Below are 68170 nucleotides of genomic sequence, written 5' to 3'. Positions count from 1 at the left end.
TGTCAAACTTCGGTGTTTTAAACCCCTGAGGTAAGTGAACACTCGGGAACATACACAAATCACTGTATGAAACGCTTTTATAGCTTTCTGATCCCTGCAAGTTCTTCATAGCTTGTTCTAGACTTTTCATCTTCCTAACCATTTCATCATGCTCTACATTCTTAGTAGCAACTCCATACTCAGCGCCAAGATGCGTAACCGCATTCTTAGCAGGACCTCCATATTCATGGCCAAGATGCGTAACCGCATTCTTAGCAGGTCCTTCAGAATCAATTAGAGGACTAAAACGTAGAGTTTGATGATAAGGATCAGGAGCCCCAAATGCAAAATCGGGTGCAAAATGCTGCTCTTGAGGGATGTCAGATGGTGGCACAAGGTTTGACCTTTGCATAACCGCAGGTGGCGATATTGTGTAAACGGGTCTTACATTTGCAACATGATTGGGGTTAGACAGTGGGTATGTGTAGGCAGGCCCAGTGGTTGCAATCCCGAAATGATCGGTCCTGATTGGTACCCTTGGAGGACGACCTACAGAAGTTTTCGCCGTATTGGGCAAATTGGTGTAATGACCGAACCCAGGTGGGTATACCGGGTCTTCCGCAGTAGATAACGGTGCTTGTGAGCATGCCTGTGCGGCAGAAGTGATGTCGGGGAACCCAGGGATTGACTGAGGAGGTCGCTGACCATTCGACCACCCTTGCAACATCTCAATCATTTGTTGCCTGAGAATTCTATTCTCCTCGGCGATGGCAGATTCTTGTTGAGCCACCCATTCTGTTTCATCCCCCATGTTGATCATCGGTAGCGAAGTCCCTTCCGTCATTCCGATACTACCCTTTGACCTTGTGAAATAATGATGTGTTGCCAGTATGGCCACAAACCAACCACTTTTACCTTAACTCTTCTCTGTAAAACAGCCAATGTTAGGGTTAAGCAATTCATAATCACTCATTCATATGCATGTATCAATTCTACTATGGCAGGCCCTATGTCTCATCCCGGCTTATCTAGGTGCAACCTCGCTTTTTTTTTTCATCGCTCATTTCTCTTTTCTTCTTCTCCCTTTCTTTCTTTCAACCTCTCCTTTCTCTCTCTTGTTTTTTTTTTTTTGCAGGTTTTAGAAGCTTCGATCGAACCCGTTGGGGGTTGCCTACGTATCATGTTGAAAACATGAATCAGATCGTTACGTAGTTCGTACAAATAGCTGGGTTATTTTAAAAACAAAATCTTTTCCATTTATTTTCAACTTTCATTCCATCATTTTTACAAAGACTCAAAGAAAGGATGAAAAAATGAACTAAAATCGACTCCACTAGTACTAAAGACAACGTAACGCTGACTCAAAAGAAAAATGAAAGAGCAAAAGGTAAAAGACGAACACGTTGACTGCATCGACACTTCTATTCCTTGTCCCCTTCATGATGACTCTGATTCACCTGGCCACCCATATCCTTATATAAACCTTGCAGTGTACGGGTGAGATGATCGACAAAGGTAGGTATTTGCGAATGAAACTGCTCGTAGCCCAATCTTTCATATTCCAAACCTGCTTGTGAAGAGCGAATGGCCATACCTCGGACCCTACCTCGAACCGTCTCACATTTGTACTCTAATTATTTTATCCTTAACTCACGGGCAGCGGCCTCTTCTCTCGCCTTTTTCTCACGCACGGTCACTGACTCTAATTTCTCCTGTAACATCTCCCTTTCCTGAATTAACTGGGACATATCAGAGCCTACATTTTGGCGAGCCAAGTTCCTTTTTGCTTCCTCCAATTCTTCGTGAAGTTTATCTTGGGAGCGTAACCACTCAGCCTTCTCTTTTTTGAACTGTTCTTCTTTTCGTTCAAACTCATTCTGCTGCTGGTGCATATCCTCTTCAAGGATGCCCAATCTCTCTTGCAAACCTTGTCTAACAATTTTAGCACGTTTCGCTATCTGTGACCCCCTAATCGTGGCCAGTTGAAGCTTTCCCTGTAGTGCGGTTGTTTTGGCCCTTTCCTCGGCAATTTCTGCATCTCGCTGCTGAATTATATCCTTAGCGTGCTCCAGGTCTGTGTTTATAGTTTGTAGTGTGGATTGATAATCTGCTCCTACTTCTGAACGGGCTTGTCTGATATTTTCCTCATACTCCATTTGTTGTTGGGCCAAGCTTGCTCTAGCACGCTCTAAATCTGCTTGTAAGAGTAGATTGGCGGCATGGTGCTCCTTCATCGCCATCGCGATTTTTATGTCCATTTCGGCTTCATAATCTACTGGCCCTTTTGCGGATCTCTTGGGTTGAACTTTCACAACTGGTTGGTTCTCGAGCCATATAGGGTATCCCGGATGCACTTCCCCCGAATGACGCTCGGTAACCATTGTATCGAATGTCATTACCCGACAGCCATTCCAAATCTCCACAACCAATCCTTCAGGCAAGGGGATTTCTGGTCTTACCTCAAATACAAAACTCGTCATGTCTTCTACTACAAGTATTATCTGGCGCCGACCCAATTGTCGTAAAACTCGTAATGGTACGTACGGTTGAACACCCCTTATACCCATCAATAAGAGAGATGGGCGATGTGTAGATGTGTATATGACTTCTCTCCAAGGGAACCAAGGGAAGTTCCAAGTGATCTTATCTGACGTTAATGAACGAAATTCTCCAATCCATGCCTCCACACCGTCCGGTTGCTTATAATCCTTTACCCTAGTTTCATAGCTTGAAATGTAATCACTCCGATCATGAACAAATCTTGCCACGTGAGGGGGTCGGAAGATATGCTCCACTATCCACATTTGCAATAATATGTTACACCCTTCAAAGTAACCCTTTCCCTTTTGGCATACCGTCAAGGCCCGATAAATATCTACTAAGATCATTGGCACAATGGTATGATCCTTCTTTGTGGTCAAGACGTCTACTATCCCAGCTAAACGGATGTTGATTTTCTGCCCCCGTCTTGGGAAGACCATTATTCCTAAAAATGCCACCATGAAGGCAAAACGACTGTGGTCTTTCCAAATTTCAAAATTTCCTTTATTACTGAGCCTCTTTCCAAACCTCTCAAACCCGTCTCTTCTCCCGTACCTCTCATACAAGAATTCTAAAGAAACCCATCCTTTGTCCAGGGATTCCCAACCCTCATCCAGAAATTCTTCCTTGCCCTTTTTCTTCTCATCCTCTTTGCGCTTAGCGATGTTCATTTTTGTGAGGAAACTGTTCACAGAAATAAGTCTTGGGGCTACAAGCTTTTGGCGGTGTAGGTTCTCACCAAGTCCGGTATAGCCAGCAATTTCCTCTAAGGTAGGGGTCAGCTCGAAGTCTGAAAATCGGAACACATTCTTTGTAGGGTCCCAAAAGGATAGCAAAGCATCAATCACGTCCCTCCTAGGGTCGATTTTCATAATGTTGGTCAAGAACCCCATATGCTTAAAGATCTTTGTGTGTTCTAGCACATCCATTTCATTCCACCATGTCCAAAGTTTCCAAGGGACCTCATGAACAACCTGAAGTGGTATACTCGCATCTCGCTTCCTCTTTTGACACTTCCCACGGCCCGGATAAAACATGTTGTACCTATGGATGTAAATACATGGTTAAGACTCATATAGACCTGTTGGATATGAAAGTAATGACCTTTTTAGACTTGGACTCATGAATGCACGTGGACGACAAATAAACTTATAGAAAAATATGTGGTTTTAAAAGCTAAGGCAAGAAAAATCACAATCAATCTCCGTATGTTTTTTTTTTTTTTTTGACAGCAGTCTACCGTGACCCAGATAGCAAAACTCAACAAAGTTGCCCAACATTGGACTTGAAAACAAAACCTAGAGTGACTTGTCTAAATACCCTGTCACCGATTCGTGGGTACGTTTAATTTTATGACAAGGACTCTGCAAAGTGACTTAGTATCTTTATTGTTTTGACAAACTAACCTGACACAAATGGACAAAAGGACTACACAAATGACACAAATGAACCTCTCAAACCTGAGAAGGTGGGGCCGAACTCGAAAAGAGTTGCCTACGTATCTCACAGACGGTGAGAATCAGGCTCGCGTAGTTCGTATAAACTCAAAAACAAAAAAATGGGGATGATATTTGACCTCCTCTCTTTTCTTTTCTCTTTTTTTTTTTTTTTTTTTTTTTTTTAAAAAAAAATGACCCAAAAGTCAGTGATATTTATCTCTCTCAAATCCCCTTGGTTATCCTAAAGCCGGTCAACAATCAGGCACCTTCCAAGTATATTACAATTATCACATTGGATGCACATGTTGGTCTGATAAAAAGGTCACCTGTCCAAGTCAGACCCGGCCCCTGTGCCGAGTCCCGCTAAGTCAAATGCACGTGATGCAGATAAGCGTAGCCTACTAGGGATATCAGTTCTGCGTTTTCAGTTTTGCTAGGTTTAAGACCTAATGGCAAAGGTGTCTAGACTGGGTCACCCGAGCGGACAACTCGAGCCTGGGAGGGGCAATACTGTCGGTAGCAGTGCTATTCCGACTTCATTGCTTATCCTGTCCCGCCTAACATGTGTGACTAAAATCCTCCACCGGGCGCCAAGACGCTCCGGCTTTATCTTGACAGAAAGTTAGGATGCATAACTGCATTCCTGTGCCCGTGTGTGAAGTGTTTCAGAGACTCAGAAAGGTGTGCGAGAGAAGGCATTTTATAATACAGTTCAACAATATCAAAGCGGTAATTGAGCGGCAATTAGCACATTAGGCCAAAAACATAATAAATCCAAATAATAATAATAATAATAATAATAATAATAATAATAAAAGCCAAATATAAGGCAATATCACAAAGCTCGAATTCTGGTTACACTCCCCAGCAGAGTCGCCAGAGATGTCACACCCCTTTTTTGCGCTCCCGCGCTATAACCGCGCAAGTTTTTATTATTAAAGGGTTTTTCCATTTGAAGTGACGGTTTTGAAAAGGGAATATTTTATTTACAGAGTCGCCACTTGGAATTGAGTTTTGCTGTTCCAAGCCACCTTATGAATCCCTAATCAAAAGGAAGTGACTCTTTTATTATGGTCCGCGAAAATAGAAGACCGGGTAAGGAATTCTGTTGACCGGGGAGAAGGTGTTAGGCATTCCCCGAGTCCCGTGGTTCTAGCACGGTCGCTTTATCGACTTATACTTAGCTTAAATTAATTTTTGGATATATTACGTATCTGAGCCTTGATCTGCTCGTACCTTTTATTGTTGAACTTTTTATTGGTTTTAACTCGGATGCGTAACCGCATTCCGGATCTTTTAAGCGTCTCAAAATAAGATGCATAACTGCATTCTTACTCGAAACAAGATTAATTATTAAAACGAATTTAGCCAAGGTGTGTCACCGCATCCTTGAGTTATTAAAAAAATGTCTCGAAATAAGATGCGTAACCGCATTCTTAATCGAAACAAACGTCTTAAAACGTGCCTAAAGCTCGTCTAGCGTTAAAGGCAATTATTTGTCTCTAAAATCTGAGACTTAAAATTATTTGGTTAAAATTAATTATTATTATCTATTTATTTATTTATTTCATTCTTTTGACAATGAATTTTGAAACGTGTTCGCAATCCATCTCGCTCCCTCACAATTGGTTTTATCACTCTTTTCTTTTATACTTGACAACGAAGTTTGAAATAATTCGCACCCCATCTCGGTTATCTCACAGTTAAACTCATTAATCCGTGCTTTGAAATGATAAGCCAAAAATAAATATGAACCAGTGACCCATTCAAATAAACGCACAAATGAAATTAATACTAATGACTAAAATTCAAAATAGGTTTACCACCGTGACCCACCTATCTATTATTTTTTAAAGAAAAATCCATACCCCTCTGAATATTACTGCTATAAACTTGTTTCCAGATCAATTCATACATACACATCAAATCTAGAAGAAAGAGTCTCATACGTTCAATTGAATATGATAAAATACTAACGAAAATGAGCCACCGTTAAACAAAATCTGCTTATGGAAACATACATTACATTCGCATCTTGCTAATTATGTGATTGATATGATATAATGAGAATACCAAAACGGACCCAATAGTTACTAACACCTTTAATTACTCCTACCAAATAATAAAATTAATTTTAAAAGATTACTAAACAACCAGCTATCTAATTTTCCATTAAGCCGAGAGGTGCAACTTATTTTAGGATAGAAATGGTCAATCACGATAGTACCAGCAAACAAAAAAATTCATACAAAAAATAATTCAAACATCAACGGAAAATAGCAAGAATTAATAGCACTCTAAACGCATATAACTAAATAGGAAGACCAAAGAGCGTGGAAATAAAGAATTGGACCTTCAATAGAGGTAACAAACAAACACTGTTACAAAATTCCAAAATATTGAAGGCAATAAACTGAGATTGAAATGGACCATTCAGTGTGGGAAATAACACTTTCCTTTGAATGAGATAGCCAAACGGAGCTTTGAACCGGAAAACCCCGACCAAAACAGCGTCGAATATTTTTTAGATCTAAACCCGAAATCTCAACTCAACTCTGTCAATGAAATTTTGGTTAAAAGAAAATGGATATTTTAGATTTAAGTGGTCTAACGATGGTGTGGTTTTTGAGGTGGTTGTTGTTTAAGGTGAAAAAAAAATTGAAAGAAGATGATGATAATATATATATATATATATATTTTTTTTTTTCGTTGAATTTTCCGGTGATTTTTCCGGCGAGGGGGAGGAGTTGTTCACGGTGGTTTGTGGAAAATTTGAAGATGATGGATGATTTTTTTTTTTTTGGAGTTAAAAGGGTGAGCTGCTTATATCGTCTTTTGGTGTATTGAGTTTTCTTAGTTTTATATCATTCTTGGGTACACGTTTTAGCTACTAAAAAGGAAAAAAGAAAGATCTCAAGCGGCCCCTCCTTTTTTCTTTTTGTTATGGTGGCTGTAGGTTCCTATATTCTAGGTTTTTTTTTCATTTGTTTTTGCGGCTCAATCCCCTGATTCCCTCATATGCCTCTCCTTTTTGTATCATTATCTGTATTGCCCTATATAAAAGTAATGAATCCCCTTTTGTCACGTGCTCTCTCCCTCTTTCTTTCATTTTTCTTTTTGTGTGGGCCCCACCTGCAACAATAATTTATTCCCTATCACGTGAACCCCTCCCCTTTGTGATAAGGTTTGTTACCAAACTTTGTCATTTTGTGGTGAGTGATACAATTCTATTTGCTCATTTTTTATTTTTTTTTAAATGTAAACAAAAATAAATAAATAAATAAAAAAAATAAAAACAAATATATATATATATATATATATATATATATATATATATATATATATTTAATAACTATTTCTAGATAACTGAAAAGAAAGAAAAAAAAATCTTAAAATAAATAATTGTCTAAGTAAAATTAAAACCTACAAAGCATATTTTTGTAATTTTCTTTCTTTAAAATACAAAACTTATACTCTAAAAATAGCAAATATTTTGTTCTTTTTTTGATTTTCGCAAATAAGCCTACTAAATAAAAATAGAATAAAATCGACACGTCAAGAATTAAAATTAAAAGAAATATTTAAACACTATAAGGTGAAACACACGGAGAGGGTCAAAAATCACGTGTCTACAAATGCAGCACATGCGAGCAGCACTTGCTGCAGCATGTTGTGCCTGCGAGTGGCACTTGCTGCAGCATGTGCTGCACGCAGGGCATTTTTGTCCACAATTTGTTCCCGTTTTGGAATGTTACAAATACTCTTTTAGGGTTTGTAAAACTCATCTTTGGCCATTTCATACAAGTTTTGGAGACTGGGTTCCTACACCATACTTTGGGGTTGATGATTTGAAGATTTGGTTGAGCATTTCTTAAACCTCTACTTCATTTCTTCAATTCCTTGCTTTGTATTGTATATCTAAGTGTGTAGTATTTATTTTCTTCACTTGAATCTTGTTTATGGAAATATTCTATGATTAAAGTATTGGATGAAACTCTTGTTTTGCTTATGTATTGAATGATTTTTATTGCTATTGAAGTGGGTCTTTGTTGATTTAATTAATCTTGTTCTTTAATGTTTCTTAAGGGATTAGCTAACCCTAAGACTCGCCCATTTACTCTGATTGAGCTCGGAAGAGGAAATCTAGGTTGGGAAAGATTAATTAACAAGAATTTGGGTCATTAAACTCATCTAATAACTTGAGCTAGGAATAGGAAAGTTACTTGAGATTCAATTGGTTGTGCTTGATATCACACTCTAAGGCTTGGAAAAGCTTAGAGTGAAATTCATTGATTTGGTTGGAAGACTTTCAATGAAATTTTAGAAACCATTATCTATTAACATAAACCCGCTCTTAGTTGTAAAATCATAAGGATCATTACTTGAGAGTTCCTTGTATCCAAGCTTGTGGCCATTGATCATTTTATTTGCTTTCTAGGTTAGTTTTATCATTGGTAGTTTCAAAATCAAAAACCAAAAATCTTATCAAGTGTTTGGCTTAGCGTAGAAAGTGAAAATTCCTTACTTGCTTGACCGCCTAGTATATTGCTCCCTGTGGGATCGACCCCGACTCATAGTTGGGTAAATTATATTGCATACGACTGTGTACACTCTCTTTGAGGGGTGGATTTGGACGTTATCAACTTCCTTTTTTTTATGATAAAAGAATGCAATTGGAAATTTTTCTGTGAACTTCCTTAGTGAGATAAAAAAACACATTGAGCCAAGAATGCGAACATGACTTCTCTTTGAATCAGATGATCCTCCTTCCACCATGCCAATAGGTCCACCAGTTGATGTACAGATTAGCACCGTCTCTCGGATGGAATAGTGTGTAGCTTGAAAGGGATCACAATGTTCAAATATACTTGGAATCAAGCTAAAATCACCACTTCCAACAATACTTGTAATTGGATGAATATGTTCCTGTGGGCTGTGACGGATGACAATTGCAAATTTATTTGTCTCCTCTATGCTTCTGAATTCTCTGATTTCATTGTTATTTAAAATGATCTTTTGAGCAGAACGAAGTGATGGATCCAAAGAAGAACATTGATTCTTTCACTATCAAGGGCACTGGCGAAGTCACCAGAGGTAGTATTTTTGTAAAGCACCTTCCTAACTCCATTCAACTGGTTCATATATTCTAGCTTGAAATAGAAAACTATTTTCTTACACAGTAAACTATTTTCTTACACAGTGTGTCAAATGTATTTTTCCAATGTGTCTGCGAAGTTACTAGTTAGCATATGTGTCCTACTTATCTTCTTTAGTTTACTGCTGGAAATGACAGCTTCTTTCACTATTTTATCTGATATCTCAGGTTAATTCAGAAGTTTTAAGGTGACTTTATCGACCTTTATCTTTTTTTTTACCTTACAGAAATAGAATAAATTCTATCTTTAATAAAAAAAAATATATTAGTCAAAATTAAGGGTATATACTGTAGTGCAAGTTTTGGTCATGGATCAATAGGTAATTTTTTTTGTACATTTATTTATTTATTTATTGCTTTTTTTTTCTTTTCTGACCCACCCTGTGTCCTAAAAGTGTGAACACCCTTGACGAAAATCCTGGTTCTGCCACTGCTAGGATTACGTTTCATTCTTTTTCATTTCAAATGCTACTTGTAGGAGAGGTGAATTTTCATTAAATATTGGAACCCCAAAATTAGAAGTTGGTTTACTTAAATATCCTTCTCATAGGTCTCTGATAAAGAAGAAGACTCAATAAATGAGATTCTCAAAGTTGCTGAACTCAGCGTGACTATGTGTCAAATCAAAGAGCAGGTAGAGAATCTTTTCAGGGGCTTGTATTCTAGAATGGGCAACGTTGAATAGTTCATAAACCCTACTAAGACTGAGATAGTTCGAACCAAAGAAGGCTCAGTAAATTGTCATGCTTACAATGTGAGTGGATTCCATGAGACCTGATCGTTGAAAGTCCTAATAGGCAATTCACTGCGTAATTTCATTGATGAATCCAAAGCGGTTAGCCTTGGCCGCATCAAAACTGAAATCACACTTCATGTCAAACTTTACAAGCCTGATGGGAATGTTATTGCCGTCTAACAAGTAGTCCAAATCTTCCAATTCTGTTTGGATGGCGCACTATTTACTACTGATCTGCTTGTGGTGCCATTAAAAAAGGGTCACATTGTGCTGGGAGAACCATTTATACGCACTATTGAGGGGTTTTACTTTAACTTTATGCATGGTGAGGTGAGGTCCAGATATCAAGGAAAGGGTTTTTCTTTGAAGGCAAAAGAAGAGAAAGTATCATTTGTCGTGAGCGAGATTTTGGGCTAAATGTATCCGACCATAATTAGTTTGTTTTTGATTATGTACTTCCTTCTTGTTGAGTTGGTAGTTTTTCATTATGTATTGTTCTTTTTACTGCGGATGATTTATGTTTTCATGTTTAGTCCCAAAAAAATTCTTCTTATCAACCTAAATAAATACCCTAATTAAATAAAAGAAAAAAACTGACGCTACATCTATGGCACTTTCTTAGGGTATAATTGTAAAGAAAAACTTTTCTTAGGAATTATACAATGCATAATAAATTTTAATAGAACAATAATGAAGGATCAAACTGCTAATAAAAAACTAATGGGTACTTAACTTAAAAAGAAACATCGCATCCTAAACTAGTCCATTTCTTCTTTGGCTTCACATTTAGTGAATCATCAAGTAGTGGTTTAAATTAGGGTTTGTTGTTTTCTGTGTTCAAAATTGACCAAGTTCGTTATTTTCTAATTTATGTTCTGAAGCATGAAACTTTCGAATTTTTCAAATTTTATTGTTTTGATGCTTTGAGTTAACATTTTGCTTCAGGTTTACCCTTATTTGCTTTTCATCCTATTGTCCATTTTTCCTTGCTTGACTTTGTTAATTTCACTTTCCCTTTCATTTTAATAAAAAAAAATATATCTTTTTCTACGTTGCAGAAAGATATACTAGTATTCTCGCAATCTTCCATCTCGCAAAGGTTATCACATATAGTCTTCTAGGGTATTAGCAAAGTATCCACTAATTTTCTTGGTTATTTTTTATATGTTTAGATTTTGTCTCTTCCCCGTACCATTCTGCAATTAACACTAGTTATGGTAGTTTGAGTCTTGTGGGTATTTGAAAAAAATATGATTTAAAAATCACTTGTTAATTTTCTCGTTTATTCTTTAATTTTGGTCACGTAGGCAAACATTGTTCAGTACCTAAGGTGTAGTGCAACGCTCATAGCGCTCCAGCTGTAGTGAATTTAGCTCCTGCAACACTAGCGAGACCAACTAGTATATATAGAGAGAGATGAGATTGAGGACTTGAAGTGTCCAACAGTTGAAGCACTCATACTTAAGGGTATTTCTCTCTGTATTTAATCCTTGCCCAAATCAACTGTTGATGGATGATGTAAACCAAGAACCTTCGGACCCCTCATCTTCTCTTTCAGATTTTTATGGGATTCTTTTTATAGGAGAGTTGAGCTGCTTGAGGCTGCCTTTACTACAAGGCGGCGTCATCAGAATACTACTTTTGATACTGGAAATGTATCTGCGGTCAATGAGGATAGTGAGATACAAAGTTAGAACACGGAGATGAAAAAAAGGCGGTGTTAGGCTCATAATACTACTTTTGATACTGGAAATGTATCTGCGGTCAATGAGGATAGTGAGATACAAGGTCAGAACATGGAGAAGAAAAGTGACGGTGGTGGTTTTCTGAATGCAACATATCCTTGGATGTGGCTAGAAAATCTATCTTGACTTGTTGCGGGCACCTATATTGTTAGCCATGCTTTTATCAGCTACCTTTCGTTGTTTCAAATACATGGAAATGTCCTATCTGCAGGGTACCGTTGCAAATACAAATGTAACTCCCATTTATGGTTATGTAGGCAAAGACAGTGAAACCATCACACAGCTGGAGTTTGGCTTGATAATACCACCGCGACCAAAAGCACGTCGAGTAGAGCTTACTATTTCTGTTTGTTTTTTTTTATTATTTTTTATTTCGTCTCTACACCCTCTTGTAATGGGTTCAAATAATTTTGATGGTGATATTTCTTTATTTGTGGTATTTCTATCCATTTTGTTTGTAGTTCCTCAAGTTCACAACATGTGAACTTAGGGTGTTTTGCCCTTGTCTCAGTCTATGACTCTATCCCTTGTCTCAGTCTATGACTCTATGGTTATTAAGGCAAAGTTGGTGTCAAAAAATGCTGAGAAGAAAATTCATATAGATGAACCAAACTAATTTGAGATTGCGGCATGCTTGATTAATTGTAGTGGAAAAGAATGTTAAGGTAATGTCTGAAAGCTTATATGGTAGAGAAAATGACATGTTAAATGTAATAATTACATTATTTGAATTGTGAAAGTTATATATGATAGCAGTACTTATCAACATAAATAGAAATAGATGATTTGATGAAAATTATTGCTACCAACTGCAAAATAGAGAACTATACACTGCCGCTCACCCATACTTCATTCGCATCACCGGACATCAATCGAAAGACCATGGCCAAGAGTAACAAGGGAAGGGTATAAAACTATTTCTGATTTTGGTGCTTTTTCTTTGTGAATTTATTTTGATTCCATTATTTTTGTGAATTTATTTGATTAATTTGCTTTTGTGTATGCTATCCATTTTTTGAGGTTTTATATTCTCTTTTCTTATTGTCTCTTTCATTCAATCTTTGCCCTTTAATATTTTTATCACTTGATATAGCCATATAATACTCCCAAATGTATGCTCTAATTTTAAAACCTTAGTCTACCAGCTCCAAATTGGTTATTAACTAATTATGCTTCTCTCTCCTTCTTGCATAATGCTGTGAATTTTGCTACAGATAAAACTTGGAAACTTGCAAATTGGGTTCTTTATCGGAGAGTTAAGGAGCGTGTTTCTTCTAGCTGTCTTTATAGGTTCTCATCTATTATACCAAAGATTAGGAGTGATAAGGGTCTTTGAGACTAGTGTTTTCTAAATATGAGAAGAAGAAGGAAACCTTTGTAATAAACGACAAAGAAATAAATATAGGATTAGATGATATCTACTTTCTAACAGGACTACCTATTAAGGGTGAACTAGTAGACTAGAGGTATGCTATGCACTTTTTGAGGTTTTATATTCCCCTTTTTCTTCTTTTTCCTTTTTTGTTGTTGTTTCTTTCATTCAATATTTGCCATTTAATTTTTTGATCACTTGAAAAAAAATATAATAGTCCAAAACGAATGCTCTAACTTTAAAACCTATCTAGTCTACCAGCTCCAAATTGGTTATGAACTAACTATTCTTCTCTCTTACTCTGCAAAATGCGGTGAATTCAGCTACAAATAAAACTTGAAAACTTGCAAATTGAGTTCTTGATCGGAGAGTTAAGGAAACGTGTTTCTTCTATCTGCTTTTATAGGTTCTCATCTATTGTACCAATGATTAGGAGTGATGAGGGTCTTGAGAGACTAATGTTTCCTAACTATGAGAAAAAGAAACAAGCTTTTGTAATAAATGATAAAGAAATAAATATAGGTTTAGATGATATTTATTTTCTAACAAGATTACCTATAAGGGTGAACTAGTAGTCGACAGAATCGTCCAAGTTGCTTACATATGTGAGAAGTTGTTACACCGAGTTCCTCCATAAGTAGATAATAACAGTGTTTTTTAAGTTTAGCATGGTTGTATAAAAATTTCTGCAATTTCTCCTTGGATGTTGTTGTAAAAACTTTATTTAATAATATAAAGATCTGAGTAGTTTAGTTCAAAGTTTTAAAGTATTTCTCTAAAAAATAGTTCCTTCACATAGTAACATTTATATTTATGATAGTGAGAATTAATTCAAGTTAATAAGATGTTAGTCATGTGTTTTAAATATATTATCTTAGATGTTGTTGTAAAAACTTTATTTAATAATATAAATATTTGAGTAGTTTAGTTCAAAGTTTTAAAGTATTTCTCTTAAAAAGTAAACGGTCTTTTTTGTTACAATGTTCAATACTGTCTAAGAGAAAATAAAATATTTTCTTCTTTCTTTTATGTTTTCAATTACCCAAATTAAAAATATATATCTTTCATTCTCTTGTATATTTTCAGTCATCCAAATTGCTAAGGTATGTATAAAGGATGTTTTTGCATGTATATAATTCATATTTAATTATATAATTTTTTTATGTATGTGCTCTATGTGTTTTCCTTTGATTTTTTTTATAACTCTATATAATTCGTGTGTAAATGTTGCAGGTGTATATTAAGCCGAAGTTGCACATTCATTATTCATTTATCATTGAATAATTAATGTATGATCGTGTTCAAATATTTTATATTTAGAATTATTATTTTTCTTTGCGGTCTAATTTGTGTTTCAAGGTGTAGATTTTGTGTATAAATGATGGGAGACTTATTATTAATTTGGGTGACTGCAAACATAAGATAGAAAATTAAAAGAGGTCTTTACAATTTTGATAACTGAGATAAAAACCCTTAAATTCTAACTCAATTCATATAAGTGAATGGCCACAGTTTGCTAAAGTTAACAGCTAAAAAAAGAGTAAAATAAGTATAATTAATGTTTAAAACGAGTTTTAACTTATTGAGGCATGCGCTCGACTGCTAAGCTATTTCTATTCAAAATTCCTCACCTAATTAGGCGTGACAAAATATGGCATCTATAATATATATCCTTGCGAGTCAAATAATTAATGTTAATCATTGCAGCTATTCTCTTAAGCCCGAAATTAGTTAAGATATTCCACAATTTTTGCTCTCTAAGTTTGAAGCCATTTTGTATTACCCTTTTTTGGAGACCAAAATAGAGGCGGGTTTCCCTTCATTTTATGTGGAATAATTTTATGAATAGGGACATTTTGACGGAGGAATAGCAATGTATGATGGCTGGTGGCAGTTGAAAAAGAAAGGGAAAGGGTTTAAGTTGGAGAAGGAGAGGAGCGGGGGTCGGTGCTGTTGGGGAGCCATTGACAGGAGTTGGAGGATGAAAAGAAATAAGGGAGGGATCCGGGTTAGTTATTGGAATATTAACAAACACTACTATAATTCAAAACAAACAGTAATAAGAGAACGCTAGGACAATTTAAAACCTAATGAAGCGAACCACACCTCCTATTACATGAATAACCATACAACAATTGAAAAAAGAAAAAAAAAAAGGGGGGGGGGGGGGGTCAAAATAGGAAACTAAAACCTCCTACTGCCTATCCTCATTCAATAATTTTTTCAGATCTTGATTTTCCTCTCGCTTCTCAACTCATCTTGCATGAGCCGCATGAGCTCCTTAATCTGAGCATGGGGATGGAGAATGTGCTTTGTCTACCAAATATAAATGCAAATTAATTAGTCAAAAAACCAGAAAAAAAAAGAGAAATAAAAACAATTGTGGCAAAGGTTAACGATTACCTAAACCGCATTAAGCCCATCACAGAAAGAATTATCATTAGGCCAATGATCCACGGGTATTTAATAACTTTTTGGATACACGCCAAAACGAGAATAAGTACTCATTTGTTCTTATTAAGATTAAGACGTCTAAATTTGAATATACTGCTGAATATTAAGATGCGCATTAAAATCTAGATGTGTGAATATAAATACGTACATTTGAATATTAAGTAGGTGTTTGGACATGCGGTTTGAAACCATGAGATGAAACCAGCGTTTAGAAATGCATTTCATCTCATGGTTTCAAAAAATTTAAATATAAAACTTGACCCATAAGTTTATATTTTATAAAAAAAGACCCATAAGTTGGTAAATATTTTTAACAATTACTCTCACCAACCATTTACCAGCTCATTAACTTCCACTAACCTTTATTTATGTCGACCATGTGGGAGGATTATAGTAAAGAGTAGTTACATTACTATTCATGTTAAATTTTCGTTTTTATTGAACTAAAGTTTGATCAATTGATGTTGCATTTTTTAGAAAGACCTTCTAGTAGCGTATTAATTTTGTTATGAACTATGACTTGTTCATTTGGTAAGATTGTATAAGAATTGGTAATGTTTTGATAGTTTTCACAACTTGTGGGGTTTTTATGTCTATACGAGAAAATACAACTTAAGATATCCAAATTACATGTCCAAACATGATTTTAAATCATGGTTTCAAACCATCTCCAAACGGCTCCTAAGATCTACATACTAAATAATTAAGACCTTTTATTTTTCTACATTTGAATGTATAAATTTTATTTAAAAATTAATAATTTAAAATTCAATAAGATATTAAATTAATTTAATACTATATCATAAAAAATAAAAAAAAATATTATGGTGGTGGTTTGTGGTTGTGGTTGTGGGTGTCAATTGGGGATGATGTTGGCTAATGGTGGTGTTGTGGGTAGTACCTAGTAGTTGATGGTAATTGTTGGTGGCGGCTACTGATAGTTTTGCGGATGACAGACAGTGATAGCTAATGGTGGTGGTGAATGATGACAACGGTTTACGATATATAGTGGTGGCTGATGGTGGTGATTGTCGATAGTAATTGATGGTTGGTAATGATGATTGTATATGATGGTTTTGAATTTCTGATGGTTGATTGTAATGATTGACAATGTTGGTGGTTGTAGCCGAGGATGGTAATTGTGAGTGGTGGTAGTTGATAATGGTGATCGGCGAAGACTGTATTTGGTAATGGTGGGCGATGACGGTAATATTGAATTGATGGAATTAGTAAACTCTTATTTATAAGAATCCTTGAATAGACATCTTAATGATATGAAAACTTCGTTACATAAGATTAAAACCTTCATTAAGTGTAAAAGATAAGACTTATACAGTGATAGTGTAGAAAATATTTACAAAATCAAATCAGTTATTAAGTAATTACAAGTAAATCTCTTGATAAGTATTAATTTGAAAAAAAATGCTCTAAGATGTCAAAATTTATTGTATAATAAAATAATATTTATATTATCAATATACATAGCTTAAATTAGATAAAAAGTGGACCTCAAATAGTTTGTTTTCCTAAGTTTGGCCGTTGCTATTTTTACCTAAAATTAAATTTAGAGTGGATCAATAACAGTTTGCAAGTTGCAACTGACCTCTTTAATTAATTAAACCGAGTACTAAATTTGCTGAAAACAAAATTAAGGGGAGCCAGGTGAAACTTCTCAAAAATTGGCGGGTTAATATAAACATATAAAATTGTATAAATAAATGTCATCCCAATGTCGAAGGGAAAAGGTTAAGTGAAAAGAAAAAAAAAAAGGGTTTAATGGTTTTCTTCTGTAATTCGGACATCTCATTTATGTTTTAGGGTCCTTAAAAACCTTAAAATTTTCAAATATTTTCATCTATTTGAAAATAAAGCGAGGGAAAGGCAAAGAAAGAGTAAGCTTTCCTAACTGAAGGCTTAACTACAGAGAAAATACACAAAGTCTTTGGTTCTTGAAGTGATTTGGTGTATGTTTATTGTGGGTTTTTATCTTTGTTCTCATTTGTTGTCTTGTTTTCTATAATGGGGTTTGTTGGTTTATCCAAGATTGTGTCTTTCAAGTTCTTGATATGCTAATTTGCATTTTTAATTCTTCGGTTATGCTGGTCTATCACTATCAATGTAGTTCTTTTCTTGCTAATCAGTTCAGGCTTTGATTTAGATTGGTTTGTTTCTTTTGTTTTCTCTTATATCTTGGTTTTGAGTGGATTCTAGGGTTTGGTTTTGTTTTGCTTGCATTGTTGGTAATTTTAAGGTTTTAGACTTTTTTTTTTTTTTTGTTCTGAGAAGAGATTTAACAATTAGGTGATTTATTATAGCAGGGTGTTTTTGAAGGTTACATCATACGTGTATCTTTAATTAGCTTCTTTTAATGTAGGACTAGCACAAAAGAATTCTTGATAAACGGGAATTTTATTGTAAGTTCTTTAAAGCAATTTTCTTGTTTTGAGATCCATGTCAGGTATTACATATTAAGAAAATTGGTGCTTTTTGCCCAAGTTAGGGCTCTTAAATTTGTGTTGTAATGGATCTCGTATGTGGCTGGTTGCTATTATTTGTTACATGACTACTTATTTTTGTAAAGTTTGCCGCTGAAGTGGATAACATTCTTTAACTTTTACTAACTAGACCCTGCTTATCCTGGTTTTTGTAGGTTTACTAGTCTTTCCCTGCTTGTAGCAGCCTAGTGCCAAATATACAAGGTAGCCGAAGAGTTTCAAGTTTTCAACTGACGAAAGACTGTGCTCACCTGAATCAGTTTTTAAGGAAAGATGAAGCGCCATCGTGGAAGCAAAAAAGGTAGTAAAGCAAAGAAGCCTCGGATAACAGGTACAAGCGAGGGAGGATCTAATAATGGTAGCATGAATACAGAAACTAGTTCTGGTACGGAAGATATTGACAATGATGGAGTTAACTCCGGCGTTGAGGCTGAGACACCTTCTTCTACCGGAACTGATCAACCGGAAAAACCTGTGATCACTAGTTCCAGTGTGCCAAGGGATAAACCTGTAGCAGTTTATGGGCGTATGAAAGTAAAGATCAAAACTTCAAAAACATTAGACCCCCAGCTTACTTCTTCAGAAGTAGGTACTCATAATAGTGATACTGATAAAAGTAGCCAGCAAGCTGGTCCAGAAAAACAGGTTGTTTCTAATGAGAAAATGGAAGACAGTGCAAATTCATTGCCTGAGGCTAATGTGACTACCCCCGGGAATGTGCTAAAAAAATCTGGAGGCATAAAGATTAAGTCTTCAAAAGGCTTTTCTTCAAGCATGAGCCCTTGTAGTAATGCTGAAATGGTGAAGGAAGAGAGGATAAAAAAACAAGAGCCTGAATTACTTCGCCGTGATTTGAGGTTAAACAAGCAGGAATTAGACACTGCTTTGGAGGTAAGCAGGGCAAAGAACCTATTTGTCCTGGCATGTTCACAAGATGCACATTTTTTAACATATTCCATATGGCTGTTAGTTGGTAAGGAAGTAAAAAGCTGAGTGCAAATAGAATTGGAGGTTACCCCTCCATACTAACATTTTTAGCCCCTTCAAGATTTGACGAATATGAGGAATTATATACCTTTTACTTCCTTTTCACCCTTACGTCCACTTAGGGTAACATAGTGTTAACCATGGATTACCATGCTAAGGAGAATCTAAGTCTTAAAGGATATCTTAAGATCATCACTTTTATAATAATTTATTTTTATTTCCTGTTTACTTAGGTTATAAGAAAAATCATGAAAATGGATGCTGCAGAGCCCTTCAATACTCCAGTTGATCCTATTTCTCTTGGAATTCCTGTAAGTACAAAATTTATTTTCTTAAATTTCTTTTATTTCACAGTATGGTTTTCTTAAATTTCTTTTATTTCACAGTATGGGTAGTGTTATCTAGAGTTGGTTTTGGAGGTTCAATTCAATAACCAAAAATCCCATGTCCATGTGAGGGTTTTTGACAAGTAATACAGGATCTTAGAAAATCTGTTTGATTGAATAAAGCTATTGTAAATGGTTCTCGTGTTGGCTGGAAAAAGTCATCTGTCTATTTTGGGGTCAGCATCACTCCGACTTCCATTGAAACGAGTTGCTTGTGGCATTACTAAAGTTCAACATATTACATCTCTAGTCAAATATCAGGAAACTGTTTTATATAGGAATACCCCCCCCCCCCAAAAAAAAAAAATCAAAAAAAAATCAAAGTGATGGCACAAAAGTGTGTAGAGGTCGTAGTCTTTGTCTTCTGCATATTGTCATAAAATCTTTTAGATGCTTTACCTGTCCCTTTTTCCCTTCCTCTAGTACATTAATGAATTCTTCTTCAACTGGTGGGGAGCAGGATTATTTTGATGTTATAGATACACCTATGGATTTCGGGACAATATGTAGTAATCTGGAAAGTGGTGTCAAGTACATGAACTCCGAGGATGTCTATAAGGATGTGCAATATATATGGAATAACTGCTACAAGTATAATAATAAGGGTGATTATGTTATGGAGCTCATGAAGCGGGTGAAAAAGAACTTCGCAAAGTACTGGTCAGCAGCTGGCTTATACAGTGATCATCTGCAAAGTAAATCTCTCCCGTACCTTAATATATTTTCATATCAGTATCAGTCTACTGAATTCGGTTATATGCTTGTCTTTCTTTTCTGCAAGCTTAGCAATTAAGCTTTGTTCATCAATTAAAACTGTTGTTAATCAGCATTTAACTCACGTCTTCTTACCTTATTAGGTGCCGAAAGCAGTCAAATTAAGGACACTACACCTTCAAGTCATGGAAAAGAACCTACAAAAAGTGGTTCTTTAACTCACAAAAACAACAAAAGGGCTCAAGGGTATGTTGCTCTATTTTTTTTTTTTTTTTTATGTACTTCTCTCATTGGCCATCACTTATGTGCTGGGTCTAGATATGTTTGTATGACATAAATGTGGAAAACAACAAAGAGGTTTTTTTTTTTTTTTTTTTTTTTTAGTAAAACCTAAAAACAACAAAGAGTTCACAATGCTTCTTAACTAGAAAAAGAACAGGAGAGGGTTACCCTAGTGGTAAAGACACCTCCACCTCCAACCATAAGGTTGGTGTTCTAGCCACCAACGGCGCTAAGTGGGAAGGACCACTGTCGGGCTCCTGGACAGGTAGCTTGACAAATGCAGTTTACAGTATCAGTTAAGAAAGTTTCTAAACCAGGAAAAGGTTTATAGAGATGAAAAAAACTTATGCGTTAATAGTGCAATTTTTTATTGATAAGGGTTGTAGGAGATGGAAGATGATACATCACTGAAAATTATATCTATCTTCTAAAGCATAAAATGGACAGTTATACTCCTATCAAACCCAGAAATCTTAATTGCTATATTGTGAAGTCTCAGGAGATGTTCGCTTTTATGAAACAACTATGTGCCACAACTAATCTTATTCTGCTGCATTTACCATATCCCATCCCCCCCCCCCCCAAAAAAAAAAAAAAAGGTATTCTTCCGATAATTGGCTGAATGAATCCTTTTCTTTCCCATAATTTTAGGCAAAATTTATATGTCCAAGAAGATACTTTCTGTCATGAAAAAAAAAAAATCTTAGATGGTAAACATCCTTTGCTTCCGTTGGGAAAATGCATTCATGCTGGTGACACTAAGTAAGCCATTTAGTGGTGGAGAATCGATACTTGTGGCATTGACTGGATGGGTGGGGGGATGTTTTCCATAGAAGGACGAAATCAAGGATGAGGTGAGCAGGAGAAGCGGAGTTCAATGGCTGGGGTATGAGATGGGAGAGAACCATATCATGGGAAGGGAAAGGGAGGTGGAACAATTAGAGCGGGCTTTCCTTGATCCGTCTTATATATGATAACCAAAGAGGTCTCTTTGTGTTCTATTCAGTGGGAATACTACCCAGAGCCTGACCTGCCCTTGTCCATTGGAGTTAAGTTATCCCTCAACTTTTTATTACAATCCTCAAACTGACTTAGTCCAGAGAAACCAAAAAGACGTATGAGATACTGGATTAATCTAATCTGCCCTATCCCAGAGGCTAATAATAATTTTACCAAATAACCTCTATTTATTTTTAATAATCTACAGTTGGCCTAGCTTCAATACCCCGATGGACTTTTCAACCAAGGTTTTGTAAAAGGAGATTCTCTTTTACATAGATTAGGAGAGTTTGGAGTACAGCATTTAAATTTAGGACTTAATATAGGATCTAAAAACTCTAAAGCAAAGTAAGAAAACAAATTTGATTTCATAAAAGTTGGAAAATGCTGGTACTCCCTCTGTTTCAATTTATTTGTCTTACTTTCCTTTTTAGTCCGTTATAAAAAAATGCCTCTTTCCTTTTTTGGCAACTCTTTAATTCCAACTTTCCACATGGCATGTTTAAGACCACAAGATTAAAGGGCATTTTGGTACATTCTACATATCTTTAATTTAAGACCACAAGAATTAAAAGTCTTCTTTACTTTCTTAAACTGCATGCCAAGTCATAACTAGACAAACAAACTGAAACGGAGGGAGTAATACATTTGCCTGATGATTTTCCGATGTGAAACAAAATTAGTACTGGCCTGGTGAAAATTACAATTAAGAGATACAAATATTTCGTAATCTGAATGTTGTAGAGTCTTATTTGAGTGGTTTCTAGATCATAACGTCGCCCAATCAGAAAATGCATCTCACATCTCTGCCTTATTTAAGTGGTTTCTAGATCATAACGTCGCCCAATCAGAAAATGTATTACACGTCTCTGCCTTATTTAAGTGGTTTCTAGATCATAACGTCGCCCAATCAGAAACTGTATCACACGTCTCTGCCTTATTTAAGTGGTTTCTAGATCATAACGTCGCCCAATCAGAAACTGTATCACACGTCTCTGCCTTAAATTCTCTGTTTAGAAAGTATTAAAACCTACTCCCTCGGATTTTTCCATATGTTTTGGTTTGTGCTATAGACTGGTGAAGCTACAAATTCTCCAGAGGTGGTACATCTGGTACCAATTTACTGTTACCGTCACTGGAAGTGTAGCTTTTTTTCTTGATTTTGTTGGACTTCTTTTCAGGCTCAAGAAGCACAAGGAAGGCTGCCTTTGTGCTATATGTGTGATGATACGGCGCAGGCAGGAGCGGGAGGAGAGCACTCGGCCGTTGGATGACCAAGCTAGTGATGATTATCCAGATGATACGAAGCCCGAGGTACTTAAAGCCTTTTTAGCTATGCTGATTTTATATATTTCTCGGTTAATAATTTTTGGAAATATTTTATAGTTGAGGGCTTAGATTACGGAGTCAGTTAGAATCAGTAGATAAAGAAGAGAACCTCAACCTACTGTGGGTTCAAGTTGTAATATGCACATTCTAAAACAGAATGTAAGAATACATAATTACAGACTAGGAATCTTCTTAATTGATCCTAAATGATCTTATTTGATCTTAGACAATGCATTTGCTTAATTGGTATTTAAGTTGAATAATAAATACAAAATTATTAACACTCCCCTCATGTTGAAATGTACGTATGGTATATTCTTAGCTTGTTGCAATTGTATTTGATATAGGAATTTAGAAGTACTTTGTAAGACTAATACTACTCCTTCCGTCCCAATTTATGTGATGATGTTTGATTGGGTACGGAGTTTAAGAATGAAAAGAAGACTTTTAATCTTGTGGTCTAAAATAAGGCATAGATATTTGTGTGGCTATAAATCATCTTATTAAGGGCAAAATTGGAAGTTTAAAGTTAAATTGTTGCAATAGAAAGGTGACATTCTTTTTGGCACTGACTAAAAAGGAAAGAGTGTTGCATAAATTGGGACAGTAATACCCAGTCATTTGAAATTGATGAAGCTCGTCGTAATACCTCCTGATTCAGTCTTTTGCCTGACAATCTGTCTATTTGTGCTTCGTTTTTTTCCGTTAAATACGGGATTTGAAGCCTTATGTTGTGCAACTTCTCACAAAGTAGTGATCAGTTTCTCTTTTCCTATAAAAATCAATTGTTGAAGAAGCTGCTTTAACCATATCAGCTCACATGTAGCTGTGGACATGGCTCGAGATGCTGCATCTGGACCTAATGAGTCCATCACATCATACATTTTGCTTTTCTAAGATATAAGATCTCCTGGATTGAAGATACAATATCCCGAAGTCGGCCATATTTCAGAAAGGAGATCCAGCACCAATCTGCATCAGAATTCCCACCAATATGCGAATGCCCCTGTCCTCATGTAGACCTTGATACATTCCTTAGGATTCAGATTACTGCATTTCAGTCACTCTCACAAAGAGTTTGAAGGAACTGAGTAACCACACATCAAATTAAATGTTGAGTTGTGTAATACTGAGATAATAAAGCTTGCCAACAAGGTTACGGTGTTGGTCCTGTGTCTGTCAGAGGTTCTTTCTAGCAATAAACTTAACATTCGAAAAACCATTAGGTATCAATAGGTTTGCGCTTCTTTGTGAAATGATAATACCATCGTTAAATTGTGCCACCTAGATGCCTAAGTGTTTGCAAATCCTTAGTCTGGAAAAAACTTGTGAGATATTGAAGTCGAAAGATACTTTCATGATCATCACTTGTTATAACGATGTCATCAATATAAACAATACTTTGGAGAATCTATGTAAATTACTGATAATTGGCTTGACGTCAGAACATACTAAATTGTCGGACAACAAAAGCTAAACCAACCAAACCATGCTTTGTAGATTGCTTGAGGCTATAAACGCTGGTCTCCTAAGAAACAAACCTTGTAATTGTTCCGTGTATACTTTCTTAGCAAGTTTTTCACATAAGAAAGATTCTTTATTTCCAAGTCATGAAGAGAGAAGAAATTGTTACGGTGTCTGGATGGTGTTATTTGTTGTCAGTTCAAATGATAGATGTCAGCATAAAGCAGAAGATTCAATTATAATTTAGATGATTTAAACAATATGTTCCACCTCTTTCGTACACTTCATGGCTGGTGAAATTATAAAATCACCTCTCCAAATCTAAAGACAATGGGAATTGCAGTCAATCTATGATAAGGTAGGCAGTAGGAAATTGTTAATGAATTAGTCTAGTGTTGACAAAGCTAGTAAAATTTGGACGGGAAAAACGTGCAGAAGAAGGGGTTTTTTTTTTGGGGGGGGGTGGGGGTGGGGGTGTTGAGAGAACAAATTTATATATCTAACCGGGAAAAGAAAAGAAAAAAACAACCAAAGGTCTAAAAGATGAATTCCGGACTTTGCTCCGCTTGGCTTCTGGATATCTTGCTGGTAAAGATGTTACTCTGTTTCCAAAAACTTTGTGATCATTCTGATAGTGCTAATACAATTTCCTTACTAAATGTTCTTTCTCCATTTTCTTTCTGAAAAGGAAACTTCACCTGGAGAAAGTCGAGAGTACACCTCATCTAATATGGAGAATTCACCAGAGCCAGATGTTGACACCATTATGCAAGGAAAAGGAGCAGAGAGAAAGTTAACTGAAAATCAGGATGCTTTACATGAGAATCTAGGGGAAGGAACGGGGAGTGAAATGGGAGTCCAAAGTAAAAGAATGAGGGTCTCTTCTGAGAATTTGCAGTCAGGTTATGTATCTGTAGATGAGCAGAAATCACATCATCAGAAGCAAAATGTGGAGCCAGGTGGAGATTTGCTGAATGACAGTCAAAAAGAAAATCTGCGGCATGGGGATGAAAATGCTGCAATTGGGCAACAGAGGCCAAAGGTAAGCAATTTGAAAGTTTGCTTCCAGTATGAAAAAGGCTCGTTCAGATATCTGGGATCATTATATATTAGTTCATTCTTCAATACCTTATTATTCGCGAAATTGCATAGTCCTACTTGAACGGCAGCCACTGATTAAGAGCTAAGGATACACACTGAAGAAAATGCTCTTTGAAGAAAAAATACAAACATAATAACCTGAGTCACCAGGCACTTATCCCATTCCAGTGAAAGATGAACCTATATTTATCATTTTTCTCATTTTGTCCTTTGGAGAAAACTGAGCTATCAATAATGTTTCTCGTCAGTCTAAGAGGATTCCTGTTGGTAATGTTATACCAGGTTTTACAGTGCAAGGAAGGTTAGTAAATAAATTTATTGTATTGTAACTCTGTTTTGGGTGATGAATATTTTGAACAGGAATTGCAAGACAAGCATCAGAAAGCCAAGATGTTGGAGAACTTGCGTTATCTTGAAAATCCGTCAGTTATGGAGTTATCACGAACCCTGTTTGCTGATGATAAAAGATCTGTCTGGAATGGACCACATTCGCTAGTTAAGCGTAAGGGTTCTTCCCGCAAGAGCTCCATTAATGCAGCTGTTTCCATGTTGATGAAGCAGGGTGATTCTTAATCTTCTCAGATGGTATTGACCAATGAATATGTGATTCCGAAGTTTTGGAAAAGACCAATACCATTGCCTTTTCTTTTCTTAGAAGGGTCATACTGTAGGTCGAGTTTTTTATGAGGGTAATAAACTCTCCCGTTAGCTTCTCTCTCTCTCTCCTCTTTTCTTTGTAAACGCAGGAATTAGGACTACAACTGGCGAAGTGGATGCTTTGTAGATTGTCTGGCATTTACTATTCAGGAATAATGATATAACGCATTTCAGTTCCATAAGCGTTTACCCTTACTGCAATTATCTTCTACACAAGCTGAAATTGCCGAGCCATTTTGCAGAATGAAAGATCATTGAACAGCTAATGTAACATAACACTGGAAGCAAAGGTAAAATTAACAGGACATAAGTGCATAAATGATATCAGCAGGCTGATTCCTGTAATTCAGAATTACATAAAGTGAACTGGAAGCACAGGCGAAATGAACTAAGCGCACAAAATGAACAGGCTATCACAGAACCACATCCTAGAGTATTGCTTTTATTTTCTATCCAGACCCTACTAGAGCAAAATCTGTTCTAGTAATAGATATTTTGATTAGTTGGGTTATGGTGGATCAACTTTCACGAATATCTCATCTAGGGAGTTAGAACATATTATGGATTTTAAATTGATGATTATGTAGTCTTTGGCCACTGGTTGAGTAAGATGACTGATACTCGTGATCATGTAGATAATGATTATGTACGTTTGGTTGAGAATGCTAACACATTGACTCTTTCACCGATTAATTTGAACGTCCTAGACAGACATGTTCCTTGCCATCTAGGTCAATGCGTAAAAATTTAGAGCTTAAAAGGGACAGTAACTAAAGTTGTTGCTGCTACTATTTTCATCTATTGGATTGTCTTCGCTCATAATTTATACGTTGACCTGAATAGTAAGGAACATATCCGTCTTGGACGTTCCAATCAACCGGTAAAAGAGTCAACATGTTAGCCTTTCTCACCCTAACGGTGACATCATCATCATGAATATCAGTAATCCCACGCAACCAGTATCCAAAGACTAACCATCAATTATAAAATCCATGATATGTTCTAACTCCCTACATGATATGTTCATGAAAGCTGATCCACAATAACCCAACAAAACAAAATATCTACTGATACCCACTACTTGCATCCACCATATGCTAAAAATGGTACTACTAGTTGTTAACAAGAAGCTGCTCAAGCCGCTCGATCAAGAAATACATGCTCAAAGACCACCAAACTAGTTCGTTGGGAAATACTTCTTATTGGCTTTGATAAGTCTCAGGAGGCGGATCAAATTTGAAGTGTCAAAGATAAGGACCCATCGGTCTTGCTGCTGTGATGGATTTTGCTACGATACGTCTTCTGAAATGATGCATCAAGGACTAAAATAATCCACCATATGCATCAAAGCTGTTCAAGCCATTCCATCAAGAAATAAATGCTCACAGAACACCAAATTAGTTCGCCAGGAAATACTTCTTATTGGCTTTGACAAGTGTCAGGAGGCAGATCATATTTGACGTGTCCAAGATAAAGACCACAAGCAGGAGCCATCGGACTTGCTGCAGTGATGGATTTTGCTTCAAGGATGCGTTTTACTGAAATGATGCATCAAAGAAGAATTAGTGGCCAGACTAAAAACTACTGTATCTACTGACATCAAACATTTTGCATAAGAACATACCATCTGGAACTGTTAGATCTCCAGCCCCAACTGATTTAAGGACTCCAACAAGCAGCCTAACCTGCATGAGATAAAGAGTTGTTATGTGAAACCTATTTGGTGAAGATTGACAAATCTGATGATATATTCATCTTTTTAAAAAGAGACAAATTTGATGATATATATGCTTAGTACTAAATGCATGATTCGGAAGCTTGCACATGTTATTCCCATGTCTTAGTATTTCTGTATTAATATCTATGTATTAGTCTCTATCCATCAACTCCACTTCCTCTTTTGTTTGAACTCAGAATAAAACTTTATGCCGCTCAAAAACTCATGAACAAACCTCAAAAAAAAAAAGGAAAAAAGGACAGAAGTCAATACAGTAAAAGTAGCATGAAACACTGCAAACCCATCTCATGAGACACGATTAACTTGGCAAGGAGGCAGATAAGTTGGTTCTACTTAATTGCCAAGGTTCATGGGTAAAGAGGCCAAAATACTTTGATTACTTCTATTTTGCAAACACAATCATACCTTATGTAGCAAACATGCTAATTAAAATTGATTTATCAATATTAGAATCTAGATGATTAATACCAATTATTCAACAACTTTGATTGGTTGATATGAGTTGATTTTCTGTTACGGTAAATTGATGAAACAATAGTCAGCCCAATGGCTCTGCTGCAATAGTTATAACAAAAATTGAGAAAATGTCCCCTTATCATTGGCGATTAATTACAAAGAAGAATATCCAAAAACAATGTCAAAGTAGATTCTTGGATCAAATAAAGGTTCCTAGTGACATTATATTCAACATTTAAAAAAAATCACAAATCTAGAATACGGAAGTGCTTCACCTAATAAAAAAGACTAATAGTAATCTGTTATAAAAACTTCTCCTTTCCCATGTCCAATTTTTACACTCCATTTATTACTTACTCATTAGTATATTTGTAGGCTGGGGAGGGAGAACGATAGGAGTAAAACAGTAAAAGTGAAGCCAATAACATTTGGAAGAGGCAAAATACCAACCTGATGGTAAAGAAAAGATCGTGCCCTTGCGGTCACCACCAAGCAACGGTGTCTTTTTCTAAGGCCAAACTCTTGACAAGCCTGACCATTTGAACCTTCCGACTTCTCTTCATTGGCGTTCAAAGATATATGGGACTGGTTGGTGTCTGAACCCAAGGATACCGTTGTATCCTCCATCACTCTACTGCCCTTTAGTCTCTCTGAGACCGATGGAAAATAAGGAGTTGAAACGACCTCAGTAACATTAAGTTCTTCCAGAGTTCTGATGGGCGAGTTGGCCTGTTAATGTTGACAATGTTAAGACCTAAACATTAAATGTTAAGTTCATTCAAATTTCTCTATAGGAATACAGCAAGAGTAGAAAAGAAGGATGGTAGGAGAAGTAGAGAAACTAGCCATGAGCTACTAAGATTACAGCGAAGTTCCAGCTGAATCGACTTAGGCGTAATTAGCATTTTCACAACAGAAAAAAAGTACGCCGAACGTCCCAATTTGTGTGGCATCATTTGACTAGAGACGGAGTTTAAGAAAGAAATGAAAGACTTTTGATACTTGTGGTCTATCTAAAAAAAGCCTTAAGACATTTGTGTGGCTATAAATCATCTCGTTAAGGGTAAAATGAGAATTTTTAAAGTTGCAAATATAGAGAAGTTACATTCTTTTTGGGATAAACTAAAAAAGGAAAGCATTCCCACATAAATTGGGACAGAGGGAGCACAGTATTTTGATTATATCTTGATTTTGAACTATACTTACATATCATTCAAGCTGTTACAAGGCCTATTTTCACATAATACAACTCGAAATGAAGTTTATTTTGTAGACATTATTCATCCATGTCATGGAAATGACGCCGCCTCAAGAAGGAAGCCCAGCTAGCATTAGAGGACAATTAAAATTATGGATCTCCTTACAGTGGCGAGACTTCATCCCATAGTCCAGTTTCTAGTTTTAAGGTACGCATGGAAAATCAAAATTAAATAAAAAAACACTGCATGTGGCCAAGGAAAGAAAAGTTGACCTGACAAGCAGCTGCTCTGAAAGAACTGAAGTCATGACGTCCAACAAGAATGTTGCATGCCTTCTGGAAATACACAAACAATTTCGTTATATGGGATCATAATACCAACCTTAAAAATGATATGTGCAGCTAGTCAACCTGCATGGCAAGAAGATCCAGATTCTCAGGCACATGCCAAGCCCGGTCTCTCTCAAAGCTTGATACTGGCTCCGGCCCAGAAAACAAGCGGTAGAAGTACCTAAAACAAGATTCCCAATAACCAGCACTCAATCATTGATCTCATAAGCACAAGCGTCACACGGAAAGATGGGGAAAAACAAATTTAGCATACAGTTAAGTATGTGAAGGGGATAATCGAATAGAGTGTTTCAGCACCTTATGCGAATAAATAGTTACTTTTGAATATAACCACTGTTATCCTGTTAAACATCGACTCTCAAAATGGATTAAAGAACCAGGAGCAGCAACATACATACAGATAAATAACACCATCCTAGCTGGACAGAAGACTATTCACTGCAGCTAACCTTACCCACACACATCACAAAAATCAATTTTAAGAGATGGGATGTCACATGGATCATATATGGATGTACAGATTGACTATACAAAATAATTCTACGTAATCAAGATATTGGTGCCTACGTGCGTTCTTGAGCTTTGTATCTGGCATGAAAATCGGGTGGAACACGCCGAACATCAATAACCATTATATCACCCTCATTCTTCTGCAACCAAACCATAATGAACAAAAATGGTCAGTACCTCCACATAGAAGATTAAATACCAGCTTGGGAACATGAATTACTTAGTTGAACTATCAATGATTACTTCTAGTTGTTTGGTACAGAAATTAGTTGGTATATAGGCCTTTCCAGCCCTTCCTCTTTTTTTTTTTTTTGAAACTTCTCTTTTATGTTCCAACCGTGGGAAATGGCTCTCGTCCTTCCACATTTACTTTCACTACTCCTACCTGATTGAATTGTAATCGAATCCATGGGAACTGACTGTCTCATACATTACAGTTTTGCCCCTATAAGTCTATATAACCTTGTTCACCACATAAAAGAGTTCTAGTTTATTTTCCATGTAAACTCCCTTCTTTTTTTTGCCAAAAATTTTGCTTTTACACTGACCAGTTATATCGCCCGTGGTCCATTTGAACCAAAATTATCCAAGTATGAATTCAATAGCGACCTTTGTATTCCACACTACATGGTGAAAGCTACAAATTGGCTGTAACCCACATGGAGAGATGATGGTGCGATAGATGTGGTAACCCTGTGCATTTCAAAAGAAGATGCAAACCTTTTGGAAGCTTAAAGTGAATGTAATGACCTTCATACTTTCTCTAATTAAGATTAGGTGCATTGTGAGAAAAACACTTTAGCCCACCAAAACTGTCCAACAGTTGCATGCTGTGCACTAAGGATGAGATTATTAGACAACTCTAAAAACTCTGCAGATTCATTCTACAGAGATAGGAGAGCTTAAAGATTGGAACTTTGACGAGCCCCCATACGCGCATAAAAAGAAGAGAAGTCCCCAAATAAAAAGAAACAGAAAGATAGTTCCTCAAGCAAATTCATGGGAATATCAGCAAAGTTCAAAATCAAGACTTTTGGAGGATTGTACAAAATTACAAATATCAGGAATCAGAATTTGTTAGATAATAGACCTGTAAAAAGTGGTTCACAGCTCTTTTTACCACCAAAGGTTCATGAGGAGGTAACTGCATGAGAAAAAATCAAGCAATAAGGATTTAACAAAGCTAACTTAATTGGATAAGAGGTAGAAACAACTTTAAAAGACAATTATTTAGTACTGGAATCAAGCAGACATGGATAGTGTGGAAACAATATAGAGGTTTCATATACCGACTCCAAATGATTTTGAGATTGAGGCATAGGATTGATTGATTGAACAACTAGTTTTACATCATTAGTAAAGTAATTTTATGAAAGCCAATTGTACGTATGGAAGAAAGAATAAATAGGATTCATATTACTTTCTTCTGGATACTGATTACCAAATAGTTTTAAAAAAAAAGTGGACACAGTTCATAAAGAGAGTTAGAATGAAGAGGAAACAGACTATCTTTCTTCCGAATACTAATTACCAAGAATTTGAAGAAAAGTTGGATATCGTTGATAAAAAACCATTGTTATTCTGTTGACATCATGACGCATCCACATGTTCTTTGGCCAGTGTCAATCCATGACACATCCAAGTATTGAACTGTCAGGCGGCAGGAAATTGATGTCAAATAATATGAAATTATAAAAAGTCAAACTTGATGGGCATAAAACCAGAATGTATTAACCACAGTTCCAAGACATGTATAAATCTATCGATGTCTGACATGTCTCTAACACTCAAGATGATAATATTGGATAGTTCATGTTCCCTCATCTAGAACTGTTGTTCTCCACAAAGAAGAGATACTATATAAAAGCTCATTGCAAATAAACTGGAACTCAGTGTCAACTTTTTACTGCATAGAAGGTCCACTTCCTTTTCTTAAAAAAATTTATCACAGGTTATGGATAGTGCAGGTCAGCGGCAAGATTTAGTATGAGGTCATGCAGTTAAACAAATTAGAATTTAGTTAGAGGCTTATATATTTGCAAGGAATAGCTGAAAATTGGTCACTCAATCGCTAGTATAGAAAAGAATGCGGGGCAAATAATACAACCTAACAGAAACAGGATGATAGCAAAATTTCACTGCATTAAATAAAGGATTGAAGGTGCTCGTGCAGTGCAGATATTGTGGAACTTCCGTTAGCATAAGATGAGCATTTTATTAAAAAATACAAATAGAAAAGTACCACTTCACCAGGTTTCCTTTTGCTTATCCTTTCGACATCTACATGGCAAACATTTGATAAAGCATGTACTCCAGCATCCTAAAGATAAATCCAAGCAAGTTGTAAGTGTGTTGATATTGAACATTTTGGAAACTTCCCGAGAGCTAGAAAGAAGACATAGATAACAAGCTTTCGCAGGAAATGAGACCCACAACAGAAAGGAAAGAACATAACTAGTAAAAGGATCTCCCCGGAAAGCGACAGTCATTTTTTTCTCTTTTGAAGTCGCACATCTCTACAGAGTATGTTATACAGTCGTAATTTCTAAAATAATCTTTTTAATAACCAAGAAATCCCAGAAGGGTTAGGATGCACTATTCGAAACTCGCTGGATCATCAACCCACTCCTCTACCCTTCTCCACTTAAATACTAGGCTTTTCTCAGCAGCAGAGTTCAAACTGTGACGTGTGCATAACCAACAGGCTACATATCACATGTTGCGCTCTTTTTTTTTAATAAGGTACGTGTTGCGCTCTTAGCACTAGATCAAAGCCCTGGGCGTTATTTCTAAAACTTTCATTAAATTAAATGTTCTTATATCAAAGCATCAGATACTTCCCAATAGAGAGTCTTCACGACTTTTATCTGGCTAATGCATGTAGGTTGCTATATCCATGAATCTCAGCCAGAATTAAAATCAAAGCCATTGCATCTTCCTTTTTTGTGAATAAGAAACTTGCTTGGTAGATAATGAGCTCGTGCCTCTATCCTTTTCCACTTAAATACCAGACTTGGTTCATTGGCAAACCCATAACGTGTACCTAGGACACATCCCCGGCAAAACTACTTTTCATCCTTTGTGTTTGAACCAAAGTCCTGGACGACTGAGCTCCATTATCTAATTGAAGTCTATAAAATGCGACAATTTTTCATCCAATGACCAATGTATGCACATTAACCATAAAAGCCCTGTTCCAACATTTCCACGACAATGTTGGGGCTAATATCTACATCAAACTCTACCAATTCAGAGAAATATAATATGATGGAGATGGACACCTTGTGCTGCTTAACTTCATTTTTGTCATTTTACATTTTTGTACACAATGCCTTAATTTAAGAGAAAGGAACTAAATAACTAAAAGACTGCAGTTAATAAGGGGGTCTGCTATTGTTAACTCCGTACGACAAAGTAATTGAAGAGAGTCGATACTCATTTAATAAACCTCCTTTTAGAAGTCTTTTTTTTTTTAATGACAGAAGTCAATTTATTTTTTCTTTTACTTTTCTAAAGAACCACTATCAGATGCTATTTCGCTCTCTTGTTGTACTACCATGGAACTTTTACTCGACCTTCTTTTGGCTTTAGAAGGTTGTTGTGAGATTAAGAACCATTTCGGAACTCTAGATGAATGGGCATTCTAAGGCAGGACTTTTAGAGATTTCCCCTTCTTTTCCTTGATATTGATGAGAGGAACTAATTCCATTTTGGGCGAATTTGTGCCTCTTCCTTACGAGTTACAATACCTTACAGAAGATATTTCTTTGACACCTCTCATTGTCCAGTGATTTCAATTGCAAGTTTCTGCCAATGATAAAATAGGGATGGAAGAAAATAGAACTGATTTATATAGTTCTACTGAAATAACTGAATACGGACACATAGGAAAAAAGGTGGAAAACCAGAAGGAGAGGGGGTAAGAGCTAAGTTAACTCGGACTCTTCGAAAGTGTTGCCGCACCTGTGTCGGATCCTCCAAAAATACACTACTTTTGAAGGGTCCGACACGCACCCGACCGACATTTTTGGAGAGTCCGAGTAACTTAGGGTAAGAGTATAGATGAGAATGTGTAAGAACCTGCTACAATACTACTATTCCTCCAATAGCAGTAAGTAAGGGGTACATATTTCATAGAAAGGAAAACAACATGTTGTTAGAAGTCTAGAGGAAAAACTCATATTGATATTTCCATATTAAGTGGATTCTTTTTCTTAGTATTATTATTCTTTTTAAATTTGGTAAGGACTTCCATATTAAGTAGATTTAAATTCAAAAGGTTGAATTTTGAAGACAAATCATAAACACTTCCTAATACTCAAAACAACCAATATCGCATCTGAGCTCCGGAGAATCCACATTACATTTCTGATGCAAGATATGAAACAGGTTATAACAATACATTCACACATGGTTAGGCATAGCTTATTACAGTTAGAAAAAAAAACTTACAGTTCGACTCGAGCAAAATACTGATACTGGCTGTCCAACAAACTTCTTGAAGGCTTCCTGCATAAGAAGAAAAGAAGAGTAAAATTCAATATCTTATTGCCATTTTCACACCAAACACTGACATAACTAAATGCCACCAATATATACATGTGCTTGTGTAGCAGGTAGATGACCAATCATCAGAGAATTTTCCAACATGTATTCTCAAAATCAACAGATAAGAAAAGATGTTTCTCAAGTGATGCATTTATCCAACAGAAAGGGTCATATACAATCGAAAATAAGCTATAGTTACCCTCCGTTATACTTTTTCAACGAATATACCCCTACAGGTAACAGTCGTACTTTAGAGTTATATTTACCCCTCACCCGTGAAAACTAGCTATATTTACCCCTCACCGGTATCAAGAGATGCATTTATCCAAAAACGGAAAGCCTTACTCACTAACATATACTCCCTGCTTCTCAAAATACCTGTCGTCCTTACTAAAATACTTGTCGTTTTATTTAACTAAGACAAAATTAAGTAACTTTTTGTCCATTTTACCCTTGTATTAGTAGCCACACCTAAGATCATTGATTGAGTTGAGATATGTTAAGAGGGTTAAAACGGCCAATATGTTACCCTTATAAATGCTTTCTGGCGTGTAAATGAAAAATGTGACAAGTATTTTGGGACGGAGAGTTAACCTGAAGAACACCAACGACAGTTCTGCAATTAGGTTGTTGCTGTGCACCAGCAAAGCGAGTTCCTATGTACTCTATTGCTATAAGGTAACGCTGTAGCTTAGGATTAGGATTCATTGTTGACTCTTCCTCTTCCTCTTCCTCTTCAACGACGTCGTTTATCTTGGCGACTTTCGACGGCCGTAGATCGACCGAGTGCTTAGTAGTTTCAGAGATCGACGGCTCTGATTGATCGTCGTTTGTCATTGCAGAGTTGTGTACGTTCGAAATGTAACGAGGGTTTAAGGGAATGACTTATGGATCCGTCCCAACTACTTTTAATTTTCAAACCGTTTCTCTGTAAATAATACTATTTGAAATATTTGAAAAGAATATTCAAATTTATTTTACTATTTTTACTCCAATATCAACTTCAAAAATTTTTGTTCAAACATAACTACTCCTCTAGTATGAGTTATATATATGGAATTACAACTCTTCAACTTAACTTTAGAAAGCAAGAAAAGTCTATTTATAGTTGTGAATGATTAGAAAAGATTCGTGATTCCGAAATTAAATCGTGATTGGCAGTCATCGAAATTTTGAAAAAAAACAAAAAGATCTTATAATCCTAAATGAGAAAATTTCATGGTGGGGTTGAAGGGGGCAAAACTAATCCATGCAAAATAAGCTAATCCTCTTGGAAGCAAACTATGATCACCCAAAATCAATCAATCGAATGGACGTTGTAATGAAACTAATATATTGAAAATCTAAAGAAAGAATTCTATGAAGCTATTTTTGGTCTTATAGCTCTAACATTTTATTTACACTTATTAAAATAGAACATTCTAATAACCACATAGATGCATTTGACACTATTGAAATATATTTCGTAACATTCCTTCGTACTTCTTTATTTATGACATTAAGTTTCTCTTGGTTAAATTTTGTGATAAAATTAATAAAAAGTTAATTGTACATATCTATAATCTCTGCAAAACCAACGGCTACGATTGTGTAGCAAATCTTTTTCTTACTAAGAAAAATTAGTAATTTTGTAACTAATGATCAAAGGTCTAAAAATAATAAATCCAACGGTTGGAGTTTTTAAAGAACGGTAGCTGATCTCAACATAGTGGGTCTTGGAAATAACAACTGTCTGCCTTCTTATTTCAATACTTATACGCTATCGTCTGTGAGTTGGAGGCTCAGGCTGTTGCTGGGTTGGGTTGCCCCTGTGTCCTGCGTCTAGTCCTACTAGGACATGGACGTGCCAACCAACACACACGTGGTATTCTCGAGGGTGGTTCTGAGGGTGGCTGAGCTGGGCTCTTGTGTCCAGTCCTACTAGGACACGGACGTGCCGGACAAATATATGGTAATTTTTCAAGAATTTTGACCAAACAGATTTGTGAGCAAGTAAGAATCTAAGAAAATCAATTAATGGATACTAAATAAAAGTTTACAACTCTTTCCTAGTTTATTCAATTAATGGATACTAAATAAAAGTTTACAACTCTCTGCGTCATGAGAGTCTAGATAGTGATTTGTTATTCACCTTCACTATAGCTTGTAAAATCTTAAATTTGAGAACACTGGAGAGGTAATTTTGGTTTAACTGGTGACGTTTGTAGGTTGGCGATGACTGATGCTTTATTTTGCTGTATGTTTTATTGTTATTGCTTTGTAATGTTCATGACAAAGGGTTTGGTGCTTAAATTGAGTCCAGGTACATGTGTTCTTGCCAGGCTAGAGGATTTCCGCCTAATAAACAAGTTTTGTCAGCTCTTTTCAAGGTTTGTGGTACTGTAGTTGTTCAATGTTCTTGGTAGTGAAGATGTGAGAGGAGGAAGTAAAATGGGTTGGAGGTGCGAGGTGGCATGCCACGTAGCGTCCACCTCACCAAAATGTCAATGTCACGTGTCCACTTTGGTCAACTTTAACGGTGAGGGGCATATTTGTGCTCAAAGTATAACTGTAGGGGTATATTTGGACCCAAAATATAACGAGAGGTGTATTTGGCCCTTTTCCGATAGTACAGGGATATATTTGACCCTTTTCCGTAATTAGAATCTTGGGAAAGCGATTTCGTAACCGATGATCAAAGTTCCAAAATTAATAAATCTTGAAACGGTAGCTCATCTTAGCATAGCGAGTCTTGAAAGTTGGTTCGTTTTTCTTTTTTTCCTTCTTCTCTTATTTATCTGAGTAAATATCACAAAAGGTCACTCAACTATGAGAAATTATGTAGCAAAATCATTCAACTTTGTTTTCTATCAATAAAGTCACTCAACTTGGGTTTTTCTTTTATAAAATCACTAAGCCAAATTTGTCAAAAAAATATCTAACATGACATTAATAAACAAATTTTTAATATCACGTAGACATGAACCCCACAAATAAAATAAAATTAATGTGTTTTGTTCTATTCTTACTCTCCTTTTCTCTCTTTTCCTGCTTCATCAAACTGGTGAGTAGTTGTTTTGTTTCATCTTTTTAAAAAAAAAAAAAAAATCGTTTTTGATATATTCTTCTTCTTGTTTCTGTGAGATATCAGAGGTTTTGGGCTTTATTTCATAAATTTGTGTCACGATTTTATAAACTTTTAGGTTGGGTATTTATCAAAAATTTCCTCAATAGTATCAAATAACGTTGTTTAGTCATTTCGCTCTAACATTGATTATTTACACTTATTAAAATGAATTTGAATGTACAAAATACAAATATATTATATATATGGTAATAAAAATTGACCAAGTAAGAATCTAAAGAAAATCAGTTAATAGGAAGTAAGAATCTAAAGAAAATCAATTAATGGGAAGTAAAAATCTAAAGAAAATCAATTAATGGGATACTGCATAAAAGTTGATCCTCTTTCCTTTTAAAATTTTGGTAAACATTGGTATTTTATTTTAAACAAAACATTAATTAATGCATACACATACCTTCATTAATGTAAAAGAAACCTTTTTTCCCTTTTATAAAAGGTTGTAAACGTTCCATTTAGTTTCCTTTGTTCATTGAAGCCATATTTGAAAACAAAAAAAAAAAAACTCCAAAAGGTACTTTCTTCATATACTTCTTTCTCTTCCAATAATAGTTAATGGCTTTTGCTATCATGGTTATATTGTTTTTTCAAATTGGTGTTCCTAAATTGTGAAACAAAATTTACCATTACAAACTTGACTTTCTTCTCCTAACCTCCATCTCTATTTGTTACTAAGTTTTTTTTTTTCATGTTGGTTTATACTTTTGTTTAGCATTCACATATTCCACAAACAATACTTTTTCTTTTGTAAATTTTTGTTATAGAATATTTTTACTACATAAACGTTAGTACTATATTTTTTTGTTTATGGAGAATCTTTTGTTTGAGTCTCAAAACACAATAATTTACTAAACTCGAAAATTTTGCTTAATTTGTTGTGGTAGATCAAGAAATAAGGAGATGGGGCGTGCAAAACTGAAGATGGAACTAATAAGCAAGGAGAAAGCAAGGAATGCAACTTTCAAGAAAAGAAAAGAAGGCCTATTGAAGAAGTTGTATGAACTCACTACTCTTTGCAATGTCAATGGACTCATGATCATGTATGGTCCCAAACAAACCAATGGATCCAATTCTGACCCTGAGATTTGGACAAATAGTAGTGGGAGTAGTACAACTAAGAACTTACATCAACAAGAGATTAAGAATCTCATCGACGAGTACAAAAAGGAGAGTAGTTTGCAATCTGGCAGTACCAAAACCTTTGCCTTGTCTGATTATTTTGTCGAGCGAAGCAAGAAAGTTGAGGAGGAATTGATCAAGTTGAGAAAGATGAACATGGAGAAAAAATACCCATGTTGGCTAGAGTTCATGGATCAGTTATCTGAGTTTAAGTTGAGAGAATTTTTAACTTTGTTGGATGACAAAGTTGAAAAAGTGAAGTATAGAATTAATTTGCTCAAAGGGAATAATATTGCTAGTCATGAATATTTGATGGGAGGAACAATGATTGATCTGGGAGGAGGACAAGCAACAAGATTAAGCCAATTGACTCATTACAATGATAATGTTATGATCCAAGGAGGAATGGAATTGGGAGGTTATCATCATGAACAATCGCAAGCTCCAATTTATCCTTACTGTAATAATTCCATTATTAATCATCAAGAAATGATGATGCTAATGATGAATGAGAATGATTGGCAATGTAATAATGGTGCATCATCATCATCAAGTGGCAGTTGCAACAATAATATGAGGTGTGCATTGATGAAGTATGAGACTATGATGATTCACAACGACAACATGATGAGTAATAATCAATTGACATATTCACCATATGCAGCTCCAACAATCCTGCAGCAAGCCCCATGCATGGTGATGCCAAGTGCTTTGCCCCAAATGCAACATTCTTGGAGGGATAATGAGCGAGATGAGAAAGTAATATTCTCACCTTATTTGAGGAAGTAGCGATATAAGATTGAGTTTTGTATGAATTCTTAGAACGAAAGATCTTCCTTCAGCTTCGAAAGTCAGACAATGAAACCATTCCCTCTATCAGGAATTTATTAGCATTTTGGTTATAAAGGATTACACTCTTTGGTTTCAGTGTTTTGAAGTAAGAGTGGTCCATTTTAGGACTTGTTTTTATTTCCTGTGTTAGCAACTTACCATGTCTTCAGCACTCCAATTCATTTTCTTTAAATCTAATCCGCAAATTTCGGTTTAGAAACTCTTGAAGAAAGAATAATAACAACTTAGTGCAAGGAAAATACCAATCGACATTTTCAGCTTCAAACTTTAGTATCTTCTGTCTTGTGATGCTCTTTTTCCGTTCTGGTTTTTACTATTTTCCTGCTATGCAAGTTTTAAGTGATCGCGAAGTGATTCTACTGGTCTGTTGGGGAAGGGTGGTGTAACTTGTGCTATGCGGTTTAATTATGAAGTTATGCTCTTTTTCCTTTCTGGGTTTTTCTTTTGTTTATTGGTTTTGCAAGTCAATATTTCAATTTGCTGTACCTTGTTCCAGTTTGGGTTGATAGGTATGTACTGGTTACTTGAAAAGGATATAGCTTGAAGTTGACTTAAGTTGAACTCGGCGTTTCGGGAATTATATATTTTGGAGTTAATCGTTTTTATTGTTAAAGTGTGGTTGGAGCTTCCCATTTCCATCTTAGTTTGTGATTGATTTTTGTGTAGGTTGTCGTTTTCTTTGGGAAATATATGATCATGGATTGTTATATACTATGATTAGCGACAGTTGGAAAGTTGTCTATTTTGGTATTTCTGATATTTGAGGGAAAGCTCTTTCCTTTCATCCAGTCAAAACTCCTTATCTGTAATGTGGCTTTAATGGTGTCTGTATAGTCTTAAGAGTTGGTGTCCAAAGGAAAATGGTTCCTACTTTTAATAGATGCATAGAGATACAAGAATTTACTATTGTTAAGAACAATTGGTCTATAAAGTTACAAAATTGGTCTATAAAGTTAGAACTACCAGTACAATTAAGAACTACTACAGAACATGTAACGACACAAGTCTTCAAACGTACCGGTTTTGGATACAGAGCGAACGAGAATCTTCATTACTTCAAGCTTCAACGAGGGTCCTAACACATATTAAGTTTTTTTTTCCCTCTGTATATAAACATATTCTCAAGATTGTATGAAAATTTGTGAGCAGTCTAGCAAGAAGATACAGGATCTCCATAAATCACTTAACTAGTCATCTCCCACAGTAAAGTAATATGATGACAAAAAGGAAATATAATAATAGAACATAAATTCTTTATCAAAGTAAAGCAAAGCAAGCAGCGGGAGGTGGGGGTTACTTTTTCTTTAACATCATCAATACTGCAAATCTATAACAAAAGTAGAGATCTTTTGGGAGTAAACAAACATAGCAAAGTCAACAGAAAAGAAACTGAACCCTTTTCCTTCCTTAAAGATGAGGCAAAACTAACAAAATGACTAGAAAATAAACCCATCCCAAAAGCCACCAGCCGGGAGGAGAGTATGCCTATAAGCTAATTAGCAAAAGCAAAGGAAACGAGGACGCGTTTGACTCTTCACGACTACCTAGTCATAAAAAAGCCTCTTGGAGGCAACCTATGATTCACACACTACTTTTGAATGGCCTTGAATTAATTGACAGGTTTTTGGTGAGAGAAACGAGAGATGCAGTCGGATCAGCCGAGTTGATCTTCAGCTCCTCCTCAAGTACCTTGTCTCCTCCTTTGAATTGCTTCTGCACCACAGCAACATTAAAATCATAACGATACTTTGAATTCACTACAGATGTTGTCTAAACGTTTTTTTAATCTAGTGTGAGCTTCAAACAGAAACAACTGTAACATGTAGTATCCAAGCTAAAATGCAGAGCCGCACTACTTGGTGAAGATTATAAAAATGCACAGGATAAACTCACAAGAGATTCAGCTTTCTCCAATGCATCAGCTTGAATAGCTGGTTTTGGACTCCTTTTGGCCTTGAGCACTTTCTCACGCTTTTCATAGAAATTGAAATCATCCAATATAGATGTCTTCTCTGAGTAGTTCTTAAGTATGTTAAGCATTTCCAAACCTTCCTTCAACCCAATCTGGAATGATAGCATCCTCATTAGATCTCTAACTTCAGAGAGAGAACATATTCAGAGAGAAAACAGTAACTTCAAATTCATATTCTCCCATTCCAATCAGAGACATAGACTGAACCAAATATTAAAAGACTGAATATACCTCCTGAGTATCTCTGCTATAGGTTACAGGTCTATTATCATTGTTTTCGAGGATGATGTGCCTGAACTGAGTGTTAGGGACATCTTTAACTATGTGCCACTTCACTGGGAAGAACCCACTCCACTTATCAAGCTGCCAAAAGTCCATGTTTCTGTTGAAGTCAACCTGCCCAACCATCTCAGCTACACCTAAAAACTGTCCACTTCCGTTAACCTGAAATTCCAAAGAGAAGAAACTCAGAAAGTTAACAGTAACACCACCCATAACATATAAATGTGCAAGTAACATGCAAACAAAAACAAGGGGAAAAGGAAAGAGCTTTTATACTGAGCATCCATTTGAAGACACGTTCACAAATGAGAACAATCAAGTTCGGATGTAATTATTTCTTTGCAAAGGAAAAACATGAGACGAAAGTATAACTTACTGAAAAGAAGAGAAACACTGGACAGCTTGAACCAGGTCCACTTGCTTTACCCTCGGCATCACGGAAGGCAGTATCCAATTTCTTGTTTCCATTAGGAGTACTTGACCACACATCATATTTGACACACTTGTGAATATCATCTTCACTGTATGACTTGATAACGTAAAACTTTGCATTATCATACTGAGTCTTGAAATCCTCTTTGTTATACTTCTCCCTCTGAATCATTGGCCCAAGCTGTTCCTCCTCCGCAGATGGTTTTGCAGGGGTGCTCCTGCTGTTTGCGCGGGGACCACGAGGTAACTCATTAGAGGCCTCAAACAAACCATTTCTGGTGAAATTTCCCCGAGGTTTACTTCTGTAGTTCACATTCCACATTCTACTGTTTGTTTGATAATTAATGGGATCATAAGGCATGAAAAAACCTTGATTTTGACTGGTGTATGATGGGAAATCCCCAACCATATGAAACCCCTTAACCAGGCCACCAGACTGGACATCAGACTGAAACTGCCAAGACGGGGGAAACTTGTTAAAACAAAAACACGAGAAAACACTCCTTCAAAGTCTATCACTAATGACACTAGAAAAAAGCAATAGAAAATTAAGAACTTCCCACTCAACTTTAGCAAAGGAAGCCATGAATACAGTTAAATAGTTAATCAAACATTGACCTTCCAGGGAACATTAAACGGACCTTGTTCACTGGATTGAAAGGCTGAGCTTGATGGATAGACTTTGGCGGATTTGACATGGTAGGAGACGGTCGACTCTTTGGGTTAAAAAGAGTGGTTGCGTTTTTGCTTGAGAAAGAATTATTCACTTTCGAGGAATTAAACCCATTTGACTTGACTGGACCATTTCGGCTAAAAGATGATTTAACATTCCCGGATTTGGGAGCAGTGTTATTGGCAATATCTGTGCAGTACGTTGAACCCCATGAATAACATGGCATGGAATCTGAACCATATGAGGCCGGATGCTGAAGATATCCAGAATACGGCTGCTTCCCATCGCCTCCCACAAATCCAGCACCGTAAGGATTATAGCCAGGCATATAGTAGAGAAGGGAACCATTATCTGATTGAACACCCTGATAACCACCAGATTGCGTTTAAGTTGTCAGTCGACAAAGCAATTTAAGATAACACACCACTTCAACGTATAGAAATGGTATACTTACCGCATTAAAGTAAGCTTGATCATCTAACTGATTAAAAGTCCCATTATATCCTGCAAAAAGCAAATTCATTACACATTATCATCCCAAACGTTTTAATAGTTAATTAATAGGGAAAGCAAGAACGTGTACATCCACAAATCAAACTTTAATGAAGGAGTAAAGACCTGAAGATTAAAAAAAAAAAATCAAACAGGGCCAGACCCTATCCAACTACACCTAAACTATCCCCATAGTTGCACTTCTTCGCTCCAGTGATCGGCTCCTGCTATTCCTGCCAAATCCTCCTAGTCCTTTTTACATAATAGTCTCTTTAGCATAGAGAATTACCTACTTCCATAACCAGTAAAAAGAGTTGAACACCCCTTCCCCCACCCACAAAAGCATGAATTTATTGCTTGCTTCATATTTCCACTTCCATTAGTCTTTTCTTTTCCAGTGTTGTCAGTTATAATTATCTTGAAAAAAATTCCATAAAACAAATTTTTTTTTGAATGTGAAATGCGCCACAATTAATAAACAAGTACCAAAGGATGTAGGAATCTCTCTCTAAGAATATATAAACATATGTTAAAGATGCAGTTTGTCATAGGTCAACCCTAATAGAATGTAACAAACATAGGCTGATATGTGTTCTTCTCAGCATTCTACACAACTCTGTCTCAGAAGCTCATCTCCCTAAATTTGACTACTACTTGACAACTGATGGAACGATAAGAAAACAATTAAATCTCTTACAATGTTTAGCTATATGTATATGATATACAAAAACGCACATATTTTTCATAAAAATAACAATAACCAGTTTTATGACAAGTAAAAAAAAGTTCTGTGGCATATTTTTCCATCATGAGGGAAATAGGAGCTGGTTCGAAAACGAAAGGAACAATGACAAATGCAATTCAATATCTAACCTGGGTAGTAGTAATCGCAATAGCTAGTAGGTGGATAATAAGCACCTTGCTCTGCAACTGGTGGTTGATCAATTTCACCCTTGATGCCAGTCACAGCTCCGAAGTCAGAAACTTTTGCATCTTTTTTTGGAACCTGTACATGATTTGTGTTTTACAGAAAATCAGAAGAAAAAAGAAGGAACGAAAATGTCTACAGAAAACGAGACGATAAGCATGATCATTTAAGTGAACCAAACAAATGAAGACGCACATCTGAAAACATGAGGGGTTCAACACAAAAGATGTAACAACTCCTCAAACCTAGGTCAGTATTATATTTGTGCCCAACCAACCGCCCCACTCAGGTCACAATCCCCTTTTCTTTCCAAAAGAAATGGATGTCAACAATAGCAGAAAATAACCTATGCTTTTGGGCATTAAAAAAAAAAAATCAAGCGTCGAATACAGAAAAAAGGTGAGAATTCCAGTCTAAAAAACAAGACCTTCTAGCAAAATACAAATAAAGAGTGGGGAAGCTAATTGCTCTTTAGCAAAAATTGTTCACAAACAACACTCTTTTTTTAAAGTAAAGTATTTTTACATACAACAATCTCAGTACCACAAATATAGCATGTAAATAAAAGAAAGAAATGGGTTGCAGCATACCAAATCCTTCTCCGTCAGTTTGGTAGAGGAATCAGATTTCAGTCCTGGAGCAACAGCTTCAGCTAAAAAAAAGTTAAGTCATGACAATAGCATATAAGTCCATACTTCAGGATTTGACAAAATAACTAGAACTTTCAAACGGAGGACCTCTTTTAAAAGGAAAACCCAGATTTACATAGGGATATTGGGTTAAATTCAAGCGTTACAGTCTTATGGACAGTAGTCATTGCACATCTGCTGCCAGCACATGCACCTAAGACTAGGACAATAAATTTTTGCAATGGTAGTCCCTTGCTATTTCAGTGTGCAATTTCTATCCCCACATAGGAACTTTAGAAAACAAAGAAAAGAATAAGAGATCAAAGCTGTTTCCTGAAAACACCCTTTTTTTTTCAATCGGAGATCAAAGCTGTTTCCTGAAAATACATTTTCAAGTGTTCAGATTTCATAGATTACTGTACGGAAATTGTTGTCGGCCACTTCTTTGAGAAATTAAAAATTCATATATTATTGCCAGTCACCTCCTAACATTCTGAAATCTGCTTATCAGCAGAAAACAATCATACTGTGGAGCAATCCAGGTCATATTAAGAACCACGTCCCAAAAAATTTCAAACAAGCAGTCAAGCAGCTAGAAATAGTATACAGGATGCACGAGCATTCCAGAATAATATATTAGCAGGATACGTTTTTCTATTATCTTCTCTCCAGCCATTATAAAGCTTCAAAACCCAATTCCTGACCTGCAACCAGTTGACGAAATGCATAAGGTAAAAGTAAAACAGAAACTTGGAGAACATATAATCATAAACAAGTTATTAATAATTAAAATCAAGGCGAACAGTTTTAAGAAAACATAATTGTTAGCTTCAAAATCACAATATTATGAAAAACTTTCTTTTCGTGACTAGAAAAGAAGAAAACAACAACCCATGGAGACAAGAAAGAGCTTTGAATTAAACACATGCCTTAAAATCATATGTAGACAAAGAAAGACAATAAAATTATCATTCGGGGTTGTAGATAACAGAATATGTAAAAATAATCAAAAAACAAGATAAATTCATGCCTAAATATATGGAAGTAAAAGATAGCCTATCAAATGTATTGTAACTGAGTAAAAAAATGGTTGACCAATGAAGATAAAGGGTGGACCTTATCTAATTTCCAATGATTACCCACAAACAATAATTACCCATAAAACAAGGGCAAAGTAAATATAGTCCCTCAATCCTATACTAGTGGTTATGCTTAACAACAATTCAAGAATACCAGCAAACTAATAGGAACAACCACAAATAATAGGAAATTTTCTGGAAAAAAATATATCAATTTATAAGATAGACTAAACTTGGGTTAAAAATAAATCACCTAGGCCTTAAAAAATAAATGGAACACAACACAAACGCTTCATAAATTGAATGTCACATGTCACACGTGTTCACATGAAAAAAGCCACCATAAAGTTTTTTACCCCATACAGAAACAAGAAATAAACTTACCTATAACTCAATAAAAATAAATAACCATGTCTAATTCCAGTGGAAAATAAGCAACAAAAACAAAAAAGGTAATACCTTTTTTTTGTTTGTGTGTGTTTGAGCAGTCAAAATCCCAAAAAAAAAAAAAAAAAAAAAGTAAATCATGTGAAACCCAGTAAAAATCTTTCGAATAAAGAAAGTTCAAATCTTTTTTTATCATGTGTTTCGTAAAAATACAAACCCACAAAAAAATCTTTCAAATAAAAAAGTTGTAGATCTTTCTAACCCTATCAACAACTCTTTTATTTTTACAGCAACCCAAAAAAATAAAAAATAAAAACTAACCTTTTACAAGAAAATAAACAAAACCACCGATCCGATAAACTGGAAAACCGCTGTTGTAATAGAAAAGCGGTTTCCCTGTATTGAAAGGTTTTGTTTGGGGAACGAAAGAGGGAAAATGAAGAATGGACTGCGCGAGTGTATAATAGGAGGCGTCTAGTGTAAAGCTACTGTGACTAAACCCTTAATTTTGATCTAACGGTTGATATTGTTTTCTTGATTTGGTTGTCAACTGATCTGGACCGTTGATTTTATAGCCAATGGTGGACAAGCACTATTGGAAGAGTCCAGTTGTTTATTTATTCTTTTTTAGAAGAAAAAAAAATCTAATTGTTTTTTTTTTGTATTATTGAGGAGATATTTAATTTTGATTGGGATATTTTTAAATTGAATTAAAGAATGGATCAAAGTTGTTGAGATATTAGGTTTGATAGTTAGTGACAATTGACATCTTTGTTTTTTTTCCTTACAATTTGGATTTAATGCGAAAAGGAAAGCATGTGCATTAGAAAACATGACACATAATCTCAAACATTCTTTATCTAGGCAGTGTCTTTTTTTTGATAAATATCAATATATAGAATTGAAATATTAATATCAAGAAAAATTATCTAGTTTATTAACTTGTCTTTTTAGAGTAAGAATTTACAACAAAAGTATTAGTCTACTTAAGGGAAAATACATAAAAACCCCCCAACGTATAGCCAGATTAATTATGACGCACCCAACCTTTGCGGGCGACCTATTACCCCCAGTCTTAATTTTTCAGTATTTTAGTACCATTTTCTGACTGACGTGGCAAAAAAAAATAAAGCCCAGTTGCACAGTGGAGAGTGTTGCACACTCTCCGCCACATTGGTGTCACGCTGCTCCCACGTCACTGCCACTTTTCCTTTTTTTTCATTTGATTTTTCTTTTATTAATTATATTTACACTAATTAATCTCTAATTAACTATTAAACCATTAATTTTGTCTTCTTTATCACTAAACTCTTCTTCTTCATCACTAAACCCTTCTTCTTCTTCTTCATTTCAAGAAATCCATCAATTCATTTTCTTCCTCCATTAGCACACACGCATTCAACCCATTTTCTTCCTCCATTAACACACGCACACACATTCAACCCATTTTCTTTCTCTATTAACAACACACATTCAACCCATTTTCTTCCTCCATTAACACACACACATTCAACCCATTTTCTTCCTCCATTAACACACACATTCAATTTAATCATCAATCATAAAGAGCTTATTTTCAAGAAACATTCAACCCATTTTATTCCTCCATTAAAACCCATTTTCTTCAACCCATTTTCTTCCTCCATTAACACACAAATTCATTTGAAGGCAAATCAAACACCAAAATATTTTTAACCATTTTCTTCAACCCATTTTTAATATTTTTTGTACCTCCTGTTGTTGCTGCTGCTGCGTTGTTGCTGCTGCTGCTGCGGGGGAGGCGGCGATGTGGCGGCGGCGGTGGTTGACGAGAAAGAAGAAGAAGAAAGAGAAAAAGGAGAAAGAAGAAGAAAGAGAAAAATAAATTGCATTTAACAATTAAAACGTGGAAGAGAGGAAGGAAGGTGTCTTCAATGTCTTCTTTCTCAATTTTAAGCATCTGAGTTGCAACATTTCATTTTTTTCAATTCACTCGCCATATATTTTTTTTTTTTGCCACGTCAGTCGAAAATGGTACTAAAATACTGAAAAATTAAGACTGGGGGTAATAGGTCGCTCGCAAAGGTTGGGTGCGTCATAATTAATATGGCTATACGTTGGGGAGGTTTTTATGTATTTTCCCTCTACTTAATATCAAATTTAAAATAGCTCAACAAAGAAAAAGGTGGACTCACTAGGTTTTTCTTATTTATGTTTTGACGAGATTCAAAAAGATATCCTTCCTTAAATTAATTGTAAAGAAAAATACCATGAAAAAATAAGGCGATAATATGAATAAAAGACACTAAATATTCAATGGAATATATGTATGTATATCAACAATCAATTCATACTAAAATCCATAGGTGTGGAATCATCTATAATTAAGAAGTCTAGGATAAAGGTAACATAACATTGCATAGAATCTCATTTACTTTATGCATATCGTATAGGATTATAATACTATTTTTATATTTTTCAATTAATATTATTGAATTCATTTTAAAATGGGAAAAGGACACTCCGTGTCCACTCAATCAAACTAATCCCATATTTAACCACTGTTTGGGGTTAATCCCACTGGGTATCCGGTCAGTTCAAATTAATGCCAAAAAATGGCCGGTCGGCCCAAAATAATGTCAAGACTGGCCGGCCCAACAGCCCAGGCGCTTACAAAAAAAAAAAAAAAAAAAAAACTCTTTGTGTCGACTAAGTCGCCACAAAAACGTCGCCGCTAAAGGGCTGCTACAGCATATATATATATATATATATACACGAATTATACGGTTTAGATACATTTGCTGGAATTAATCATACATTTATTATACATAAAGTATACGTTAATTATACATTTATTATACACATATTATACAATAATGATATGAAATTTATTTTTAACATATACAATAGTGATACATATTATATACTACAATGATACGGTTTCTATAATACATTTTTTATATGTATGATACACTTTCTATACAAGACTGATACAATTTATATACACATGCTGGAATTATATATACACTTTCTATACAAAAAATGATACATATCATATACAAAAATGATACAATTTTTTATTCTATATGGGGCAGTTGCACTGTGTTGATACACATTATATACACAAATGATACATATTATATACAAAAATGATACATACCTTAGCGATTCATATTTTATACAGTTTCTATACATTATAGATAGGTAATGATACATATTTTATACACAAATGATACATATTATATATAAAAATAGCCTCAACCATTTTTGTGTTTGACTTTTTATTTGAAAATTGTCTTATTTAAGTTTTGGCTAATGGATGGGATTAGCTTAGTGGGTATAATTTGGGTTTAGAAGAATTGTGGCCAGCGGGTGGAATTAGTTTCACCCGACCGGCCAATTATGTCCTCTTCCCTTTTAAAATTTATGATTTGGGCCTCGTTGAAGTGTTCAAGAAGGATACGAGAATCTGAAGGCGAAGCAACGTTGATTATTGGGCTACTCGGTAATTTTTAGAGTCTTACGGGCCTCAACATTGGGCTACTTTGTAATGGCGTGCGACTCTTGTGAGCAGGACCAATATTCAGGCAATTTGCAGGATTGGCCTTCGCTGGGGTGGTCTTTACTTTTTGGCCCTCAAATTGGTGGTCTTTAGCTTTTATCCTTCGCTAAAAATTCCTTGGTTTTGGGTTCGAACCCCCGCTCAATTTTTTTTTTTTTAAAAAATCGCAAGGTAGAGTTTGGATTCGCAAGACAGAGTTTTGGCCTTAAAACAGATTTTGCAAAATTCTGCTAAGGCTTGCGGCTCTATCAAGCGGCGACAGCCCCCCCCCCCCTCCACACCCACAGCATAGAGGAGCTGCTCCAACATCCGCACTACAACTTCAAACATTTGCCTTGCGATTTTTTATTTTGTTTTTTTAATGAGCTGGGTTTCGAACCCACAACATCGGAATATTAGGCGAAGGACAAAACTTAAAGACCACCAATTTGAAGGGAAAAAATTAAAGACCACCCCAAATGAAGGACAGTCTCCAAGAAAATGCCAATATTCAAATGGTTAATTCAGTAGCCAATTGTAAAATGAGAAACTTACCTAAATGTACCCTTCAGCCATTTAGTTTACCAAATATGGCCGAAATATACACTGTCTGTACACTTCGATTATGTAGGTATGTATATTGTATGCATAGATATACATATGATATGTATATGTATGTATACTATATGTATAGGTATGTCTAATATATGTATTGTTTATATACTTTATACACTACCTATACACTGTGTACAGATTTTGTAAACTAGACGATCAAATGGTATTTGAATGTAATTTTCTCTTGAAAAAGTAAGCTAATTCTCCATACATAATGATAAAACCAAACAATATCAAAAGTGTAAAAAAATTGGTCCCACATTTTCAGTTGGGGAGTCATATAGGAAAGTTACAGAATCTATAATAGATCAATGTACAAAATTTTGTAATTAGTTACAAGGTATTTCACTTCTCTTTTCTAAATTTAAATATTGCCCGAGTAATATTATGGTGGATCGCTCATAATTAGTCATAAAAATAGCAGCACGACGACTTCTATCTATAATAACCCACATACAGTGGACCACAGTCCACTGTATGTGGGCTATTAATTCTTTGTAGGAATGTGAGAAGATTTGGGAGCCTTATCATTTGATAATAATCCTTGTGATCGTTTTCTCAGATGTTAAACTTAAGAGTTGATTAAATAAAAGGTTAAGGTAAAATACAATCGAAATTGATATGAATGCAATACTAAATATACATATCTAGAAGACAGAATCCCCCAATTCATTTGCTTGAGGCCCGATAGAACAAACACTTGATATGTACCCTGATCCAGTCCACGTTGAAAGACAATGTGGGGACAACCGGACAATTGTACATATAGCCGATTTGAGGATCACTATTTAAGTTATAGCCATATATGTTAAATATATAAATTTTGGTAAGTTTAGCCACTCAATAAACAACTTCAGATTTATGAAATTAAAGTTTAAGAAATTCACGTTTGAGGTTACAAATCTCAGATATACAAGTTTGAAGTTAGACATCCCAAGCCTAACTTCAGAAAAATGTGTAAAGATTGGCGTATTGCTTGTGCAAGCTAACTTCAAACATTTTTTTGTATGATATTTGGCTTGACAATCTCAATTTCATATATTTTGTCTCAAGTTTGGATTGACATTGCAAAATCTCAGAGTAATGGCATTTAAGAATGATAGTCTCTATTAGCTTGGAATTAAGGAACTTTAATTATCCAAATCTTCTTCATTGTTAAGTATTATTCCTTAGGTATTGGATATCAATATAATTAACATCCGAAATTTTCAGGTTTCCTCATACACAGATAAACAAAACGCAGGAAATTGGATTTATTACCTTTTTGAATTTTGAAAGTAACAACACCAACAATAAACAATTAAAACTTGAAGAACCAATTCACCCGTAAATGGAATAATATATACCTGTATATCCATATGACACAAAAAGCATAAAAACCAACTTGGGCTTGCCCTGTCTTTGCCAAGAAATTAAACGCCCAAAAGCAACTAACTACTAGTACATACTAGTTATATTCCTACTTCTCTTTGTCACAAAAACCCTATCCTTAAACAAGTAGAAAGAATAACAAGAAGTTAAAATTATAGAACTATAGTGAACTCAAGCACCTTCCAAATTAAGGACCATTAAATAAAATTGAAGATTGGTTAAACCAAAAGTTCTTTCCGAATCTTTGGACAAGTTTGGTCTTTCTCAAGGCTCTTTAGCTTTTGAGAAACAAGTTTCGAAGAGGATGGTTGGTACTCAGGCGATTGTTTCGGGAACTCTGACAACATCTGAATGACTTCCCTCATTTTTGGACGTTCTACGCTATTTTCTTGGATGCAAAGCATAGCAATAAAGAACAAATGCATGGCTTCATCTTCAGGCACAGTGGTTAGCCTTGGATCCACAATGTGTGTCACTTGTTCTCTTTTACAATTTGTTACTCTTTTACTCCATTGCACTATGTCCACTCCATCACCAAATTCACCTACTGGACGACGCCCTGTGATAAGCTCCAATAGAACCACACCGAAACTATACACGTCGCTCTTTTCGTCTACTCTCAATGTGTATGCATACTCTGCAACCAATTTAAAAAGTAGGTTAACATTTGTGAAATGTATACGGATTTAAGGTGGGAAGAAAAATAGATAATCGAAGTTATTAAATATGTTTATCCCATTCTGCAATTGTTGTGGTAACCTAGTGACTTCACACTCGGAGCTATACATGTCTAAGGAGAGTCAATTAACACCCATTCGTCGTAAAATTATATTGTGTAGACCGTAGAAAAGTCTTTTTATTTTTTATTTTTTTGTATATACTATACGATGAATCTCCTTAATTTAATTATTTATGTGTTTATTTCTTTATATTTTGAATTTCTTAATTATTTTTGCACTACCAGGTTGAAACATGTAACGACAAATATCTTACATACTTATAGAGTAACTATTATTACTTGTAGAGGGAGAATCAAAATTTAAAATTTATAACTTGTCTTTGAATATATAAACTTATTTTAGTTACTAGGCATACACTTAAATATTTATACGTATTTAATGGATTTTCTAATACAATTATAAAGTCTAAAAAAATTATTAAGTTCTGTCAAACTCATACCTAATATTATACTCCATTCTTCCCATAATAAGTGTTATCTTAGCAAAAAAAAAAATAAAAAAAAATTATCCCATAATGAGTGTCACCTTAGGAAACCAAGAAATAAATTGACAAGTTTTATCCAACTCCTACCCTTAGACAAAAACTTACAAATTAAAGTAACATTGAAATGATGATTGGAAAAACTACATGGTAACTTGATATTGTTAAATTTCCATTGTCAAAAGAATTACTACTTGTGCATGCTCTAATCAAGATGGAAAAATAATTTGTTTTATCATATAGGGGTAATTTAATAAATTTTACATTACATTATTGATTTATTAATATGCGTGTTTTTTTTTAAGGTGACACTTATTATCGAACTGAGGAGTAGTTTCACCCCTAATTACTTATTAAAATATTATACTAATGCATATCATACTCTTATTTAGAGCCCGTTTGGATTGGCTTATAAGTTGGCTTATAAGCTGTTTTCAGCTTTTTTGAGTGTTTGGCTGGCCAGCTTAAAGTCATTTTATGCTTAAAATAAGCTCAAAAAAATAATTGGACTCATTTGACTTAGTTTATCTAAAGCAGCTTATAAGCTGAAAACAGCTTATAAGCCAAAAAAAATAAGTTGGACTACCCCAACTTATTTTTTTCAGCTTATAAGCTGCAAACAGCTTTAAGCTGTAAGCCAATCCAAACGGGCTCTTAGTCAAAGTTGAATCCTTTTTAAGAAGTGCATGTTGATTGTTGAGTTGGCAAGCACCACAATCGACGGGGCCTATCTTGTGTGTCAGTCAAGTCAGATTTTTGACCCACTTTTGCAGACTGATCTTCTATTGGGCCCCCACTAGGACTCTCTTTGGCACAGAAATTAAAATTTGATAGTGCTCTCTCGTAAAACGTGGCCCTTAGATACGTTCCGATTACCCAAAAAATTCTAAACAAAGCACTAAACTTATTTCATTCGCTGCCTTGAATCACGGGTGATCTTGGGCCTGTCACTTTAGCCCAACGAGGCTATTCCCTTACGACGTCGTTTTCTAGTTGCTAAACATTTTTCCTGCCACTTACTTTTTCATTTGTCTCTTGTTGAACAAACTCCAAACCAAGAGAAATATGCAGTAAAATATTTAACCTAGTTTGTTTTTTCTTTCAAATTTACTACTTACAAATAACCAAAAAATCCAAGCGAAAATGAATTGAGTTTTGAACAGTGGACAACATGTTCATGTACTTTATGCAACAATTCTATGACCGATTGATAAGACTAATTGTTGGGCATTGAAAATCAGTCCGCCCAGAATTATGCATCATTTGTACGACCATGCAAAAAAATGACTATGTCAGAGTAGATATACGGTACCTAACTAAATTAACTAACCAGGGTACATATATGATTGTACACAATAATTGTTCCCCTCACCCTCCCCCAACCCCCAACTCACAAGGACTTAAATTACGTACAGAATGTGTATTTTGATATATTATAGCAAATTGTGTTTTTTAGGCTATTAGTTTCACTTATTATATACGATTATCTGTAATCTTTAGAAGTTGAACTAACGTACCAGGGGCAATGTAACCATAGGATCCAGCAACAGCAGACATACTCTGTGAGGCACCACCATCCACCAAGAATTTAGCAAGTCCAAAATCTGCAACATGAGCTTCAAAGTTTGAATTCAGCAAAATGTTGTTGGATTTAACGTCTCTGTGAACGATCAACGGCGAACAATCGTGGTGAAGGTAGCACAATCCTTTAGCAGCTTCCATTGCAATTTTGTATCTCAAATTCCAGTTCAAGAACCCTCCTTTTTTCCCATGCAACGCCTCTCCTAAGCTCCCATTCCTCATGTACTCATAAACAAGGAGATTAGTTTCCTTGTTGGAACAAAAAGCAACTAGTCTTACGATGTTCCTATGTCGAATGTTGCCTAGTGTCCGAATCTCCGCTCTGAAACCATGATCATGGCTGTTGTTGCCAAAACCAAGAAGTTTTTTCACTGCAATTTCAACCCCACTTGGCATTTTCCCATGGTACACAATCCCGGCTCCACCTCTGCCTATCACATTTCCATCTTTCACACATTCAAGAACGTCAGCAACACTGAAATCAACCTTTTGAAATGCTGTCATTTTCCAAGAATCCGCGCCTGTTTTCTTGAAAGACTTGGCCTTGATGATAGCCGCAGCTGCAAAGACTAGTGAACAGATTAACAACCCGAGGGCGAAGATTAGCTTGAAATCTCCACGAGACTTTCCTGGCGGATCGGTAATTAGTGTGAAATTGCAAGGGTTGTTTAGTAAAGAGCCACAGAGTCTAGGATTGCCCGCGAAAGAAGTGGCATTGAAGTATGCAAATTGGCCTGATTCTGGCAGCTTGCCTGATAGATCATTGAATGAGAAATCAGCAGTTGTGAGACTTCTCATTGTACCAATTGACTTTGGTATGGTCTCATTCAAGTGGTTTCTTGACAAGTTCAAGTAGTTCAAGATTCGGATTTCAGATATTCTAGGTGGAATTGAGCCAGAGAGGTTGTTTTGGCTCAAGTCTAGGTAGGTCAAGTGGACACAATTGCCTATTTCAGGGGGAATTTCACCATAAAGAGAGTTTTGACTGAGGTCAATTTTTAAGGCTTGTGAGAGTTGACCTATAGAAGGAGGAATAGGACCAGAGAATTGGTTCCCTCCAAGTGAAAGGATTTGAAGGGAAGTGAAATTAGAGAGGGAAAATGGTAAAGAACCTGAAAGTTGATTGTTTGATAAATTTAACTGACCTAATTTGGCTGGTTTTGAAGAAATGTTACCATTTTCTGATAAGGTACCAGACAAATAGTTGTTCTGCAGCTCAACTAAGTTTAAGTCAGGCATGTAAATGAATCCATTTGGGATGCTACCATTCAAGTAGTTTTGTCCTAATCTCACCCTAACAAGACTTGAACATGTGCCTAAATCTTCTGGAATTGGACCAAAGAGGAAATTCTTGAGTAAAATCAAGATTCTAAGTTGCTTTGAGGCGCACAAGTCTTTAGGAATTGTACCAGTGAGCTTATTTGAAGACAAATCAAGCTCTTGGAGCTTCTCATTTTGGCCTAACTTCTCGGGGATAGTACCGGTGAAGTTGTTCATCCAGAGACCAAGAACCTTCAGGTCGGGATAATCAGCGATGAAATCCGGTATTGAACCATGTAATTTGTTCATGAAAAGATTGAAAAGCCTTAGCTGCTGGAGGTTAATGAGCTCAAATGGGATTTCACCAGTAAGTGCATTGGCTGAAAGATCAAGATTGACTAAGCCAGTGAGGTTGCCTAGTTCCCTTGGAATTGGACCTGAAAGAAGATTGATATGCAAAAAAAGTGTGTTAAGCATTTTCAAGTTCCCTAATTCAGGAGGAATTGAACCATCTAATTCACAACTAGAAATATCCATGTGAACAAGATTCTCCAACTTCCCAAATTCCTTAGGAATCCCACCTACAAACACATTGAAATATCCCAAGTAAATCTCTTTCAAGTTGGTGAGATTCCCCAAGGATTTAGGGATTCTTCCATGCAAGTCATTTCCAGCAAGTGACAGGTACTCCAACTCAATCAAATCCCCATAACTTTCTGGAATTCTGCCATAGAAATAGTTGCCACCCAAGTCCAAGTACTTGATTTTTTTCAAGTTCACCACTCCAACAGGAAGGAAAGATGAAAAATTATTGTTGTAAGCATCAAGAATCTCCAAATTAGCTAAACTTGAATAGTTCCAATCAATATTCCCACTGAACAAGTTGTTTGAAATGTTGAGAGACTGAAGACTGCTCATATTCTCAATCTTGATTTCACCAGTGAAGTTGTTGCCATCAATCAAGAGCTCTTCAAGCTTATCTAGGCTTGAAATGGCAGGGGAAACAGAGCCGTAAAGGTCCATGTTAGACATGTTTATCGATATAACTCGGCCTTGTAAGCATTTGATTCCCACCCAAGAATCACAAACTGAGCTAGGATTTGAAGTGTCCCAAGAACTCAAAGCAGGATTTGAGAAGTCAAAGCCTTGTTTTAGGCTCACCAAGGCATGAAAATCAGTACCAATAAGAGGAGAAGAAGGAAAAGAAGAAATGGAAGTACCCACTAGAGTAAAGAGTGTGACAACAATGAGGGGCAACATATTTTCTTGGAAGTTTTTCATGGAAAGTGAATTTGGAAGGACTTGAAGAAGAAACAAAGGGACTTATTATGAGGCTTTGAGGAAATGGATTTTGTGTAAAAGGAGGGAAAAGTTGAGGGAATCTGAGAAACTTCAGGTGTAGATAGATTTAAAGAACCAAACATCTTTCAAAAGAAAGAAAGTGAGTCTTCAAGATCAAGGAAGAAGCTAAGCCTCCCCTTTTCCTCTCTTTGCTTTTCCCTTTTATCTCTCTGTGAAGAACACATCAAAGAGGAGATCAAAGTTAGTTTTTTAGCCTAAAATAAATGGGATTTCTTTAACTATTAAGTGTATATATGCAGTAATGAACTTCTTTGAGCAAAGTAACAAAGGGGGGAAAAAGAAAGACAAGGAAAGCAGGGTCCCTACTGACTTTAAAAAACAGCCGTTAGATGGGGAAAAAACAGAAATTTAAAGTTCAGATTATGAGAAAAGTAAAGTTGATACTCTCCGTATTCAATATGACAAGAATACCCTTTAACTTTAAGTGGAAAACACACTTCAATTTAAGTGAGAGATGATGAAGTTGCACTTTCAGATAATCATTCATGAAGAATGGCTGAGTTGGTTCAATTTTCTGATATGATAACTATGGATAAAGATTTTTGCCGTGGCAATTAAAAAAACTCAAAGAAACAGGAAAAAGGTATGCATATGTAATCAATGCATGCCACTATTACAGAGTAAATGTTGACCCAAGATTGATAATGATTAATGACACACAATGGAGGATTATAGATTTAGCATGCTAGCTAACCAAGCTAGCTACTGTTTGATCATTTGGAGAATTTAGGGGTGCACAGAAGCCTTCACATCTATTATTTTTAATATTATAACTTTTAATATGCTAACAATATAATTTTTACTGACTTTATCAACGTCTTTACTTGTTATATGTAACAAATAACTTATCTTATTTTTTGTGTTACTAATCCGATTTATTACGAACCGTTATATAGAGAAAATTTTATGATGTCTGTGTATAAAAGAACTTTTTTCTATATTAGACACTCATATGGATATGCATGTTTAATTTGGAACTCTATTACTTAAATTTCCTTTCTGTCATAATTGAGCACTAACAAAATATCTACATCTAAGATTATAATGACATATTTTTTCCTCTCTTTTTTTTTAATTTTTAATAGTTTTAGTATTCAAGCCAGCTCGGGTACACACCTCAATTAGTTTCGGGGGATATATCTGTTACCTAGCTCCCACCAGCACAAAAACTATAATGACATCACAAGCGCTCCATGCATGCACAATATCTATAATGCAAGGGTGAAGAAGTAAATTACTAGTGATTGATCCTCTTTTCTTATCTTGGGATAACTTTTTCTGCATGAGGTATGTTCTGGCAGTAGATGAAATAATTAACCTAAAATTAGACTAGAAAAAATACAATTTGTGTACTTCGTATAGAGTATCTTATGCAAAGTAAGAAGGGGTTAGTTTTCTAATTCCTAAATTGTGATTCTTTCCTTACAGTACAGTTCCTTGAAGTTGGAGACATGTGCCTGCAACAAACAGGGGTAAAAGATGATGATTATTAATATATCATTACAATGTTTTGTGAGGAATGATCAATATATAATTGTGTAGTATGGATAGGTTGCATGGAAGAAACAACCAGAGAAGCTTTTTTGATCTCTTCTTTTTCTTTCTTTTATTACATGGTAAACTTGCTTTATTCCTTTCTCTTGTTGCTTGCCCTACAGAAAAAAACTGGACCAATTCTCCAAGTAAATGTGTGTATTATTTGGGCTTTATTAGAAGATGGAATAGTCCTAAAGAGAGGGCTGCAAAAGTTAAAGCAGGAGAGGGAGACCATATAAACATTTGCTTTTGATCTTCCACGTCAAAAAGATAAAGCAACATCAAGAGAAAAAAAAAAGGGAAAAAATGAAACAACTTGTTGATCTCCCTTCTCTTCACATGGAAAAGCGTGCTCTTGTATTGTGTTTAGCTTGGAACACTTTCAGAAAATCCATGGACCCCATGCATGGAAAGCAGTGCTGTGGCAATAACTGTATGCAGTTCCAACAGTGATTCTTTTTTCCTGTTCTCCAATATCTGCTTTAGGTCCTGATTTATTTGGATTAGTATTGGTAAATCTCACCTTGAAAGGTAAAAGAAGTGACATACCAAATGTCATTTCAGTCGCATGACTTGAATTGGAGACCTTAGTTCCAATAGTATGAAATGAAAATTATGAGAGATTAAAAATTCAAATCTCAATATAGCCAAAAAGTTATCGATAATTCCTTCTATTTAAATAACTTTAAGTGCTTAGAGTTACGCGATATTTATGTTTTTGATAATGATAACTGATGAGTATAACTTAGAGAACACGCGAAAAAAGTTTTCAAAATTTAAAGAAGTGTCTAAAGTTTTCAAAATTTAAAGAAGTGTCTAGTAGATTCACCTTATCATATGTTAAGGTGCTCAATCAAAACATATCGTAATTCAAATATATAAATAAAATTTACTGAGCAATGTATTAGCCATAAAAAAATTGAGATACGCGCAAGTTAACTCTGACACCATCATTATTTAAAAGAAAAAAGGAAGTGTCCTTAGCCAATATATACTACAGAATGGTGGAGTGGCTCCACTCATGTTTAAAACTCTCATGCAAGGGTAGACTATTTTTATTGCTGGGTAAGAGTGCTCTTTTGAGGTGTCCCTGTCCATCAATTTGATGTGCAGATCTACTCTTGTGAAGGGTCATTTTCATGTGCCCATTGGCCCCTTAATAAAACTATACTAGCTAGAGAATACATGGTGTCCCAATAGATTCAACAATATGATCATCTTATGCTTCAGGGTCCAAATTAAAGTCCCACCATATATAGCCTTTCTTCTTCTTTTTCCCTTCAATTTCAACGCCATAATCAATTCCTATGTATGTGTAGACACTCACACACTATAGCCAGAAGCGGAGCCAAAATTCGAAACTTGTGATTTCGGAATTCTAATTCTTTAAAATTACTAAGTTCTTAATTAATAACTTGTACATATTTGAAAAAAAAATTAATACGAAATATATGATTCGGACAAAAGCTACTGGGTTCGACCGAACCCATGCCCGAAGGGCAAGCTCCACCCCTGACCATAGCAATAGAATTCAATTATCCAGGATTGACTAAAAGAAGATGAGTACTAGTAGTATTACCCACAAAATAAAAAAAAAAAAATAAAAAAAATAAACAGATGCAGTGCTTCAAAGATTTATGTGTCGAAAGCTTACATATCTTTGGTATTCAATATGCACTTCATACATGTCGGAGGAGTACTGTGTTCCCCATGTGAATATCATCCATAATATAGTTGCGCGGAACATTACTAGGGGTGTTAGGTTTTCCGTAAAAGTATAAGTGTTTAATTGAATGACTTTTCCGTGGAACTACACACTACTAGAAAATGAGGTTTTTCCCGTCGATATTCAGTGAAAAATTTATGTTATAAAATATAATTTTCCACCAAACTAGTTTACTAGGAAAACGCATGGTCGAAAACATGTTCCATTGAAAGACTAGGAAACTTCATAATTTTTTCGTGTGAAAACACTACTATTTAGATTTTCCCACCGACATTAAGTGGGAATAGCCACTGAACATTTTCAATGAGAAATGTCAGCAAAAAAATAGTGATTTTTCAATAGTGACAACTTGTTTATTTTACCCGATTTATGTTACACCATTCACAAATGTGGATTAAATGTTACTAACTGTAGTGATAAACATTTCTATTATATATAAGCACGGTGGGAGGACGAACACAGCTCCCAGCTTGTACCATAAGCTTCACAAATTGTACACGCAATGAATGCTTGTACCATAAACTATATAACTTGTACACTTTATTCAACTATTTTTATATCCCACGCGTACATATTTCATAGTACTTAATATTTATCCCTTCTCATGTATAGACGTATGCACTTCAATTTTAATTCTTCGACACATTTATTTCCTCTGTGCACTTTTACTTGTTCACTTTTGACTTTACATGTTCTTGCTGAATATTTATTCTCTTCTCATGTATAAACATATGCAATTCAATTTTAATTCTCCTACACAAATTTATTTCCTACGTGCACTTTTACTTGTTCACTTTTGACTTTTCACGTTCTTTAAGAATTAATAAATCCCACGTGAATATATGTCATAGTACTAAATATTTATTCTCTTCTCATGTACACACGTGTGCACTTCAATTTTAATTCTCCGACACATATTTATTTCCTCAGTGCATTTTTACTTGTTCACTTTTGATTTTTCACGTTCTTGCTGATAGAAATGCACTTCAATTTTAATTATCCGACACATATTTATTTTCTCCGTGCACTTTTATTTGTTCACTTTTGACTTTTCACGTTATTTAAGAATTAATAGATAAAGTACTCCCTCCGTCTCATATTTCTTGGCCACATTAGTTGACTTTTCACGTTCTTTAAGAATTAATAAATGAAGTGCTCTCTTCATCCCATATTACTTGGTCACATTACTATATTTGACTTTTCACGTTCTTTAAGAATTAATAAAAAAGAAGTACTCCCTTCGTCCATATTACTTGGCCACATTACTAAAAATATATGTCTATTTTTCTTTTTTTTCTATTTCTATCTAATATATATAAGTGTGAAGAGAGGACTAACACATCAATAAAAATTTGTACAACAAGCTATATAAATTGTACATTTTAACCAACTACTTTTTTACCACACGTGGTCATATGTCATAGTACTGAATATTTATCTCTTCTCATGTATACCCGTATGCACTTCAAATTTAATTCTCCGACACATTTATTTCCTCCGCGCACTTATACTTGTTGACTTTTGACTTTTCAAATTCTATAAGAATTAATAAATAAAGTACTCCCTCCATCTCATATTACTTGGCCACATTACTAAACTACTTTTTTATCTCACGTGGACATATGTCACAGTACTGAATATTTATTCTCTGCTCATGTATACAAGTATGCACTTCAATTTTAATTCTCCGACACATATTTATTTCCTCTATGTACTTTTACTTATTCATAAATGAAGTACTCAACACTACTAAAAATATATGTCCAAATTACTTGTTCATTTACAAAACCAAGATAAAATTAATTAAATCTTTCACATCTTATCTTCTCCGTCCCATATTACTTGGCTACATTACTAAAAATATATGTCCAAATTACTTGTTCATTTACAGAACCAAGATAAAATTACAAGACAAAATTAATTAAATCTTAAATGTTCTTGAAAATAGTCAATTTTGATTAGAATGTATTTATTAGAGAGAGATATTGGTAAGCTAGTAAAATACATTTTTTATTTCTGATTTCTTAAGAGGCGTGCAAAAGGAAAAGTAACAAGTAATACGGGACAGAGAGAGTATATATTTTACCATAATATTCATATTTATTGGTGTAAGACTCAATAGCCTTCGAAAATAATTTGAAAATGAGTAATTAATGTGAAGATTAAAATTAATAATAAGAACACACAAATATTCACTCATTAATTCCATGGAAATTAATGGCCAGCCCCTTCTATATGATTCTCCCCACTCTTCTTGCGTTGCCTAGCTTGATGATCCCCAACAAACAACAACAACAACATACCTAGTAAATTCCCACAATGTGGGCTCTGCGGGGGGGGGGGGGGGGGGGGGGTAGAGTGTACGCAGACCTTATAAGGTGAGGAGGCTGTTTCTGAAAGACCCTCGGCTCAAAAGAGAACAAGACAAAAGGTCAGATAAGGACAAGCATAACAAAACAATATGAAAACGAGAAGCAATAAAAAAAAAGGATAACATGTATACAAATATGTACGCCTATAATATATGCGTAATCGTTATCTTTATACACAATCAACATAATTGAAGTTTCGTACTAATTAATAAATACCATATTGGTTTCTTTCTCTTGATATGTTAACGTGGACAATTAAAAGTAAACAAAGGGAGTGACTTTTAACCCCGTTTTCCTTCTTTCTCAATACTTTAGACGTGAAGAGAGGACGAACAATAGCAATGCAAATTTGTACCAAAAGTTATTTTAATTCTCCTACATATAACTTGTTCACTTTTGACTTTTCACGTTCTTTGAAAATTAATAAATGAAGTATATATTTTATCATAATATCCATATTTATTGGTGTTGAAAATGAGTAATTAATGTGAAGGGTAAAATAAGAAGAAGATTTTTTTTTTCTTGATATGTTAACGTCGACAAGTAAAAGTAAAGGGAGGGACTGACTTTTATCCCCGTTTTTATTTTGTCACTTTACTTATTTACTCTACTTTGCAGTCTCTGATTATTGTTTCTTTACATTTATAAAATGTATTACTCTATATTTTCAATTCAGAATTAAAATTTGGTGATTTACGATATAACATATATCTTTATAATTTTTATTTCTTTGTAATAATTTATTTTATCTATAATTGTTAATATAAAAAATTATATTATATTTTTAATTAATTTAATAAAAATATTTTATTAGTTTTGCTTTTAAAAAATTCAATATATACAACAATGGTTCTTATGTTTGGATCTGAACAGTTAGTTCATTAAAATGGATATCAACCTGTCGGTATACATATAATATATTAAAGAATTTTAAAAGAAAAAATCTAGAATCAAAATATTAATTTTCCCTCATATTCTTAATAATTTTCTTTTTCACATTGATGAACAACTTTCATTGTCATGACAATGAGAAAAAAGACCGACTCTTTCCATCTCAAAGACTTAATTCCATCATATGTTTTTAATTTTTAAACTCCATTTTTTAATTATAACTAAAGTGATAGTACATAAAATTCATTTTGTATATGTTGCTATATGTAATAACAATTAGAATGTTTTTAAAAGTTATTTTCAAAATACAAACTTTAAAGACTGACTAATTAAAGTGAATAGACATATTCGGTCCGTACATCGCACGGGCATGTATTGCTAGTCTTTCTCTAATTGTGGTTGATACATGAGTTATAGAAAACAAAACTACATAGATATATAATCACGCCAATACTCATATATATAGGGGCGGATCCACCCTTAGGGTGGAGGTGGCATGACACTCCCTAGATTGATATATATTTTATATAACTATGTTGCAATTTGCTTAAACAAGGTTAAATATTTAATCCTGCCACCCGCAGTGGAAAATTAGACAAAGGTGTCATGGCTGGTAGACACAAGTTTAAATGTATCTTGAACATTTTTCAACTACCGTTTCTCTTGTGCTTTTTAGTTCATTTGTACCAGTCATTTCCCTTTTCGGCTCTCCCAATTTTCTATTTATCTTTTTATTATTTATATTGTCTTTCCTCTATTATATTATTTTATCTGTGATCTCTAGCGAGAACACACAAAATAGAAACTTCAAAATCCCTTACATTAAGCTCTTAATCTCAAATCTGTGAGTATTTAAATCGAAAAACTTGGGTCACAATGAGAATTTGGGATTGAGATCAAAAGTCAATCTTTTTATAATTTCTTTTGTTGATTACTCCCTCCATCCATGTTTATTTGTCTATGTTTGACTTGGGATACTCTTAATAAGCAATAAATAAAATGAGAAATGAATTTGAGTACTTAATAATAAGGGTAAAACAGGTATAGAGAGGTAAATTATGTATTGGGTTTTCAAACTATACACTTACATGTAAAAATAGACATTTATTTAGTATAGTGAATAAATAAAAATGGGCGGAGGGAGTGTATTATAAAAATTCGTGTTTTTCTATAATTGTTAAATTCAATTTAAATCACTTTACTAATTAAATTGTGATGGAAATTTCGTAAGCATTTCTTAGAAAAAACATGAAATTTATGTTTTATTTTTGAGAACTTGTAGTTATCTAATTCTACATTTACTTATGGGGTGTAATTTACATACGGAAGAGTTTTTCTATTATTTTTCTTATCTTGATTGGTGTAATTCCCTTATTGAAGATGTTATTTTACTTGTGCAAGCTCATTTTTTAATAAACATAAAATATTTAAGTTCCTTGCTGAAAATGTTGATTTACTTCTGTTGTTAATGAGTGTGATTCCTTATTTAAGATGCTAATTATGTTCATTTCTTGATTTTTGAGATGTAATTTTTATATTTGCAAATAAAAAATGACCTATTAAGTTGACCCGAACAAACTCAAAAGAGAAGAACCCGACCTAAAAACACGGTCTTTGAAGAAAATTGTGGCACCCTCTCCTTCAAATCCTAGATCCGTCTTTGCATACATATATATTCTATTTTCGTTCATAGTTCTCTTCATCGTAATCATTGAGTAGAATTAATAGGAATTTAACAGCTTTACGCGTACAACATATAGAAACACTTACATAAAAGATAAAATAATTGACCTGCGGTGACAAATAAATACTAGTACAATAGTGTAAAGTATGTTTTCTACATTTACAGTGGGCAGAGCAGCTCAATGCACAAAGCATCCCATGTTAGCGGGATTCAGGAAAGAACCTCACTCTTAAAGGTGCATAGCTCAAACTCATAATCTATGAAGACAATTTTACCATTGCTCACATACTCTCCTTCGTTGTCTACATTTACGGTGAATATGATTAATTAAGTCCAATCCAAATTGTTATGTGTCGACTTATCATGTCAGTGAGTCAAATTAAATCAGTGGGTCGAATGATGTTGGATGGCTGCAGACAGTTACGAATGAGGGGCATATGATGTCTGTATATGATGGTGCTGACGTGACATATTTACTAATTATTTTTCTTAGAAGTATTCATTTGTATTTACTTACTTTAGATTCCATCATAGAAGATTCCAAAGTGATGTGTATCCACCATTTTAGGACATGCAGTATCAGTGGCGGAGTCACATTTGTTCAAAGGATGTCAATTGATATTGGTTTGCACAAAGTTAAATTACTTTGGATATATAAAGAAAAAAAATTGTGTATATAGAATTATTATATGTCAAAATTTATTTAATTTCTTTATATATATATATATACTTCCTTTGTTTCAATTTGTTTGAACCTATTTCCTTTTTAGTTCGTGCCAAAATGAATGACCTCTTTCCTAATTTGGAAACAAATTCACTTTATGAATAATAGGCTTATTTTGAAGCACAAGTTTCAAAAGTCTTCCCTCTTTCTTAAATATCATGCTTAATCAAATGAGTTCATATAAATTAAAACGGAGTGAGTATATTGATTATTCTTCATGAAAATTCAGGTTCGGTGGTTGTACAGTACTACTTGCTAAAGTCAGAGAAGAAGAAGTCCACATAAGGTGTCCCTGAAAATAATGGATCAATTATTGCATGTAATCATAGTTTTGAAGAGATTGCGACTTGGGAAACATCAACTTGCACAGGTTAAAGATATTGATAAGAAAAGCTTTTTCTCCTTCTCAATTCAGTAATAGCAAGAATCATACAAGGAGACTTAACTGCTATTTGTACATATATACATGTAACTAGTTATGTGAGGCCCGTGCTAAGTCCGAGCTCAAACTCAAGATATAAAAGTAGATATTTTAACTAAAGAAATATAATTTGTGTTAGTACAAGTGTACAACAACAACAATAACAACTATATACCCATTGTAGTCCCACAAGTGGGTAGTTATATGAAAGCAAAATTTTCATTCCATTCCTTTAATATTTTAACTTCCATTTTGATGAAATTATTTAATTCAAATCAAATTTGGAGCCAGAATTTGACATTATAACTTATGTATCATAATTTTCTGAAGTTAATTATTTCTAAATAAATAATCTATACATAGTTAACGAACTTTTAAGACAAATACATAATTTAACTTGTGCAGTGGATGGAGCTGCTCCTCTCTTAATTAGGGATTAGGGGTTCGAACATGGATATGGAAAAAAATCTTTGGAGGAAGCGCTCCCCCCGAATAGGCGCGATACAGTGTGAATTATCTGGATTAATTAGGCTCAAATGCGAATATCGAGCACCAATCAGAAAATCAAAGAACGTGAAAAATGAGGTAGGAGGTTCGATGGCTTTGGAAAAGTAGACTTTAAAAACAAAAAATAAAAAAATTGACTTAAATAAATAAGATTAGGACCTAAAAGTAATTAATTAAAAAGTTTTAAAAAAATTTGAAAATTATTGTGAGGACTACAAAAGTCCCCAGGTTCGATAGCTTTTGAAAAGTAGACTTTAAAAATAAAAAACAAAAAAAAAGACTTAAATAAATAAGATTAGGACATAAAAGTAATTAATTAAAAAGTTTTTAAAAAATTGGGAAATTATTGTGAGGACTACAAAAGTCCTCACATTTGCTCTTATATAATATAGTAATGTTTTCGGTCCCCTCTGTCCAGGGGCGGATGTACCAAGAGCCTAGGGTGTTCACCCGAACACCTTGGACAAAAATTACAATGTATATTTAGGGTAAATTTTATGTGTTTATGTACATATATTAACTTTTGAAACCCTGAACATATATTACAGTGTATATTTAGGTTCAATTATTTTTCCGAACACCCTGAATGAAAATTCTGAATCCGCCACTGCCTCTGTCCTGGCTAAGTCGATCGATGATATATAACTTTGTTGTTTTTACCATCCAAAATCTAAGAGACAAGTTAGTGCTACAATACAAAAAAAAATAAAAAAATTACAGTATCAGATTAGTATCTGAAAAATGTAACTATATTCTAGTCTATATATAGAAAATCAA

The 68170-nt window shown here is 34.9% G+C and overlaps 5 protein-coding genes across 8 annotated transcripts; 2 read left to right on the top strand and 3 right to left on the bottom strand.

The window, feature by feature from the left end:
* Positions 1 to 17155: 17155 nt before the first annotated feature.
* On the top strand, positions 17156 to 26017 carry LOC132598643 (uncharacterized). Of its 3 annotated transcripts, none has more exons than XM_060311636.1 (8): positions 17156 to 17313; positions 18072 to 18807; positions 19137 to 19214; positions 19750 to 19984; positions 20147 to 20249; positions 22466 to 22598; positions 24766 to 25119; positions 25539 to 26017. In XM_060311636.1, the coding sequence occupies exons 2-8, from the start codon at positions 18190 to 18192 to the stop codon at positions 25749 to 25751; spliced, it is 1734 nt and encodes a 577-aa protein (XP_060167619.1). In that variant the 5' UTR covers positions 17156 to 17313; positions 18072 to 18189; the 3' UTR covers positions 25752 to 26017. The 3 variants fall into 3 exon arrangements, with proteins under 3 accessions (XP_060167619.1, XP_060167620.1, XP_060167621.1); XM_060311637.1 differs by having other exon boundaries at positions 17167 to 17385; XM_060311638.1 differs by having other exon boundaries at positions 17167 to 17396.
* Positions 26018 to 26121: 104 nt separating this feature from the next.
* Positions 26122 to 35592, bottom strand: LOC132598644 (uncharacterized). The gene is made up of 10 exons (XM_060311639.1): positions 35231 to 35592; positions 34541 to 34597; positions 32331 to 32408; positions 31179 to 31232; positions 30146 to 30228; positions 29639 to 29738; positions 29501 to 29563; positions 28480 to 28758; positions 27460 to 27520; positions 26122 to 27373 (listed from the first exon to the last, which is right to left on the bottom strand). Exons 1-10 carry the CDS (start codon positions 35471 to 35473, stop codon positions 27255 to 27257), a joined length of 1137 nt encoding a protein of 378 aa, XP_060167622.1. The 5' UTR covers positions 35474 to 35592; the 3' UTR covers positions 26122 to 27254.
* Positions 35593 to 38584: 2992 nt separating this feature from the next.
* Positions 38585 to 39837, top strand: LOC132600133 (agamous-like MADS-box protein AGL19). The gene has a single exon (XM_060313240.1). The coding sequence runs from the start codon at positions 38658 to 38660 to the stop codon at positions 39663 to 39665; it is 1008 nt and encodes a 335-aa protein (XP_060169223.1). The 5' UTR covers positions 38585 to 38657; the 3' UTR covers positions 39666 to 39837.
* Positions 39838 to 41015: 1178 nt separating this feature from the next.
* Positions 41016 to 47079, bottom strand: LOC132598642 (YTH domain-containing protein ECT1). 2 transcript variants are annotated; one of them, XM_060311634.1, is made up of 10 exons: positions 46924 to 47079; positions 45785 to 45840; positions 45098 to 45159; positions 44453 to 44585; positions 43542 to 43591; positions 43056 to 43451; positions 42359 to 42868; positions 41932 to 42144; positions 41622 to 41792; positions 41016 to 41441 (listed from the first exon to the last, which is right to left on the bottom strand). In XM_060311634.1, exons 2-10 carry the CDS (start codon positions 45810 to 45812, stop codon positions 41310 to 41312), a joined length of 1695 nt encoding a protein of 564 aa, XP_060167617.1. In that variant the 5' UTR covers positions 45813 to 45840; positions 46924 to 47079; the 3' UTR covers positions 41016 to 41309. The 2 variants fall into 2 exon arrangements, with proteins under 2 accessions (XP_060167617.1, XP_060167618.1); XM_060311635.1 differs by having other exon boundaries at positions 44498 to 44585.
* A 4977-nt stretch (positions 47080 to 52056) lies between these two features.
* On the bottom strand, positions 52057 to 57774 carry LOC132598641 (leucine-rich repeat receptor-like serine/threonine-protein kinase BAM3). The gene is made up of 2 exons (XM_060311632.1): positions 54847 to 57774; positions 52057 to 52745 (listed from the first exon to the last, which is right to left on the bottom strand). Exons 1-2 carry the CDS (start codon positions 57449 to 57451, stop codon positions 52327 to 52329), a joined length of 3024 nt encoding a protein of 1007 aa, XP_060167615.1. The 5' UTR covers positions 57452 to 57774; the 3' UTR covers positions 52057 to 52326.
* Between the last annotated feature and the right edge of the window lie 10396 nt (positions 57775 to 68170).

This window comes from Lycium barbarum, chromosome 6 (genome assembly GCF_019175385.1).
Source record: "Lycium barbarum isolate Lr01 chromosome 6, ASM1917538v2, whole genome shotgun sequence".
Taxonomy (NCBI): Eukaryota; Viridiplantae; Streptophyta; class Magnoliopsida; order Solanales; family Solanaceae; genus Lycium; species Lycium barbarum.
This window is presented reverse-complemented; position numbering and strand designations above follow the sequence as displayed.

What these genes read in the sequence shown, in the direction of transcription:
- LOC132598643 (XM_060311636.1), top strand. Translation starts at nt 18,190, where the DNA reads ATGAAGCGCCATCGTGGAAGCAAAAAAGGTAGTAAAGCAAAGAAGCCT. An exon ending in CTATTTCTCTTGGAATTCCT is followed by an intron (nt 19,215 to 19,749) that starts GTAAGTACAAAA and finishes GGTGGGGAGCAG; the next exon opens with GATTATTTTGATGTTATAGA. An exon ending in AACAACAAAAGGGCTCAAGG is followed by an intron (nt 20,250 to 22,465) that starts GTATGTTGCTCT and finishes ACTTCTTTTCAG; the next exon opens with GCTCAAGAAGCACAAGGAAG.
- LOC132598644 (XM_060311639.1), bottom strand. Translation starts at nt 35,473, where the DNA reads ATGACAAACGACGATCAATCAGAGCCGTCGATCTCTGAAACTACTAAG. An exon ending in CTGTGAACCACTTTTTACAG is followed by an intron (nt 30,229 to 31,178) that starts GTCTATTATCTA and finishes GTTTGGTTGCAG; the next exon opens with AAGAATGAGGGTGATATAAT. An exon ending in TGGATCTTCTTGCCATGCAG is followed by an intron (nt 29,564 to 29,638) that starts GTTGACTAGCTG and finishes GTGTATTTCCAG; the next exon opens with AAGGCATGCAACATTCTTGT.
- LOC132598641 (XM_060311632.1), bottom strand. Translation starts at nt 57,451, where the DNA reads ATGAAAAACTTCCAAGAAAATATGTTGCCCCTCATTGTTGTCACACTC. An exon ending in CTATGGTTACATTGCCCCTG is followed by an intron (nt 52,746 to 54,846) that starts GTACGTTAGTTC and finishes AATTGGTTGCAG; the next exon opens with AGTATGCATACACATTGAGA.
- LOC132598642 (XM_060311634.1), bottom strand. Translation starts at nt 45,812, where the DNA reads ATGGCTGGAGAGAAGATAATAGAAAAAC. An exon ending in ATCAAGCTTACTTTAATGCG is followed by an intron (nt 43,452 to 43,541) that starts GTAAGTATACCA and finishes GGTGGTTATCAG; the next exon opens with GGTGTTCAATCAGATAATGG. An exon ending in ATAGCAGAGATACTCAGGAG is followed by an intron (nt 41,793 to 41,931) that starts GTATATTCAGTC and finishes CTATCATTCCAG; the next exon opens with ATTGGGTTGAAGGAAGGTTT.
- LOC132600133 (XM_060313240.1), top strand. Translation starts at nt 38,658, where the DNA reads ATGGGGCGTGCAAAACTGAAGATGGAACTAATAAGCAAGGAGAAAGCA.